Source organism: Physcomitrium patens, chromosome 3 (genome assembly GCF_059467195.1).
Source record: "Physcomitrium patens ecotype Gransden chromosome 3, ASM5946719v1, whole genome shotgun sequence".
NCBI lineage: Eukaryota > Viridiplantae > Streptophyta > Bryopsida > Funariales > Funariaceae > Physcomitrium > Physcomitrium patens.
The window spans coordinates 10520809-10592897 of record NC_143412.1 but is presented as its reverse complement, the minus strand read 5'-3'; the positions used below and the strand labels follow the sequence as shown (position 1 = coordinate 10592897).

Below are 72089 nucleotides of genomic sequence, written 5' to 3'. Positions count from 1 at the left end.
TTTGCAAAGGCATGAATTTGAGATAAATATAATTGATACATTAAAACTTATTTGACAAGATGCACAATTAAAATATTCTGTCAATAATATATAAGTTTATATTGGTATTTTGAAAGACTTTGAATATTATTGTTCTTACATCAAAATAATTTTTAATGTGTGGTATCTTAGTATTATATTATAAAAAAATATTTAAATATTTTTTCAAATTTAAATAATATAAATACTAAACTTTCAATATATAGTAAAATTTAAAAATGATGCTATTGTCTATTTAAACAATTCACAAAGAATTTCAGTAAAAACATTGTAAAATATTAAAACATTTAAGTTTAATAATCTTGAAAAATATTTTAAATATTGTATTTATTCTATCTTAAGTCTCTTTATGGGAAAAGAGTTAATGATATAATTTTAAATGAAATTTAAAAATAGTATTATAAAAAATGGCATTATATATAAATTGTCTAAGTCCTACTTAAGAAATAAATTACAGCAAATTTATAATAATAATAAAAAAATCTCTTGAATTCCTATTGAAGGATTAGATAATTTTTATACTTTAAATATTATTTTTTAACATTTGAATTTAATAAATCTCTAAAGAAGAATAGCCTCTTATAAGTTACTCATTTATCATTAATAAAGAAATTTAATGACATTCATATATGTACTCAAAGGCATCAAACTTAGCTAAGTCTTAAATCAAGTTTCACAAACTAATTAACATCTTTAACATCAATTTTGTAAATATCATTATTATCTATATTTTTTCATTCTATATACACATTATTAATAAATAAACAAATAAATAAATAAGCACATTATCAATAAAGTGGTCCACTGTACAGTGACTATGTCGTTAATATATAGTTACCGTTTATCAACAGCAATGCAGGCTGTCACAAGTGCAACAAGCTGACCAATTGAGCACCAAATCCTACAAAACTTCAGGTTCCCAGCTCTTTGAAAGAGCACCTCGTCCTGCATCTTCAAACAGGTTTTTCACACCCAAATAGCAGCATCTTATATTTAAATGTTCGGTAGCAATCCTCCACATGCAAGCCGCTGCAAGATGGTAGGTTGTGCTTCAGCTGGTTTTGATTAATTTTTTGGTTTTGAACCTTTTAATCTAAGACCCTTTTTTGTGCCAACAAGAGCTTGCTTACTCGCTTGATTAGTACCCACTTTCATCTCCACAGACCATGAGCATGGATTGTAGCTGAATTGAGTTAACAGATAAAAATACCACGAAGAGGGGGGGGAGCAAGACTCTCACTCTAGATAATTGATTCACAATGCAGGTAGAAACTGGCTCCTCCTGTTGCAAATTCATCACCTCTACAACTTTGAAATAACCGTTGTGTACAAAACCACGGGGAGATAAGTCGAAGCAGACAACCTCCTGAAGAACAGGCAGTCAGTCCCCGCTTTGGAGCGACCACGGTCTATGAAGTTTACCATAGACGTTGTTTGTGGCATTTGTTGTTGGGGGTCTTGTCACTGGACTGTACGAGTTCTGCGAATGGGATAAACGTGGGTTCTCTGGATACTTTCTCCAATTTCAGTTCTTGCACTTCTGATTTGTTGATTTGTGAAGACAATGAACACGCTGCGACACAGTTTCTCATGAGCTTCTCATGCGCTGCCCCATACGGACCTAGATGCTGATATGGAGTTGCTACGGAGTGCTGACCAGAAGCGGTATACAACCATCCTCTACGATCGAGTCATGACAGTCACCGTAAATAAATCGTCACACTGTTTACGCATAGAGCTGCTGTACCAATGCTTTTGGCAAGTGTTCTGTGCAGGGATAACTCAAAGCTCACTTCACAGTTTGTGTCGTGTGAGTTGTGTGAAGAGTGTTGTGACGAAATAGGGCATCGCTGCTTTGCTACAGCAGCAGCCCCAGGCTTTGGTGCCACTCGGGTTTCCGCAATCTACAGATCGCTTGAACGATACATCCAACTCTTCCTAAGTCGCGTGGCTAACAGACTGACTGACAGCATTCGTGGTTGCAGAAGCATGTGATGTCAAGATGTTGCCCCTGGGATTCTTTGGATTAAACAAGTCGCTGTACAAGCCTCCTCAACATTGCGACTAGTTAGACATAAACACGACTACCTTGTCGCTACTGAAAAGAACCAAGTGCTACCTAGGCCACCGGCCAATTAATCTAGTTGGGCCTGGAGACCAAGAACCCGCAGATCTGGACCTGCTTCTTGCTGTCGAAGCCCAAGACGCGGACCCAGCAGCTGGGGAACTGCGACTTGCACTCCTGGATCTCCCTCAGCACCTGCGAAGAGTCGGTGCACCCGAACATGGGCAGCTTCCACATGGTCCAGTAGCGCCCATCGTAGTAACCCGAGGAACCCGCGCCGGAGAAGTTGGTGCGGCTCACGGATCCAACCTGACCCAACACACCAATGCGCCACACATTAGCAAGACTCTCCGTGTTGTTAACTCACTCTTCTCCGAAACACGAGCTGCCGAGTTTGTGCTGAGGGCATGGGGATAATTTTTATCATGGCAGAGTCAATCTAGGGAAGAGCCCATGCTCGATGATCTATTGTAAAGAATAGACCTTGCACATGGCGGGTAAGTAGAGCATGCACTTACAGTGTCGAATTCGATGCAGGGAATCAGGTTCTGCTGGATCATGTAGTCCACCTGCTTGGCGATCTGGTCATCGGTCAAAGGGGGCAAGTACGAGAAGGTCTCGAACTTGGGCTGCCCGATCGGGTTCCACACCTACACATGTGCCGATTTTCCGATCAAGAGAAAGTTTAGATTACAATCCCTCATCTTTTCCACCCACAAACATTAGAAACAGCACTGTTGTGCAGTTATAACCCCGATTGAGCATACAATCAGAGGTGGAGACCGAAGATAAACACAAGCTCAGGATGAGATTGGTATACCTGCATGCATTGCACGCGGCTGCCATTCTGGACGGAGCTCAACTTCTGGGTCTTGCCAGAGAACAAGGTCGCCGACTTCAGACCAGAGAAGGCCTTCACAGAGGAGGATTCAGAGGGGGCACCCACACAGGACGAGGCTCCACCCAAGGCAACTGGGGCCACAACCGTCGATGCCACTGCAGACGCCATTGCTACGGACTCCCTAAACTTGGAGAGCGCACTGGAGAGCACGAGCGAGAGCCGATGGGCAGGCACTGCGTGCAATGGATATCACTAAGATAACGTCGAGCGGAAACTGAAGTGATTATGTACCGCAAGGGAATGCGGAGACATGGTTCGGAAGCATGCCTCCGGACCATCCTCCTATCTTTCCGATTCCTTCGTGAGCCTTCCTCACCACAATTCAGAATTATCCTGGTCATGTCCCTTTTTTTCTGCTTTTTTGTGGCAGAGAACTCATTGACCAGAAAACGGACTCTCGGAGATGATAAGTCCCACAGTGGATCCCAGTCAGGAAATCAACATAGTTAACGAATTTTTGTCCACGGACTGACCCGCCGTCACTGGAGGCAGCTCACCACAGAGGGAAGTGGTGGAATTGTAGTGTAAACTTTTACTAGATTGTTCAAGTGTGCTGTAGTGTTTATGGTTGTTCATTTGAGTTCCTAAATTTTCTCGTCTTTGTGTAGATTGTTAGAAATCGTGAGAGTGTCCAGTCGTTGTTTTGTTGTGTCTCAGAGAGCTTAGTAACTTCCAATAATTTCAGATTACATGTCGAAATTTATTGTACTCAGTCTGGGGTGCTATTAATCAAATTAAGGTTGGACAGGCGATAACATAAGTGTAGTAAACAATAAATAAAAAACCAGAAAAAGAAAAAAAGAAAAAGAAATAGAAAAAATGTACTTACATGCCATTTCTATAAGAACTTGTTCTTTTTTTCTTTTTTGTTCTATTTTCTTTTTATTTGTTCACAGAGAGCACTAAAACAATGGACTATAATGTGGTGCAATCAATTGTGTGTTTATTTATTTAGAATACTATCTTCAAACTGTAAAATCTAATTTTTTTATTATGGAAATTTTTAGATATTATATAATAAAGCTTACATGCACTTATATTATCACAAGATAAGTTTCAGTAGATAATGGTTAAATAAAAAAACTAATAATAATACACATCTGTAATTATATAATTATTTTAACTCAATTAAATTAGAAGTGTAAAGACAAAGTTACACATACATGGAATATTATTATACATAACTTTCTTGTATTAATATATATATATATATATATATATATACATATAATTAAATAAATATATTCTATAATTTATATAATATCTTTTTTTATCATATATATATATATGATAAATATATCTACTCTAAATATATATATATATTCTAAAAATAAAATAAAGATATATATAAATCATGTATTTTACAGATAATCAGTCCAATTTTAAAAGAAGATATTGTTTAGGATTTAGGATTTAGGATTTGCTTAGGATTTATGATTTAGAGTTTACTTAGGATTTAGGGTTTGCTAAGGATGTAGAATTTGGCCTAGGGTTTGATTGAAGTCTAATAGGATTTCAACTAGGATTAAATTAGGACTTGATTGAGATTTATTTTAGATATATTTGTGATTATTCTAATATTTCTTTTAGATTTTTTAGGATTTCTTTTCAGTTTTATTGTAGATTTCTTTTGAAGTTCTTTAAGATTTCTTATTGTTTGATTTGTAATTTCTTTAAGGTTTCTTTTAAATTTGATTAAAGCATGTTCAGCATTGTTAAGTTTTAATTAAAGTTTATTTAGTATTCTATTAGAATTAGGATTTTGTTGTTGCAATTTTAATTCTATCTTCCACAACTAGGTGCCAAGTACATTCTTGAGAAAGACTACATGTAATACAATATATTTGGTAAATCCAACATATTTGGTAAATCCAACATGAAAAGCTTGAGGTAGAAGGTATTTGGTATTCTTGCATTATTTAAATTATAGAGAAGGAAGGCAAGAGAGTTGAAGGAGGAGCATGGATGATGCTTCAATTGGAGCTACAGGTAGAGATATTAGTAGACAACAAGGTATATATTTTGATTCTAACTCCGTAAGTATGTTTTAGGCTTTTATCTTATTAATGCAACAACAACAAGTTAAAGATTGCAAAGAAAGTATGGCAAATAAAGCATTACAGGCAATCATGGATAAGATTCATTAATTTAAAAAAAAAAAAAAAAAAAAAAAACGTTACAAAGTATTTAAGATGCTAGGTAAAAAAAATGGACTTGAAGCATGATTCAAAAAGGGAGATGGTTCAATTATTTGAACTAACTACTAAATTAAAGATAAGAAATCAAGTAAAGTCCCTTATAGGACATTTTGGAGATTTATGGGAGAAATGTTTTCAAGCATTGAAGAATGAGTTTTCTTGGAAGATAGTAACAAAGTTACAAATAAGTCATTTTTTGAATGGATTAAAAGGCCAAAGAAGGATCTTCTAGCAACAGAGTTATTAAGATAATTTAAAAAGTAATATTCTTATTTATTAAAGAAAAAAATAATTATTAGATCCAAGTAAAATAGAACTTTTTCTTCAAGCAAATGACAAAGAGTTGCAATAGAAGTTGAAAATCTTGCTTGAAGATAAAGAAAAAGATGAAAGATTAACAACAAATTAGAAGAAAGCAAAAGAAGCAGTAGGATTGATTGCAAAAAGAAAAAAGAGAAAAGATAGGATGGATATTCAAAGACCATTATAAGTATCTCAAGTAAAAATGTCCATTATCAATCTTACATCTATGATTCAATCTTCAATGGTTACATCAAAGAAAAAAGAAATGGACATTAATGAAATTATACAAAAGATGAGAGATTTATAAATAAAATTTTCAAAATTTAAAGAAAATGGGCAATCATCAAGAGTATCAATAAAACAAAGGTTAGGATCAATAGAAGGTGTAGTACATAGGTATTGTGGACATACACATGTAAGCCAATAATTACATGTATAAATAAGTAGAAGTAAGTAAAAGTAAGTAAAAGTAAGTTAATTCTATAATATTTGCTATGGAAGCTTCTTAGAAGCTTTATAGATACTTCTTTGACTTTATAGGTGTCTTTAATTGACTTTTTGGATTCGAAACGGTGGTCAAGAAGTTGGCCATGTGCCATACATGTTGTTAGCTTGAAGACCAAGTTAACTATGTAGCCTACACGTAGAAAAACTTGCCTTGTAAGTCAAGGCATGTGTCCTAAAAATTCAACACATATTGGAGGTCCTATAGAATATTGCCACGTAGCCCCTAATTAGATAGTATATATAGAGACAAAAGTGAAGCCTTCTTTACTCTTATCAACTCCTTTCTTGCTTCCAATCTAGTTTCAATGGTCTCTAGTTTTCTTGGCTTTAGGCATTAGCTATTCCGATTTCTTTCTTAATATACATATCAAGTTATTTCTATTTTGTCATCTTCTTTGAGAGAAGTCTCACTTGTTTATTTATTTTTATCATGTTCTTATCCTTGACAGATTGACAAGAGTACACTTACAATATTAGAGCTTTGTCTAATCTTGATTAAGAGTGGATTACTCCTTTCTCTTGATAAGACATAAGCATATTAGAAGTTGCGGATTACCTTCTTCTAAATTGATATTATCCTTAGTATTTTCTTTATTCTCAAGCCCTTTCTTCTATTTTTCTTGAGTGATGTTATACATCTTCTTTTTTTTGAGTGTTATTATGGTAGAACTTGCTGAAATAAAGAATGCAATGGCATAAATCCAAGAGCAATTGAGGAAGTTAATGCTTACGATGCATCAACTCAATTTACCACCACAAGGAGCAATAAGATTGGCAAGAAGTGAAGATATAGAAATGATTGGAGCTGCTTCAACATCTGTATTAAATCATATCCTTTTTCCTATGGAAGAATGCCCTTCCAATGTTAGAGAACTAAGAATTGCCCTACTCGAGAAGTTTGATGGCACCAGATCAAAGTTTAGACGATTTATCAATCAAATATAACTTGTGATTGAACTTCAATCCCAAAGCTATTCAACTCCAGAATCGCAAGTTAGATTCATTGGTATGCTTCTTTCAGGTTCAGAATTATCATGGTTTTCATCTTTTTTTGAATGACGAGATCCAATATTGGATTAACTAGAGGCTTTTTTGGTGGAGTCTTGATCCATGTATGGAGAACATGATGCAATTCGTATTACAACCAATAAGATCCATATTTTGCGACGAGACAATCGATCAGTAACATTGTATGCTTTATAATTTTGACAACTTGTAATTGATATCAAGTGGGATGATGCTGCACTTATTAGCCAATTTTTCTATGGATTACAATATGAGGTAAAAAAATTATTACTCAACTCACTTGATCCTCAAACATTGAATCAAGCAATTGACTTTGTTGTTAAGTGCGACAATTGTCTTTTTTAATTTCGATCTGAGAACCGTATAAGTGGATCTTAATATTACTATAATTCAATGGCACCACCAACATCTCTTCAACACATACATTCGAAAGTAGAGGATATACAAATTAATGTAGTACATTTCAAACTTCTTACTAAGCAAAAAAAGACTCGTCATCATTAGAAAGGATTGTGCTTATATTATGGAGAACCTAAGCACACTACTCAAAATTATCCAAAAAAACAACGCAACCATAAAATGAGGAGTACGGCGATCAAAAAATATAACATGTCAAAAAACAAATTTGTTCAGCTACAATAGGAACCGTGCGGTTGGAACCTTGTATAACACCTAGTGAAGGTCCTATCCTCTACTCAGAACCCTCTCCATGTTTTACGATAAATGTTATTCTAGGACCTAAACATCACAAAACCTCTGCCTTGCTAGATTCAAGAGCCTCAGCATATTTCTTAGATGAAGAATTTGTTAAAAGACATAGCATATTTTTAGTGAAGAAAATTAAACCTGTTCATGTAGAAGTCATAGATAGTCGTTTGTTATCTTCAGGAGATGTTATTCATAAAACCTTTCCTATAGAAATAGTAACTAATGGTCATAGTAGCTTTATAATATTTAATATCATTAAATCTCCTTCTAATCTAGTCATTTTAGGTTTATCATAGCTAGAAAAATATAATCCTAAAATAGATTGAACTTCTCATAGTCTTGAATTTTTTGAAAGCATAATTAAGAGCGTAGTTAATCAAGTAGAAAGTCATAAGTCCAGTATAATTAAATCTATATTTATAGGTGCAAGAGCTTTCTTGCATGCTGCAAAAGAAGGATCACCTTATGTCATTTATATCACACATGTTTCTACTAGTGGAAAGACTTCAAGTGGTATTCCAAATCAATATCAAGATTTTTAAAATGTATTTGAGAAGAAGAATGCGGATACTCTTCTAGAACATCGTTCCTATGATTGCTTAATTGACCTTCAAGAATGAGTACAACTGTCATTTGGACCAATCTACAATTTATCTCAAAATGAATTAGCTGAATTCAAGGAGTATATTGAAGAGAATTTGGCCAAGAACTTTAAATGCCATTCCAAATCTCCAGTAGGAGCTTCAATTTTATTTGTGAAGAAAAAAGACGACTCATTGTAGATGTGTGTCGATTATCAAGGACTCAACAAAATCACTATAAAATACAAGTACCTCCCTACCTTTAATATTTGGACTCTTTAATCAGTTGAATAATACTAAGATCTATACAAAAATAAATCTACGAGGAGCATACAATCTGGTACGCATCAAAGAAAGAGATGAATGGAAGACAATGTTACGAACAAGGTATGGATATTTTGAATACAACATCATGCCTTTTGGACTTACAAATGCACCAGCAGCATTTCAACATCTAATGAATGATGTCTTTTGAGAGTTTTTAGATGTTTTTATTGTCTGTTACCTAGAAGACATCATGATCTATTCTAAGAACATAAAAGAATATGAAATTTATGTTCGTTATATATTACAAAAATTAAGAGATAGGGGACTCTATGCCAAGATAGAAAAGTGAGTATTTCACACTACTCAAGTTGACTTCTTAGGATATATCATTTCAAATGATGGACTTATGATGGATCCTAAGAAAGTTCAAACTATTATGGATTGGAAGATCCCAAAAACGATAAGAGATATCCAATACTTTTTGGGATTTGCCAAGTACTATTGGATCTTCATCAAAGTCTTCTCTCAAGTTGTAGCTCTACTTTCACGTTTAACTTGTAAAGACAAACTTCAATGGAATCAAGAAGCGGAAGTAGCATTTGAAGCTTTGAAGACAACCTTTTTTTCTGCACCAATCTTGTATCGTGTTGATTTTTCTAAGCCATTTTTTATGGAAACAGACATATCAGACTTTATTTTGGATGTTGTATTGTCAGAAATGGGGACATATGATAAACTTCATCCAATAGTTTTTCATTCCAAAAAAAATTTAATAGCTGAGATCAACTACGAGATCCACGACAAAGAACTTTTTACAATCATGGATTCATTTCAAGAATGGCACCATTATTTAGAAGGTGCTTCTAGCTGAGTCACAATGTATACGGATCACAAGAACCTTAAATATTTTATATCAGCATGTGTTTTGAATTGTTGCCAAGCCAGTTCGAGTATATCTTTGTCAAGATTCGAATTCAAGATTACTTATCAACGAAGAAAATAACAAGGCTTGTCGGATGCACTCTCTAGATGATCTTCTCTTGCACCAAAAGAAGGAGATGCTGCTTTCAAACAACAACAAATAATTCTCTTGAAGCTAGAATATCTTCATCTTTGAGCAATAAAATCAATACTAATTATTGATTCAACTTTCATTAAGCAAGTTTAGTCAAGTATGTCTTCTGATCCTCTCATTTATGATATTAAAGAAAATCCACAAAGTCTCATGATACTTCCAAGTTTGAATTCAAGAAGAATCTATTATATTTTGAGGGATGCCTATATGTTCCAGAAGGTGAAGCTCGATTACGTTTTCTTCAAGCTCGTCATGACTTTTCAGCAACAGGACATTTTCAGTACAATAAAACTTTAGAACTAATATTCAAGGACTTTTGGTGGCTCCAAATGTGGAAAACAATCAAAGATTTTGTACAATCTTGTGATGTTTGCTTGAAATCAAAAACTCCTTGTCATTGACCTTATGTACTTCTTCAGCCATTACTCATTTCAAAACAACCATGGTCTTCTGTTTCTATAGGTTTCATTACGGATCTTCCAATTTCAGGTTCTTATGATTCTATATTTGTAATAGTAGATCGTTTTATCAAGATAACACATTTTGTATCATATACAAAATCTACAACAAGTGAAGAAACAGCTAAGCTCTTTCTTGACAATATCTATTGCTATTATAGATTATCCAAGGATATTATATCAAATAGAAGAACTCAATTTGTATCAAGTTTTTGGCAGACTCTTTTTAAGATTCTAAAAGTAGATATAAAACTATCTTCCGCATTCCATGATCAAACTGATGGACAAACGGAGCATGTTAATCAAGTTTTGGAGCAGTATATAAGATGTACCATTAACTACCAACAAGATGATTAGACAACTCTTTTGCCATTGGCAGAGTTTGTTTACAATAACACGATATATTCTTCTACAAAACAAACACCTTTTTTTTCCAATTATGGTTATCATCCACGACTTGATACTTTTGACTTTTCAAAAGTTGATAATCTTACTACAAAATATTTGGCAATTCATTTGTTAGAGCTACATGCAACGATGAAGATATAGTTAAAAGAAGCTCAAGAACAATAAAAGGTCAATGTGGATGTCTATCAAAAGAAACAACCACCATTCCACATGGGTGATAAGGTATGGTTACTTTGTTGCAATATCAAGACCACTTGTTCTTATGATAAGTTGGATTATCGAAAGCTTGGACCATTTTCTATTTCTGCACAAATTAATCTAATTGCATATTGTTTACATATACCGAAGTCAATGAAAATCCATCTAATATTTCACATGTCTCTTCTTAAACCATACAAGATAGTAGATATATCAAGAAGAAGATAAGCTCCACCTCCTCCTATAGAAGTGGACAATAATAAAGAGTTTGAAGAAGAAGAAGTGTTAAATTCAAGGCGGCGCTGAAATAAATTAGAATATCTTGTCAATTAGTGCGGTGTCGTATTATATGCTTTCCTACTCGAGAGCGCATTGAGCGTCTGGCTATAGAAGGTAGTATGGAGATTTATTAATATTCAAGCAGTCTATCGGTTTTTGATTATTGGAATATAAATGACTGCAAGAATATATCGTAAATCTATATGGATGTCCTTCGACTGCTCGCCGAAATTTTTTTTGCCCTAGCCAGTAAGTCTCTAGGCATTACAGAGAACCCCGAACAACCCAATCTACTAATCTCCGATATCGCTTTATACTCACGACCTTGTATCCATTGATTGTCTTGTTAGATTAATCCAAAAATTTTCATTCACTCCGCATACTCAATCCTATAGACATCCTTTTAATTCTTCAATCACAGACGTAACTTCGATTTCATAAAACAGTTATGCTTCAAGAGTAATCACACCCACTTCATTAAAACCTCAATTCACCAGTACAACACTGACTTTCAGCAACGATTGCCTCAGTCTTTCCAAAACCCTATGAAGGAAAAAAAAAAGAAAAAACCCCAATTCTCTGTCTTTTTTCTCCCGAAGCATGAAGCTAGCTCTTCTCCCTTAAAACCCTAATTCTCCCCCACTCAAACCCTTGCCTTTAAATTTCTTCAATCTTTCGTCTTGGATCCAAAATTGGTTCTCGTCGTCAGAGCTTTCTCCTCCATTTTTTGCCTTTTAAAAGGTTCTTTTTTCAGAAACAATGTTCCCTGAAACGTCACAGAGAACAGGACAGCCTGAAATAGAATCAAAACCCTCGTAATCGGAACCACATTGAGTCACTCGACCAAATCAGGTCTCATATTGGCTAAGAGGCCCGTAGTAAGACCTAGATGTTTTCGTAATTGGGTCAAATTGGTCCTTCACGTCAGGCTTGCTCAGTCATCGATTTAGTCCTTTCAATTCTGTTGACTCCTACCATTGGACTCGAACAGAGCATTTCGTTATTGGTAAGTATGTCTTGACCGACTATGATGGGGTGTCTGAACTAGTCCCTCAATATTGGCACTGGAATCGGTTGTTGCTCCCAATATTCGAGATAACTGAATATTAATAAAAGTCTCTTTTCTTTATATTTTTGCAGTATACTCAAGTTACAACACGACATCCACCCTCTGAATCTGTGCATCCTTCGATATGCACCAATTTACCCAATTGCTATTTGATTTATAATATATTCTCTACATCTTTGTCTAGTTCGTCTTTATCACCTTCATTATCCAAATCACTTTCATCTTCTTGCTGCGGAATCTCTATACCTTCATTAAGGTCTTCCATATTCATCTCCGTGTGTCTTCGTTTAAATATTTTTACTCGCTTCCCTGCAATTGGTATTTTCAATTTGTACCATTTAACTCCCATTGTCATGTTGTAACACGAGTATACTATGAAAATATAAAGAAAGAGGACTTTTATTAATATTCAGTTACCTCAAATATTGTGAGCAATGACCAAATCCAGTACAAATACTGAGAGGCCAAGGTCAGTCACCCCATTACAGTCAGCCGGGGCATACTGAAATGCTCCGTTCGATTCCAATAATGGGAGTCAGCAAAAAGGGAAAGGACTAATTCAACGACGGGTAAGCCTAGTTCGAAGAGCCAATTGGATCCAATTTCAAGACATCCAATCCAGGTCCTCTTACCCAATATGAGACCTGACTTGATCGGGCAACCCAATGCGGTTTTACTACGGGAACATCCAGGTCTTACAACGGGCATCTTAGCCAATATGAAACCTGAATTGGTCGGACGACTCAATGTAGTCCCGATTACGAGGATTTCGATTCCGTTTCAGGTTGTTCCATCCTTTCTGCCGTTCCGGGAAGGTCCTTTCGGTAAAAAGATCTCTTAAAGATAAAAATGGAGGAGAAGCTCTGACGGCGGAGCCAATTCCAGATCCAAGATGGACGATTGAAGAAATTCAGAGGCTAGGATTTGAAAGAAGGGAGAATTAGAGTTAAAGAGGACGATAGGTTAAGAAATGAATGGAAAGAATAGGGTTTTTTGAGAAGAATCAAGGAGAGAGCTTCATGCTTCGGGGCAGAGAAAAAAGACAGAGAATTGGGTTTTTTTTCTTCATAGGATTTTGCAAAGACTGAGGCAATCGTTGCTCAAGTCAGTGTTGTACTACTGAATCGGGATTTTAATAAAGTGGGTATGATTACTCTTGACTATTTTGTGAAATCAAGTTACGTTTGTGATGAAGAATTAAAAAGGTGTCTATAGGATTGAGTATGCGGAGTGAATGAAATTTATTGAGTTAATCTAACGAGACAGTTACTGGATACAAGGTCGTGAATATAAAGCGGTATCAAAGATTAGCAGTTTGAGTTGTTCGAGGTTCATTGTAACGTCAAGAGACCTACCACCCAAGGCAAAAAGGATTTTGGTGAGTAGTCAAAGGGCATCCGTATAGATTTACGGTATATTCTTGTAGTTGTTTATATTCTAATAGTCAAAAACCGATAGACTGCTTGAATACTAGCGAAACACCATACTACCTCCTATAGCCAGACGCCCGGTACGTTCTCAAGCAAGATAGCACGTAATATGACATAAGTGGTGAACTCAACGTAAAAGCTTGAGATAGAAGGTATTGGATTTCGTTTGATTTTATTTTTATTTTTACGGAGAACAAAAATAAAAAATTTGAAGGATCTTTGGAAGGAGTTTCTGGTAGGGGTTCTTTTAAAGGACAAGGTATGCACATGGATCCGTCTATTGCTAGTATGTTTCAAGCCTTCTCATTATCAATGTAGCAACAGCAAAGCAATGATCGAAAAGAAGCTTTGGCAACCAAAGCATTGTAAGCAATGGTCAATAAAATTGATCAATTTGATGGAAGGAATATTTCAAGGTATTTAAGATGTTATGTTCATGAAATGGAATTAAATCGGGTTTTTGAGAAGAAAATGGTTGAATTATTTGGACTTGCCATGATACCGGAGATAAGAGACCATATTACATCGATTACGGATCATTATGGGAATTCATGGGAGGTTTTTTCACATGCATTGAAAGACAAATATTTCTTGGAAGATGCTGATCGTATTATTAAGAAGCTGTTTCTGGAATGGATTGAACGACCTAATAAGAATTTGGAAGCAACAGAGCTACTAAGGAAATTTGAGAGGCAATACTCTCAATTATCGAAGGTAGAAAAATTGACATTGGAGCCGAACAAAGTTGATCTATTTCTTCAAGCTGCTGATCAAGAATTGTAAGAAAAATTGGAACTCCTTCTTGAAGACAAAGAGGAAGATGAAGGATTGACAATAAAGTGGAAGAATGTTGAAGATGCGGTGGGGTTGCTTGCAAAAAGAGAAAAGAGGAAGGATAGGAGAAATATTCCAAAAACAGTACAAGCACCCAAAGCTCCAGTACGTACAACACCACCAACAATGCCTATAGTTCAACCTTCGACATCCTTATCAAAGAAAGCAGATATGGAGATGGAAGAAATTACACGAGAAATACGAGATCTTCAAATCAAATTGGCAAGACTTGAAGAGAATACTTTTACAAATAATTTGAAGAATGTTTCGAAACAAGGATATGTACAAAGATGCATTTAGTGTGATAATGCTTCACACACTAGAAAAGATTGCAATGAATTTAATAATATGATATGGCAAGGAATTATTTGCTGGAAAGATGGGAAGATAGCATTAAAAGATAGGAAGGATCTTCTTCAAACCAATTTTGGCAAAGGAGGAATGAGAGCATTGGTTCAAGATTACTTAAAAGAGCATGAAACAGCAACACGAGAAAGTGCAAGTTATGGTGCTAGAGTAGATGATGACCTTGGTGGAAGAACGGAAACTAGTGAGTTTTGGGCTTCTTCCATTTCTACAATGTAAGAAGGGAAATTACCTCGAGAAGCATTATTGTGGACTGCAGCTACAATACGAGGTGCAATAGGTTGGGAGGATCCTGTTGAGTCTCTTTCAATTCATGCATATATTGCTAAGAGCCAACATAAAGCTTTGATGGAAGAAAAGAGACGAGGAAATTTTGATGATACGAGAGAAGGAAATTCTTCTAAGAAGCAAACTCGAGGAGACAAGGCTCGGGAGGCAACTTCACAAGAATTGCCTGTAAAAGATACCTCAGCATCATTGGAAGAAAAAACAAGGGAGACAAAAGATAAGGGAAAATCAATTGCTTATAAGCTACTTTCTGACATTGAAGCGGCAACAAATTTGAAAGGGGTGTTGGAAGAACGTATATTAAATGCTAAGGTGGAATTCACATTGAAAGAAGTCTTGGGAATTGCAAAGAAGGAGTTTCATGATGTTATCATTGATAGTATTAATCGAAAGAGGCAATTAATGGGTGAAACTGGAATGAGTCATGCTATTGATACAAGAATATATAAAGATGAAGAAGAGGTTGATATTGGTTACAAGCAACCAACAAATGAAAAGAATGGATATAATCAACGAGTACGTTTCGAAGATTATAGTGATAAGAAAATGGAAACTTTGAGCCATTATACTCGAAAGCATTGGACAAGGGCAACTACTGAGGTATTAGTGAAAGTAGGAGATATAGAAGAACCAATTGTTGCTTTAGTCGACCATGGTTCTGAAATAAATCTCATGTCTAAAGATCTTTATAAGAAGCAAAAATGGCCAATTAATATGGAACATGGATGGACAATACGAGCAGCTAATAACACATGGGGCGAATTATATGGAACTTGTCCAGATGTCAAAATTTGGATTGGAGATGTTGCGATGGAGCAACATTTCTTTGTTCAAGATACAATGTCTTATCCATTGATTTTAGGACAACCTTATATTACGGCAACACGGATGGAAACAAAAGTACTTGACGATGGTTCTGCTTATGCAAGGGTATGTAGCAAAGATGGGAGGAAAGTTGTACAATTTCTAATTGTACCTCTTAACCATGAACAGAATCGAGATAGATTGAGAGAGAAACCATTGCCAAAGATTGTTGAAGGATTTAAGGATTTTGGAGAGGTACTACTGTAAAGCGAGATTATGGAGGTACAAAAGAGGAGGTACTCTCATGAGATGAAGGTACCTTTGATGCGAGTTTTATTGGTATTTTGGAGAATGGAAATATTATGTATAAGAAAGTTAATGATTTTAAAAGGAAAGAAAGAAAAAGATTATATAAAATTGAAGGAGAATTACGCAAGTTAGGTACATTGCAAGATGATGAGAGGATTTTAGGTGTTTATGAAGAAAATGGACTGGAAGATTCATTGGAATTGATTACATCTATTGGGTTAGGGGATAATGATAAGATTGTTGAGATTCATTCAAGAGAGGTTTATACCATACTTGAATCTTTTCAAGCACCAGAAGTCACTGTAGAGACGAGATATAAAATGGCAGATAAGAAGGTAAAGCCTGTTGTCGGACCATTACTAGAAGATTCTAAAGAACAAACGGGAGAAGCATCAAAAGAAGCAAGTTTAAGAGATCCAATGAGTATTGGACATCAGTTTACTAAAGAGGCTTTTGAAGAATTGAAGATTGGTTCTGATGGTTCTTTATTGCCAGAGGAAATTACTTGCTTCAAAAAGATGTTGGCTAAACAAGGTAGATCGTTTGCCTTCGAATCTCATGAAATTGGGTGTGTGGATCCAAATATTATAACACCTATAGTTATCTTCATTGTACTGCATGTACTTTAGAATCTAAGACCGATTCCAGTACCGAGGGCACATTTACCTAAATTAGTGGAACTATTAAAAGAAAAGATGAAGGTAAAAATATTGGAACCGTCATTTGCACCGTATTCTAGTCGATGGTTTACGGTACCTAAGAAGAATGGATCACTACGGTTTATTCAAGATATGCAACCGGTGAATGCAGTAATTGTCAGGAATGCAGAAATTGGACCTATTGTAGATGAATTTGCTGAGGCGTTTGTTGGAAGGGTGATCTATTCAATGGGTGACTTGTATTCAGGTTATGATCAATTTCAACTTGCCGAAGGAAGTAGAGATATGACGACAATGAGGACACCACTTGAATTGGTTAGAATGTGCACTCTTCCTCAAGGCGCGACCAACTCAGTTGCGCATATGATGAATGGGATGAATAAGTTATTGAGAGATTTTATTCCGGAGAAGACTATGCCTTTTCTGGATGATGTTCCTATAAAAGGGTAGAGAGAAGGAGACAAGGATGAAACTTTAGATAAGAGGGGGTGTCGCAAATATGTTGTTGATCATATACAAGATTGTGAAAAGATTTTAACTCGGCTTGGAGAAGTTCATCTTACATTATCGGGTATGAAGTCCGTATTTGGAGTACGAGAGGTTGTGATTGTTGGACATTTATGTGGATCTTACGGAAGAAAACCAGATCCGACTAAAGTTGATGCAATTGGAAGGATGAAAGAGGATTGTGATTCTTTAACAGAGGTTTGCAGGTTTTTAGGTGCATGTGTATTTTATCGAATCTGGATCCCTCGTTTTGCTCACATAGCGGACCCATTATATGAACTGTTATGCAAGGGCTACTGTTTTAAATGGAAAGAAAGGCATATTCAGGCAATGCAAAGATTGAAGAAATTATTGATGTCACCTCCAATATTGAGGAAGGTTGATTATAAGTGCAATAGACTAGTGATTCTTACTGTGGACGCTAGTCCAATTGCCATTGGATGGACTGTGGGTCAAGATGATTCAAGTGGGAATAGATTTGCAGTTCGATTTGGAGCTAAAGTTTTAAGTATTCGTCAGCGTGTATACTCGCAAGTCAAAAGAAAACTTTGGGGAGTTGTTTCGGCTATGAAAGCTGAAAAGGAATATTTGATTGGGGCAGTAGTAGTAATTGAAATAGATTGCTTGCCATTGCTTGGAATGATTACTAACTGTTCAATGCCAGATATTGTAATGTTGAGATGGATTGCTTATATTAAGTCACTAAATTTAGAATTTAAGCATGTTACTGGGAAGGACAATTTAGTAGTAGACATGCTATCTCGAGCAAGATATGAGAGGGAGGACAAAATGGTTGAAGACATTGATGACGTCGGATTGAAATTCTATTCAATATCAAATCTCAACAGAGAAGATAAGCTATTTCTTGAAGAATCTTATGAAGGAGAATTATTGGATATTGGTCATTACTTGAATACCTTGACTAAGCAGGGAAATTGGTCTACAAAAAAATTCAAACAAATAAGAAAAAAATCATATGGATTTTTGCTTCGAGATGGATTCTTATGGAAGAGACCAAAGAAAGGAATTGGAATACTACAACGAGTGATAGGCAAAAAGGAAGAAAAACTAAAATTATTAAAGAAGTTCCATGATAGTTTATGGGCAAGGCATAGAGGAATCTGGGCTACTTTTGCTAAACTCAAGGAACGATATTGGTCAAAAAATATGTATCGAGATGTGCTTTTATTTGTAGAGTCATGTGAAATCTGTCAATTGTATTCTAATATCCGACATCGAGATGGTCTTCATCCTACGTATCCTCTGGCTATTCATTTTAAATGGGTTGTTGATTTGGTTATCATGCCAGTTGGGTTATGGCAGATGAGATATTTAGTTTTAGTTCGTGAAGATTTATCAAATCAAGTAGAAGGAAGAGCATTGAGGACAAAATCTATAGAGGGAATTTGTAGGTTTTTTCTTGAAGATGTCATTTGCCGCTACGGATGCGTAGGAAAAATCACTGCAGATCATGGAGAACTAAATGCACAAGAAGCTCGTAAGTTCTTTGAAAGATATGGAGTTAAACTATCACTGACTACTACTTATAATCCAGAAGGGAATGCAAAAAGCGAACGTGGTCACCCATCGATTGTGAAAGCATTAGTTAAAGTTTGTAATGGAAAAGTTAGAGAGTAGCCACGGCTTTTGTCATTTGCATTATGGGCTGATCGAACAACACATAGTTCGGTGACATGATATATGCCAGTAGAACTTATGACAGGTTGAAAACCAATTATGCCGATTGAAGAAAGGGTACTTATTTGGAGGATGCTACCATGGGAAGATGGATTGACAAGAGAAGAACTTTTGACTATTAGGATTCGACAATTGGAGCAAAGAGCGAAAGATGTGCAAATAGCATTGGAAAGGTTAAAAAGAGCAAGGTTATAAATCAAGGTGCGATTTGATAAGCAACATCGATTGAGACCTAAAGCAATCGAGGAAGGTGACTGGGTACTTGTTTATGATAATAGTCTGGATAATCAACATAGTACTTTGCGGAAATTTTTAAAACGTTGGTTTGGACTATATGTAGTAACAACTGTTCATGATAATGCGACTTATTCATTATGGTGTCATATTACGTGCTTTCCTACTCAAGAACGCACCGGACGTCTAGGTATAGAAGGTAGTATGGAGATTCGCTAATATTCAAGCTGTCTATCAGTTTTTGACTATTGGAATATAAACAACTACAAGAATATACCGTAAATCTATACGGATGTCCTTTGACTACTTGCCGAAATCCTTTTTGCCCTAGCTGGTAGGTCTCTTGACGTTACATAGAACCCGAATAACCCGAACTACTAATCTTTCATAACGCTTATACTCACGATCTTGTATCCACTGACTGTCTTGTTAGATTAATCCAATAAATTTCATTCACTTCGCATACTCAATCCTATAGACACCCTTTTAATTCTTCATCACAAACGTAACTCGATTTCACAAAACAGTCAAGAGTAATCATACCCACTTCATTAAAATCCCGATTCACCAATACAACACTGACTTCAGCAACGATTGCCTAAGTCTTCCCAAAATCCTATGAAGAAAGAAAACCAATTCTCTCTCTATTTTCTCCGTCCCGTAGCATGAAGCTCCCTCCCTGATCCTTCTCAAAAAACCCTATTCTCCCCCCTCATTTCTTAACCTATCCTCCCCTTTAATCCTTATTCTCCCATCTTTCAAACCTTAGTCTCGAAATTTCTTCAATCTTCCGTTTTGGATTCAGACATGGCTCCGCCGTCAGAGCTTCTTCCCTGTTTTTACCTTTAAGAGATCCTTTTACCGAAAGGACGTTCTCGGAATGGCACAAAAGATGGAACAGCCTGAAACGGAATCGAAACCTTCGTAATTAGGACCACCTTGAGTCGCTCGACCAATTCAGGTCTTATATTGGCTAAGATGTCCATAGTAAAACCTGGATGTTTTCATAGTTAGACCGCATTGGGTTGCGTGACCAAGTCAGGTCTCATATTGGATAAGAGGACCTGGATTGGATGTCTTGAAATTCGATCCAATTGGCTCTTCCAATCAGGCTCACTCGTCGTGTGAATTGGTCCTTCCCTTTTCTGCTGACTCCCGTTATTGGAATCGAATGGAGTATTTCAGTATGCTCCGACTAACTGTTACGCGGTAACTGACCCTGGCCTCTCAATATTTACACTAGAATTGGTCGCTGCTCCCAATATTCGAGGTAACTCAACATTAATAAAAGTCCTCTTTCTTTCTATTTTCACGGAATACTCGTATTACAATACGACATCCACCCCCTCTAAACCTGTACATCATCTGGTATGCACTAATTTTCCCAATTGTTGTTTGATTAAGAATATATTCTCTACGTCTTTGTCCAGTTCGTCTTCGTCACCTTCATTATCCAAATCACTTTCAATCTCTTGCTGCGAAATCTCTATACCTTCATTAAGGTCTTCCATATTCACCTCTGCCCATCTTCGTTTAAATATTTTTACTTCCTTTTGTGTAATTGGTATTTTCAATTTTGTACCATCTAATTCCCCTAATAAGTAAGTCGCATTATCATGAACAGTTGTTACTACATATAGTCCAAACCAACGTTTTAAAAATTTTCGCAAAGTACTATGTTGATTATCCAGACTATTATCATAAACAAGTACCCAGTCACCTTCCTCGATTGCTTTAGGTCTCAATCGATGTTGCTTATCAAATCGCACCTTGATTTATAACCTTGCTCTTTTTAACCTTTCCAATGCTATTTGCACATCTTTCGCTCTTTGCTCCAATTGTCGAATCCTAATAGTCAAAAGTTCTTCTCTTGTCAATCCATCTTCCCATGGTAGCATCCTCCAAATAAGTACCCTTTCTTCAATCGGCATAATTGGTTTTCAACCTGTCATAAGTTCTACTGGCATATATCATGTCACCGAACTATGTGTTGTTCGATCAGCCCATAATGCAAATGACAAAAGCCGTGGCTACTCTCTAACTTTTCCATTACAAACTTTAACTAATGCTTTCACAATCGATGGGTGACCACGTTCGCTTTTTGCATTCCCTTCTGGATTATAAGTAGTAGTCAGTGATAGTTTAACTCCATATCTTTCAAAGAACTTACGAGCTTCTTGTGCATTTAGTTCTCCATGATCTGCAGTGATTTTTCCTACGCATCCGTAGCGGCAAATGACATCTTCAAGAAAAAACCTACAAATTCCCTCTATAGATTTTGTCCTCAATGCTCTTCCTTCTACTTGATTTGATAAATCTTCACGAACTAAAACTAAATATCTCATCTGCCATAACCCAACTGGCATGATAACCAAATCAACAACCCATTTAAAATGAATAGCCAGAGGATACGTAGGATGAAGACCATCTCGATGTCGGATATTAGAATACAATTGACAGATTTCACATGACTCTACAAATAAAAGCACATCTCGATACATATTTTTTGACCAATATCGTTCCTTGAGTTTAGCAAAAGTAGCCCAGATTCCTCTATGCCTTGCCCATAAACTATCATGGAACTTCTTTAATAATTTTAGTTTTTCTTCCTTTTTGCCTATCACTCGTTGTAGTATTCCAATTCCTTTCTTTGGTCTCTTCCATAAGAATCCATCTCGAAGCAAAAATCCATATGATTTTTTTCTTATTTGTTTGAATTTTTTTGTAGACCAATTTCCCTGCTTAGTCAAGGTATTCAAGTAATGACCAATATCCAATAATTCTCCTTCATAAGATTCTTCAAGAAATAGCTTATCTTCTCTGTTGAGATTTGATATTGAATAGAATTTCAATCCGACGTCATCAATGTCTTCAACCATTTTGTCCTCCCTCTCATATCTTGCTCGAGATAGCATGTCTACTACTAAATTGTCCTTCCCAGTAACATGCTTAAATTCTAAATTTAGTGACTTAATATAAGCAATCCATCTCAACATTACAATATCTGGCATTGAACAGTTAGTAATCATTCCAAGCAATGGCAAGCAATCTATTTCAATTACTACTACTGCCCCAATCAAATATTCCTTTTCAGCTTTCATAGCCGAAACAACTCCCCAAAGTTTTCTTTTGACTTGCGAGTATACACGCTGACGAATACTTAAAACTTTAGCTCCAAATCGAACTGCAAATCTATTCCCACTTGAATCATCTTGACCCACAGTCCATCCAATGGCAATTGGACTAGCGTCCACAGTAAGAATCACTAGTCTATTGCACTTATAATCAACCTTCCTCAATATTGGAGGTGACATCAATAATTTCTTCAATCTTTGCATTGCCTGAATATGCCTTTCTTTCCATTTAAAACAGTAGCCCTTGCATAACAGTTCATATAATGGGTCCGCTATGTGAGCAAAACGAGGGATCCAGATTCGATAAAATACACATGCACCTAAAAACCTGCAAACCTCTGTTAAAGAATCACAATCCTCTTTCATCCTTCCAATTGCATCAACTTTAGTCGGATCTGGTTTTCTTCCGTAAGATCCACATAAATGTCCAACAATCACAACCTCTCGTACTCCAAATACGGACTTCATACCCGATAATGTAAGATGAACTTCTCCAAGCCGAGTTAAAATCTTTTCACAATCTTGTATATGATCAACAACATATTTGCGACACCCCCTCTTATCTAAAGTTTCATCCTTGTCTCCTTCTCTCTACCCTTTTATAGGAACATCATCCAGAAAAGGCATAGTCTTCTCCGGAATAAAATCTCTCAATAACTTATTCATCCCATTCATCATATGCGCAACTGAGTTGGTCGCGCCTTGAGGAAGAGTGCACATTCTAACCAATTCAAGTGGTGTCCTCATTGTCGTCATATCTCTACTTCCTTCGGCAAGTTGAAATTGATCATAACCTGAATACAAGTCACCCATTGAATAGATCACCCTTCCAACAAACGCCTCAGCAAATTCATCTACAATAGGTCCAATTTCTGCATTCCTGACAATTACTGCATTCACCGGTTGCATATCTTGAATAAACCGTAGTGATCCATTCTTCTTAGGTACCGTAAACCATCGACTAGAATACGGTGCAAATGACGGTTCCAATATTTTTACCTTCATCTTTTCTTTTAATAGTTCCACTAATTTAGGTAAATGTGCCCTCGGTACTGGAATCGGTCTTAGATTCTAAAGTACATGCAGTACAATGAAGATAACTATAGGTGTTATAATATTTGGATCCACACACCCAATTTCATGAGATTCGAAGGCAAACGATCTACCTTGTTTAGCCAACATCTTTTTGAAGCAAGTAATTTCCTCTGGCAATAAAGAACCATCAGAACCAATCTTCAATTCTTCAAAAGCCTCTTTAGTAAACTGATGTCCAATACTCATTGGATCTCTTAAACTTGCTTCTTTTGATGCTTCTCCCGTTTGTTCTTTAGAATCTTCTAGTAATGGTCCGACAACAGGCTTTACCTTCTTATCTGCCATTTTATATCTCGTCTCTACAGTGACTTCTGGTGCTTGAAAAGATTCAAGTATGGTATAAACCTCTCTTGAATGAATCTCAACAATCTTATCATTATCCCCTAACCCAATAGATGTAATCAATTCCAATGAATCTTCCAGTCCATTTTCTTCATAAACACCTAAAATCCTCTCATCATCTTGCAATGTACCTAACTTGCGTAATTCTCCTTCAATTTTATATAATCTTTTTCTTTCTTTCCTTTTAAAATCATTAACTTTCTTATACATAATATTTCCATTCTCCAAAATACCAATAAAACTCGCATCAAAGGTACCTTCATCTCATGAGAGTACCTCCTCTTTTGTACCTCCATAATCTCGCTTTACAGTAGTACCTCTCCAAAATCCTTAAATCCTTCAACAATCTTTGGCAATGGTTTCTCTCTCAATCTATCTCGATTCTGTTCATGGTTAAGAGGTACAATTAGAAATTGTACAACTTTCCTCCCATCTTTGCTACATACCCTTGCATAAGCAGAACCATCGTCAAGTACTTTTGTTTCCATCCGTGTTGCCGTAATATAAGGTTGTCCTAAAATCAATGGATAAGACATTGTATCTTGAACAAAGAAATGTTGCTCCATCGCAACATCTCCAATCCAAATTTTGACATCTGGACAAGTTCCATATAATTCGCCCCATGTGTTATTAGCTGCTCGTATTGTCCATCCATGTTCCATATTAATTGGCCATTTTTGCTTCTTATAAAGATCTTTAGACATGAGATTTATTTCAGAACCATGGTCGACTAAAGCAACAATTGGTTCTTCTATATCTCCTACTTTCACTAATACCTCAGTAGTTGCCCTTGTCCAATGCTTTCGAGTATAATGGCTCAAAGTTTCCATTTTCTTATCACTATAATCTTCGAAACGTACTCGTTGATTATATCCATTCTTTTCATTTGTTGGTTGCTTGTAACCAATATCAACCTCTTCTTCATCTTTATATATTCTTGTATCAATAGCATGACTCATTCCAGTTTCACCCATTAATTGCCTCTTTCGATTAATACTATCAATGATAACATCATGAAACTCCTTCTTTGCAATTCCCAAGACTTCTTTCAATGTGAATTCCACCTTAGCATTTAATATACGTTCTTCCAACACCCCTTTCAAATTTGTTGCCGCTTCAATGTCAGAAAGTAGCTTATAAGCAATTGATTTTCCCTTATCTTTTGTCTCCCTTGTTTTTTCTTCCAATGATGCTGAGGTATCTTTTACAGGCAATTCTTGTGAAGTTGCCTCCCGAGCCTTGTCTCCTCGAGTTTGCTTCTTAGAAGAATTTCCTTCTCTCGTATCATCAAAATTTCCTCGTCTCTTTTCTTCCATCAAAGCTTTATGTTGGCTCTTAGCAATATATGCATGAATTGAAAGAGACTCAACAGGATCCTCCCAACCTATTGCACCTCGTATTGTAGCTGCAGTCCACAATAATGCTTCTCGAGGTAATTTCCCTTCTTACATTGTAGAAATGGAAGAAGCCCAAAACTCACTAGTTTCCGTTCTTCCACCAAGGTCATCATCTACTCTAGCACCATAACTTGCACTTTCTCGTTTTGCTGTTTCATGCTCTTTTAAGTAATCTTGAACCAATGCTCTCATTCCTCCCTTGCCAAAATTGGTTTGAAGAAGATCCTTCCTATCTTTTAATGCTATCTTTCCATCTTTCCAGCAAATAATTCCTTGCCATATCATATTATTAAATTCATTGCAATCTTTTCTAGTGTGTGAAGCATTATCACACTAAATGCATCTTTGTACATATTCTTGTTTCGAAACATTCTTCAAATTATTTGTAAAAGTATTCTCTTCAAGTCTTGCCAATTTGATTTGAAGATCTCGTATTTCTCGTGTAATTTCTTCCATCTCCATATCTGCTTTCTTTGATAAGGATGTCGAAGGTTGAACTATAGGCATTGTTGGTGGTGTTGTACGTACTGGAGCTTTGGGTGCTTGTACTGTTTTTGGAATATTTCTCCTATCCTTCCTCTTTTCTCTTTTTGCAAGCAACCCCACCGCATCTTCAACATTCTTCCACTTTATTGTCAATCCTTCATCTTCCTCTTTGTCTTCAAGAAGGAGTTCCAATTTTTCTTACAATTCTTGATCAGCAGCTTGAAGAAATAGATCAACTTTGTTCGGCTCCAATGTCAATTTTTCTACCTTCGATAATTGAGAGTATTGCCTCTCAAATTCCCTTAGTAGCTCTGTTGCTTCCAAATTCTTATTAGGTCGTTCAATCCATTCAAGAAACAGCTTCTTAATAATGCGATCAGCATCTTCCAAGAAATATTTGTCTTTCAATGCATGTGAAAAAACCTCCCATGAATTCCCATAATGATCCGTAATCGATGTAATATGGTCTCTTATCTCCGGTATCATGGCAAGTCCAAATAATTCAACCATTTTCTTCTCAAAAACCCGATTTAATTCCATTTCATGAACATAACATCTTAAATACCTTGAAATATTCCTTCCATCAAATTGATCAATTTTATTGACCATTGCTTGCAATGCTTTGGTTGCCAAAGCTTCTTTTCGATCATTGCTTTGCTGTTGCTACATTGATAATGAGAAGGCTTGAAACATACTAGCAATAGACGGATCCATGTGCATACCTTGTCCTTTAAAAGAACCCCTACCAGAAACTCCTTCCAAAGATCCTTCAAATTTTTTATTTTTGTTCTCCGTAAAAATAAAAATAAAATCAAACGAAATCCAATACCTTCTATCTCAAGCTTTTACATTGAGTTCACCACTTATGTCATATTACGTGCTATCTTGCTTGAGAATGTACCGAGCGTGTGGCTATAGGAGGTAGTATGGTGTTTTACTAGTATTCAAGCAGTCTATGGGTTTTTGACTATTGGAATATAAACAACTACAAGAACATACCGTAAATCTATATGGATGCCCTTTGACTACTCGCCGAAATCCTTTTTGCCTCGGCTGGTAGGTCTCTTGACGTTACAGAGAACCTCGAACAATTCAAACTGCTAATCTTCGATACCGCTTTATACTCACGACCTTGTATCCACTAATTGTCTCATTAGATTAACCCAATAAATTTCATTCACTCCGCATACTCAATCCTATAGACTCTCTTTTAATTCTTCAATTATAGTCGTAACTTTGATTTCACACAATAATCAAGAGTAATCACACCCACTTCATTAAAACCCCGATTCACCAGTACAACACTGACTTTCAGCAACGATTGCCTCAGTCTTCCCAAAACCCTATGAAGAAGAAAAAAAAAAAATCCCAATTCTCTGTCTTTTTTCTTTCGAAGCATGAAGTTAGCTGTTCACTCTTAGAATCCTAATTCTCCCCCTCTCAAACCCTAGCCTCTGAATTTCTTCAATCTTCCATCTTGGATCCGGAATTGGCTTCCATCGTCAGAGCTTTCTCCTCTATTTTTTGCCTTTTAAAAGGTTCTTTTTTTGGAAACAACGTTCCCTAAAACGGCACAAAGAACAAGACAGCCTGAAACGGAATCAAAACCCCCGTAATTAGGACCACATTGAGTCGCCCGACTAAATCAGGTCTCATATTGGCTAAGAGGCCCGTAGTAAGACCTAGATGTTTTCGTAATTGGGTCAAATTGGTCCTTCACGTCAAGCTCACTCAGTCATCAATTTAGTCCTTTCGATTCTATTGACTCCCACTATTGGCTTCGAATGGAGCATTTTGTTACTAGTAAGTATGCCCTGACCGACTGTGATGGGATGTCTGAACTGGCCCCTGAATATTGGCACTAGAATCGATCATTGCTCACAATATTTGAGGTAACTGAATATTAATAAAAGTCCCCTTTCTTTATATTTTCATGGTACACTCGTATTACAACACGACAGCGGTGTCGTATTGTGAAAGCTTACAATGTGTAAAAATTAGTTAAAATATACTATATATTAATAAATCTAGATATATGTTAGAATGATTAATAGATTAATTTAAAGAGAGTAGATTTAAGAAACTTTATTTTGAATTTTATCTTTTTTTATTATAGAATTAAAAAAATTCGTAAGACCTAAATATTTAGTATAAAGCCTTGAGAGGAGATTAGAGCCTAAAGAAAAAAATCTTAACTAATAGGAGGCTTATTGGAAGGGATGAAAGCAAAGCATGGTTGAATGAAGACAAAGAATGGAGATCTTCATTCCTATTGGTCGAAGGCCATGTCCAATGGGCTTCAAGGAGGCTCTTCGAGGCTTTATTAAGGATTAGGGTTTCTCTTTCAAAGTCATTTGAGCTTTCAAGGCTAGGGTCAGCAAGTTCAGGGTGTTTTTGTATAATTTGGGTAAAGAGTTTGTGTGATTTTGAGTTTTTATGAAGGAGATATAGATGTTCAAAGTTAAGGTGTTAAATTTGTACCTACTATCACTCTTTGAAGCATAACATATGCATACAAAGAGCAATGAAAGATCGGCGACTAGAATTGGAGAGGAAACTTTCTTGGCAATACTTTACATATATTGTTTGATAAATTTCAAGTCTAGATAAAGAAGTTATAGACATTTGAAGACAACATTTGTAATTCAAAGGCAGTAAGTGAGTCATTTTGTTGATAGTAATGGTTGGAGCTATATCTTGAATTTCTGGATGAATTTTTAGTTCAAACTTTCCAAAAATATGAATTATTATGTTGAAAAGCTATAAATCAAAGTTTCATATTATTTGAGTACTTATTTTGTGAGATATGAAGAAATTAGCACATAGGTATATGTAAGCTAGGATTTAAAGCTACTGTTAGGGTTTTGACAATATCTCAAGATCCATATTGAATTTACAATTGGATTTTTTTGTGGAAGTTTTTGAAAGTATATTAATACTTTATGTAAAATTTAGGATTGTTTGGATAGTTCAATCGTGAGATATGAGCTGTTGAATTTTGGAAAACATCTCTCAGAAGGATATATAAGGTTTTAAGATCTTTATCATGCATTTGGATGTTTTTTTGGTACTTGGGCTTGTATTTTGATGTAATTGTCTGAAAAAGAAAAATATTATATATATAACTTGGTATTTTTATATCTTAGACTTGATTGAATATTTAGTGGCAGCCAAAAGCTTAGCACTTTCTTGTGGCAAACTCTCTCTACTTCAACTACTGATATGATATTAGTGAAGACATATGGGAGCCAGTAAAGAATCTTGCAAATGTAGCAAAGGCGGTCGAGGCTTTTCATTGGCGACATCTATCAAAATCAAGATAAAAACCTTCCTTATAAAAGAAACAAGATTTAAGTAAGATAACATTCTACTTTCAATCCTTGTTTGTAGCTTCTTTGTAGTTGTGACGCTGAGAAGATGGAGAACCAACAACTAGTGGATTTGACTCAAGAGCCTTCGTTTGCTGAGCTACCGGACAAAACATTACGATTGTCATAACCTTTAAGACAATGTAATTGAGATGAAGATCTTCAAGAACGACATATTCTTCCACAAATAGATTGCAAGATACAATGCATATGGTATCACGACTTTGGAAGGGACTTCCAATGTTTGGTGATTTTACTAGAGGTAGAAACAACTCCTGAAGGTGTTTCAAATATTTTATTCAAAGGAAGTTATGAAGGCCTCAACAACGATCAAATAACTAGGTGGTCTTCTCGCCCTGGTATGGGACACTATTGATGGTTGAGAGGTCCTATCAATCATCTTTGAAGAGAATGAAGATCAAAGTATGTGGTGAATACAATTCGTCACATCATAGATTTCTTCAACATATGATGATCGCTCTTCATAGAACTCGTCCCTAAAAGGAGAAGTAATGTCACGGATATATGCATGTAAGCTAATAATTACATATATAAATAGGTAGAAGTAAGTAAAAATAGGTAAAAGTAAGTTAATTCTATAATATTTGCTATTGAAGCTTCCTAAAAGTTTCATAGACACTGCTTTGACTTTATAGGTGTCTTTAATTGATTTTTTGGATTAGAAATGTGGTCAACAAGTTGGCCATGTACCACACATGTTGTTAGCTTGAAGACCAAGCTAACTATGTGGCCTATACGTAGAAAAACTTACCTTGTAAGTTAAGGCATGTATCCTACAAAGTCAACACATATTGGAGGTCCTATAAAATATTTCCATGTAGTTCTTAGTTAGATAGTATATATAGAAACAAGATTGAAGCTTTCTTCACTCTTGTCAATTCCTTTCTTGCTTCCAGTCTAGTTTCAAGGGTCTCTAGTTTTCTTGGCTTTTGGCAATAGCAATTTTAGTTTCTTTCTTAATATACATATCAAGTTATTTCTATTTTTTCATCTTCTTTGAGAGAAGTCTCACTTGTTTATTTATTTTTATCATATTTTTGTCCTTGACAATAGGTGCATGTAGTATAATAATATAGATCATTTAAGAAGAGAATGTGAAGATTTTATAGATGCACTATATAAAGGGATTGTTTTTTTCAAAGTTGATATGATACACCTAAAAGAAAGTGGAGAAAAATTGGAAAGAAACTTTGGAAAAGGAGATATGAAAGCATTAATGGTTCATGCAATAGAAGCAAAGTTATATAGAATTGGACTTATTCGAGATTGTGTGGGCATAAGCATTCAAGTACTGGATTATATAAGTTTATTGTAGCTAAGTGCAATAAAGTGTATGACAAATGAGAAGGTTGCTAGAAATATATTAGTTAATGTGGATAAGTCATTTTTAAAAATCATGGATTGGAATGATTTGATTGATAATCTATCTATACATGTATATGTTGCAATGAGTCAATCTAAAGTATTAATAAAAAAAACAAAAAACAAAAGAGAGATGAAAATAATGAAGGACCATCAAAAAGAACTACAAGAAGAGAGAAAATATGACAACAAAAGAATCCTCTACATGAAAAAATAACAAAAAATATTTCTATAAAAGAAAAGAGAATCGTAAAAAAATAAAAAAAATAAAGGCACTTACTTATAAATTGTAATCACATATTGAGACAACAATGGTTTTGAAGAAGATTTTAGAAGACCATATTTTAAATAACAAGGTAGAATTTACATTGAAAGAAGTTCTTGAAATAGCAAAGAAAAAATTCTATGATGTCATTATGGATATTATTTAAAAGAAACGGTAAATTTTGGATGAAAATATGGCTTCAAATGCACATAGGACAAGAATGATGATAGATGAAGAGGACAATAATTATGCATATGGAGATGTTTCACATATAAGGATTATGGAAGAAGAAGAAGAAGAAGAAGAAGAAATCCAAACTTTGAATCATTATTCTTGTAGTTATTAAGCAAGAGAAACAACAGAGATAATGGTGAAGTTGAAAAATTTTGAGGAACCTATTGTGGCATTAATTGATTATCGTTAAGAAATCAATTTGATGTCAAAAGAGCTATATGAAAGAAAAAATTAGCCTATTAATATCAAGAATGGTTGGATGATTTGAATAGCAAATAATTCACAAAGAGAATTATATCAGGCATGTCCAAATATGAAGGTTACAATAGGAGATGTTAATGATGAACAAAACTTCTTTGTACAAGATATGTCTACTTATCCTATTATTCTAAGACAATCCTATATTACAGCTTTTCACATTGAAACAAAAATTATGAATAATGGATTAGTATATGTTTAAATTAGGAATCAAGATGGACTAGGAATGATATAATTTTTGATGGTATAAGCTAATCATGAGAGAAATCGTAGGAGTTTGAGAGAGCAACCTTTGTCAAAGGTTACTAGAGAATTTAGAAATGAGGATGTGAGGGATTTTCACCACATGCCATTGAAAAGTGAGGTTGCAATGGTAAAAGAGGTGATGGCTTCCCACTTATTAAAAGAGATGAAGCCATTGTTGCATTATCATGGAATAGATATATTCCATTAAAAAATATAAATAATTATAAAAGAATAGAGAAGAAAAACTTCAAAAATATACAATATGAATTGAAGAAATTTGGAGTGCTTGATGAAGATGAATGCATATTGAGAATGTTAAAAAGTGGCTTTGATGATAACATGGATGAATTGCAAGTATTATTGGATTTGGATTTTGAAGGTAATGATAAGGTAGCAAATATGCAATCTAAAGAAATTTATAATAAGGTGAAAGAATATGTTGATAGATATGATGTAAAGGTAGAAATTAAGTACAAGATTGTTTTCAAGAAGGTTAAATTAGTGGCATTGCAACTACCATTGGATTGTGAGAAAATGATTGAAAGGGCTTCTATGCAACTCAATTTGAGAGATCCAAAGAAAATAGGGCATGAATTTAAAGATAATTTGACATTAAATGGATTGAAGTTTGGATGTGAGGACTTTTTGACAAAAGATGAAGAAAGATGTTTCAAAAAGATGATTTTTTGATACAGCAAGGCATTTGTATTTGAACAAAATAAAATAAGATGTGTAGATCCAAATATGGTGGCATCTAAGGTTATTTTCACGATTCCACATGATCCATGGAATTTAAGGCCAATTCCAATTTCAAAGACTTATTTATCTAAGCTTATTGAATTACTCAATGAAAAGTTTAAGATGGGAATTTTAGAACTATCTATTGTAACATATTTTAATGAGTGGTTCATAGTACCTTAGAAAAATGGAACATTGAGGTTTATTCAAGATATGCAATTGATAAATAAAGTAACTATTAGAAATATGGATTTTAATCCAATATTAGATGGATTTGTAAAGACATTTGTAAGAAAAGTAATTTATTCTATATGTAATCTTTATTTAGGATATGATCAATTTTAATTAGTAATAAAAAATAAAGATTTGACAACTATGGAGACACTATTAGGATTGATCAAAATGTATACATTACTACAAGGGGCTATAAATTTTGTGAAAAACATGATGAATGGAATGCATAAGGTATTAAGAGAATTTATTTGAAGTATGACAATGCCTTTTTTTAAATGATGTGCCAATTAAAGGATGTAAAGAAGAAAGAAAAGATGAGATATTGGATGCTAAGGGATGTAAGAAGTTTGTGGCAAATCATATTAATGATTGTGAGAAGATTTTGGTAAGATTAGAAGAAGTTCATTTAATCTTATTAGAGACAAAATCAATGTTTGGAATAAAAGAAGTTTTGGTGGTAGGACACATGTGTAGATCATATGGACGTAAGCTAAGTATGAAAAATGTTGATATTATTAAAAAGATGAAAGAATGTGTAAATACAATAGAAGTTCAAAGATTTATAGGAACATGTATTTTCTATCATATATGGATACTTCATTTTGTATATGTAGCAGATCTATTGTATAAGTTATTACTAAAGAATTAGAAATTTTATTTGAAAAGAAAAGAAAAAAAAAAAAAAAAAAAAAAAAAAAACTATGAAAAAATTGAAAGAATTTCTTTTTTTACCTCCAACTTTGAAGAAAGTAAATTATGAATGTGGAAGATCAGTGATGATAATAATTGATGCGAATCCAATTAGAATAGGTTGGACAGTTGGACATGATAATAAACAAAAAAATAGATAGGTAGTAATATTTGGGACAAAGGTTTTGAATACTAGGTAGAAGGCATCTACACAAAGTTAAAAGATAATTATGGAATATAGTAATGGCTATGAAAAATGAAAAAGAGTACTTGATTGATACATCAATAGTTATAGAAACAGATTATTTATCCTTATTAAGCATGATTACTAGTTTTTTTATACAAGATATAGCAATACTAAGATGGATTGTATATATAAAGTCTATGAATCTAAAATTCAAGTATATTTTTAAAAAAGACAATGTGGTTGCAAATATATTGTTAAGAGCACAGTATGATGATGAAGATGATATAGTTTATAATGAAAAAAATATCAATATGAACTTTTATTTGACTTTGTGGACAAGAAGAGATGGGTTGCATTTAACTACACCACTTGAATTATTCTCAGAAGAGTTATATGATGGTAAATAGTTGTATATAAGGAAATACTTAAGTGCATTAAAAGAGTAAGAAAATTCGACAAATTATGAGTTTAAAAGAATTCAAAAAAAGGCCTATGGATATTTTTTTCAAGATGGATTTATATGGAAGCATCCAAAGTAAAGGGATTGAGTGCCACAAAAAGTTGTATGTGACTATGGCACTCAACAAAATATCATTAAAGAATTTCATCAAAGTTAGTGGATTAGACATTGAGGCATTTGAACAATGTCTATAAAGGTAAAAGAAAAATATTGGTAGAAAGACATATAAAAAGATGTGGCAGATTTTTTAGAATCTTGTAAAATTTGTCAAATATATTCAAACATTTGTCATCAAGATAGATTGCACTCAATATACCCATTAGCAATTGACTACAAATAGATGGTTGATTTAGTTGCAATATTAATTGGATTTGGACACAAGAAATATTTGATACTTACTTGAGAGAATTTGACAAATGAAGTAGAGGGAAGAATGCTTTAAACAAAGATTATGGAAGGAATATGTGAGTTTATATTAGAAGAAATTATTTGCCAATATAGTTGTATTAGAAAAATCAGTACTATTAGAGGAAAATTAAATGCAAATGAAGCATGAGAGTTCTTTAGGAGGATAGGTATTAGACTTGTATTAATAATTGCTTATAATCCAGAAAGAAATAACAAGAGTGAATGTAGGTACTTTTTAATTATTAAAGTATTGATTAATGCATATAAAGGTAAGATAGGTGATTGGCGTAAGGTATTACTATTTGCATTATAGATAGATTGCACAACTTTTAGTATAGTTATAGGATATATGCTAGCAAAATTGATGTATGAACAAAAACCAATGATGCCAATAGAAGAGGTTGTACCAACATGGAATATATTATCTTGAGAAGATAGTTTAACAAGAGAAGAATTAATAGCATTATGAATTTGACAGCTTGAAAGAAGATCCAAGGACATTGAAGTAGCTATAAGAAAGTTAAAAGAAACAAAGGAGAAAAACAAAGAGAGGTTTGACAAAAAGCATCAATTGCATCCAAAATTAATTCAAAATGGTGATTGGATATTAGTTTATGATAGTAGTTTGGACAACCAATATAGCTTGGCAAAGAAATTTGCAAAGAGATGGTTTGGACCTTATATTATCAAACAAATATATGACAATAGAACATACTTATTATGAAAATTTGATGGTATAAAATTAAAGATACCTATAGCAAGGAAGAAAATCAAGTTATTTAAACAAAAAAGTATAAAAATTAGTTTTGATGAAGAACAAAATCTATTGTAAGATATTGAGATGGGAGAAGAAGAGAAGATTGAAGATTGAAAATCTAATCAAGGCAAAGAATACTCTATATCAATATATTAAAGAATTATTGGTGCATGTCAAAGCATGCACAACTTTAGGAGGGATAGATGTTAAGATATAACATGATTAATTGATGAAAAGAGTGAAGAAAATATTATATTAAAGAAGATCTTACTTCAAATATTATAGCAAATTATCTTAGAAAATAGACAATAGTCCAAAAGAAAATAAAACTAAAAGTATAAATATTAATTTTTTACAAAATAAGCTTCCATTTACTTTGTAAGGCCATAAATAAGGCAAAATAAGATAGATTAGAAAAATAAAGCATATAAGCATATGTAAGAAGAAAATTTAACTCAAAAGAATAAAATTTAATATCCAAAGAAGACTAATTATCAACATGGATTGAAATTAGACCCCGAGGCACAAACTAGGCACCTATAACAACTTCAAGGGTACTTTTACAAATCAAAGAGCAAGATTTGAGAAAAAAATTATAAAATTACTTTGAGCAATTATTTTTAGTAATTTAAGTATGTAATGACTTTGTAAGAGCTTTGCAAAGTTACAATTCTTTTGGATGATTCTTAAATTTGTGAAACAAAAAGGATATTATGTTTTGGAGAATTTCATAAGTTTGATAGTAGATCTATAGTTAAAATTTTAAGAACTTATATGAATAGTTGTCTAAAATGTATATTGTAAGTTTGAACTTGATCAAATAGTTGAATTGAAGATTATTGAATTTCAAATAGGTTGAGGTCTCAAAAATTAGACTTTAAAAGTCACTTAGGATTTCTAAGATCTTCAGCAATGTACTACTTGGATTGGAGTGAAATTTATGTGTGAGAATAAAAGACTCGATTTACTATATAAATGTGAAATTTAAAAATAATTGAATAGTTTAAAAAAGAAATATTGGTACTAGAAGTTCAATATTTTGATTATTAATAACTAGTCCTCTTTGGATATTAAATTTTACTATTTTTATTTAAGTTTTATTAAAATCAACTCCCAATTCTTTTTTACATATGCTTATATACTTTATTTTTCTAATCTATCTTATTTTATTCTATTTTTGGCCTTACAAAGTAAATAGAAGCCTACTTTGTAAAAAGATAGCATTTATATCTTTAGTTTTACTTTCTCTTGGACTATTGTCTATTTTCTAAGATAATTTGCTACAATATTTGAAGTAAAATCTTCTTTAATATAATAATTTCTTCATTCTTTTCACTTATTAGTTGTGTTATATCACAACAACATATAACTAGCTCAAGGAGCAATTGAATTTAAAACATGACTTAATTAAGACAGTGGACAAAGGTGGTATTATCAAAGCCACATCCATTTTTTAAGATGTTTTTTTAAAAAAGAAAAATAAGATCACGAATCATAACTAAGTTGAAGATAAAATTATATAAAAGATCTTTAAAAATTATAATTTATTAAGATTAGTTAATTATAAAGGATTAACATAAAAAATTAAAACTTAATTCATAATTGAATAGATATAAGTTGAAAAAATAATTCAAGTAGAAAAATATGAAGGTTTGATGAAAAAAGGTGATAAAGATATTAATCCAAGTCAAACTGAAGAAATTCAATTCTACTTATTGTCATGGGTATATATTTAATGTAAATATTATCTAGATGATATCAATAGATAGAAGTAGATTAAAGTAAATTAATTTCATAATATCTTCTAAAAAAGCTTTCTAAAAGCTTTATAGATGTTGCTTTGATGTTACATGTCTTTATAGTTGATTGATAGATTGAAAACTTAGTTAATAAGTTAATTATATATCACACATGTTGGTAGCTTGTGGAAGAAGCAAATTATGTGGTGTCCATATAAAAAACTTGCCTTATAAGTTAAGATACATAGCCATGTAGTAACACAACTATATAGTGAAAAATAAAAATATAGATGTTATTATAAAAGATCCTAGGAGAGAGATGTAATAGAAAAATAAAGATAAATGATAGAAAGGTAGTAAAAGATTTAGTCTTAATACTACCTTTTTGTAGAAGAGACTTTTATTTACTCTGTAGAAGTATAAATGAGCCAAATCAAAATGAATGAGGTAAAAAATTGATATAAGCATGTTTAAAAATGAATTAATAATAGAATAAAGTAAAAATTACTTCAAATTATTAAAAATTGATATCCAAAAAGGACCGGTTATCAACTTGGATCAAAATTAGACCTTGAGGCATAAAATTATATCCATACAGTGATTTTGGTATTTTTTGGTAAATCAAAGAGTAAGATTTGAGATCAAACTTGAGAAGAGATTTTTAAGCATTACTGTTATATCAATTAAATCAATATTTAGTTTTTGAAGTATTTTCAAAAGTTAATAATATTTTTAATTGATTTAGACTTTAAAAAAAAAAAAAAAAAAAAAACATATTCATAAATTTGAGGATTTTTCAAGTTTTGTAGTATATGTATAAATGAATCTCAGATAGTGTATTGGTGTATTAGTTATAAATGTGTATGCAAATTTTGAAATCAATCAAATAATTAGATTGAAAAATGAGTTTGAGAGTTAGTGAGTGTTTTCAAGATCTTTAAGAATTTATCATTTGGATTAAAAAAAATATTTTTTTGTGAATACTAGAATCAATTTCCAATGTTTAGGTGAGATTTAAAAGCAATTCAATAATTTAAGAAGGAAATATTGGTGCTAGAAGTTCAACATTCAAGTTGGAATAGGAGATCTCTCAATATCCGATTGGATTATCTTGTATTTTTTTCAATTAGTATGTGTGATCAATTTCATTCTTCTTATGCTTGTTCTCAACTAAGTTATTAAAAAGAATACAAATTTTGAATTAATATTAATAATTTGATTATTAGTTGTTGAAGTTCCATTTTGTTGTAGGATTTGGTTTAGGATTTATCAATGGTTTGGATAAGATTTAGGATTTGGTGTAGGATTTAGTTAGGATTAAGATTTGCATGGAATTTGGTTTAGAACTTGATTAGAAATTGATTAGGATTTATCTAAAAAATTTCTAGGATTTAAGATTTTATTAGGATTTTATTAAAATTTGACCTAAGATTTGGTTAAGATTCAATTAAGATTTTAAATAAGATTTGACTTAAAAGTTGATCAAGATTTAATTAAGGCTTTTATTTTTAATATTTCTTTAGGATTCTTTTTTAAGATTTCTATTTCTAATATTTCTTTAAGATTATTTTTATTTTTTGAAAGATTTATTTTTATATTTCTTTAAGATTTATTATTATTTTTCTTTGAGATTAATTTGAGACTTCTTTATGTTTCTTTTATAACTACTTTTAAATTTATTTTAGAGTGGTCAAAATTAAATTAAGATTATTAAAGCTTATTTAAAGTTTATTTAAGATTCTATTAGACTGGATAGGATTGTTGTTGCATTTCTACTTACTTTTTACAGGTAGGTGCTTGGTTCATTTTTAAGCAAGAACACACATAATACAACATGTTGTACAAAATTAACATATTTTGGAGGTCCTATAGAACGTTATCACATAGCTTCTAGATAGATAGTATATTTAAAGGCAAAAATGAAGCATTTTTCACTCTTATCAACTTTTTTCTTGCTTCTAGTCTAGTTTTAAGAAGTCTCTAGTTTTCTTATTTTTTTGCAATAGCAATTTCAATTTCTTTTCAATATATATACTTCTTTATTTTTATTTTGTTATACTTCTTTGAGCAAGTTTCACTTGTTTATTTGCTTTCATCAAATTCTTGTCTTTAATAAATTGACAAGAGTATACTTACAATATCAAAGCTTTGTCTTTTCATGATTAAGAATAGATTATTTTTTTTTCTAGATAAGACATAAGCATATTAGAAGTTGTAAATTATCCTCGTTTAAATTGATATTTTTTTTAGTATTTTTTTTTTATTTTTAAGTTCTTTTTTTTTTACTTATTTTAAATGATATTAGATATCTCTTTTCTTTTAAGTGTTATTATGGTAGAGCTTGTTGAATTGAAGAGTGTAATGGCACAAATTCAAAAATAATTGAGGAAGTTAATGCTTGCAATGTATCAACTCAATTTATCTCCACAAGGAGGAACAAGAATGATAGAAAGTAGAGATATAGAGATGATTGAAGCTGCTTCAACATTTGTATTAAATCTTATCTCTTTTTTTATCATGGAATATCTTTCAAGTCCTAAAAAATCAAGAATTTCTTAATCTAAGAAATTCAATGGTACAAGATTAAAGTTTCATGGATTTATCAATCAAGTACAACTAGCAATTGAACTTAAACTCCAAAGCTATACAACTTTAAGATCACAAATAAGGTTTATTGGAATGTTACTTTTTGGTTCTGCATAATCATAGTTTTTATCTTTTCTTGACTAATGTAATCTACTATTAGATAATTTGAAATCTCTCTCAGTGGAATTTTGATCTATGTATAAAAAAATGATGCAATTTGTGTTGCAACAAAGAAGATCTATATTTTGTAATAATAAATCAATTTGTAATATTATATGCTTCAAAAGTAATATATTCTTCTTTAAATAAATGGCGAGATACAACACATTTGATATTACAACCTGAGAAAAGAATTTCAATGTTTGGTGTTTTTATTGGAGGTAGAGACAACTCTTGATAGTGATACAAATATTTTGTTTGAAAGAAGTTACAAAGGTCTCAACAATGATCAAATAATAAGATGATCTTCTTGCCTTGGAATGGGACATTATTGATGGGTGAGAGGACCTATGAACTACCTTAATAAAAAAAAAAAATCAAAGCACCTGGAAATTGCAATTTACCATATCTTAGACTTCTTCAACATGTAATCATTGCTCCTTGTGGAATTCGTCTCTAAAAAAGGGAATAATTTCATGGATATATATTTATTGTAATTATTATTTATATTATATGAATAGATAGAAGTAGATAAAAATAGATTAATTTCATAATATCTTCTTGAAAAGCTTCTTAGAAGCTTCATAGAAGCTGCTTTGATTTTACATGTCTTTATGGTTTATTGGTAGGTTAAAAACTTGATCAACAAATTAGTTATATACCATATATGTTGATAGCTTGTAGAATAAGTTAACTATATAGTATCCATATAGAAAACTTGCTTTGCAAGTTAAGATATGCATTGTATAAAATCAATATATTTTGAAGGTCTTATAGAACATTGCCTTCTAGCTCCTAGGTAAATAGTATATATAGAGGTAAGAATGAAGCTTTCTTCACTCTTGTCAATTCTTTGCTGACTTCTACTCTAATTTCAAGAAGTCTCTAATTTTTTTATCTTTTGGCAATATCCATTCAAGTTTCTTTTTAATAAATGTACTTCTTTATTTCTATTTTGTTATACTTCTTTGAAAAAGTCTCACTTATTTATTTACTTTTATCAAGTTTTTGTCCTTAATACTAATTCAAATAACAATGCAAAGAAGAAAATATTACATGAAGACTTAATTGCATAAGGATGTGGTCATTTTTAAAAGATGCCTTTGTGGTTTTGAAAGATAATATGATTGGCAAATTTGCATTAAGAGAAGTGCCTCTTAAAATTAAAGATACAATCTAAAGCAATCCAAATTTGACTAACCTCTCATTTGTAATGCACATGTATAATTTAAAGAAGAAAGAGAACATCAATGCATAAAATCTACTATATGGATTAACAATCCAACTTTTAAGCCACTTTCATTAGTGCACATGCAATTTTAATTGAAGAAGTAAGTATTTTTTATATTATCAATCCAAAGTTAATTACTAAAGTGTAACTTTGAGATTAGACCATAAATCACTTAGAACTTATATCAATAAATCCTATAATAAAGACCACAACTAATTTTGTGAAGAATATAGTTAATGCATAAAAAAAATTTAAGAAATTAATTAAAGATCTGATAAAAATCTTCTTCTAAATTCTCCACTTTGTTAATATTAACACACAATAAGAACTATAATAGAGATTTAAAGTATTATTATTGAAAGGAGAGAATTCCAATACAGAAAAAAAAAAAAAAAAAAAAAAAAAAAAAAAAAAACATTTAAAAGATTACAGGGAGGTTGTATTGAAAATAGAATAGAATTAAGAAATTCAAGCCTCTCTCTATCTTTGAATGATAATTTGACATTCTTTATAATAGTATCACATTAGAAGAATTAGCTCAAGGATGTGATGAAGATAAAAAAAGTTTCATTCTTATCAAGACCAAGACTTCTTCTTTGAAGGATGAGAAGACTATCAAATAGAATAATTACTGATGCAACTTTTAATAAAAATAAAATTAGCATGGAAGTCAAAAGAGGCTACTTAGAAAAAATGATACAGTGAAAAAGATCCAAAATATGTAAAAGATAGATAAATTTCAATGTAAAATAGATTATTTATATTTTTATGAATTAATATAGCTATATAATTTAAAAATAATCGTAGTTGTAATTGGTAATTATAATAAGAAAAATATTAAAAAAAAGTCTATAGTCTTAGTTGTACTACAAAAAAAATTAAGATTATAAAGAATCCAAGCTTTATAAAAGTCATAATTTTTTAAGTACAATAAATTTAAAATAACTATATAAGAAGGAGTTTTTATAATTTTATATATTATTAATCTAGTTTGACCATTAGTTGCTTTATTTATAAGAATAATTTTATTAAAATATCTTCAAAATAAAAAAAATAAATAAATAAATAAAAAAAAAAACAAAACAAAAGAAAAACAAAAATTTATGACTTCTATATGTATGGACTTAATTTTCTTCAATAAAAATATTTTATATATTTTAATAAAGTATTCATTTCAAAAATAAAAATAAAAAATAATTAATTAATTAAGCTTAAAAATCTAATAAGAAAAAGGAATTTTAATTTTTAGGTCCTAAACAAACATCTATTAAGAATAAATATAAGGATTTTAAAGAAATAATAAGACCTTCACTAGGTATTACAAAATATTCTAGCTGCTCAATCTAAATTATAGTTAGACAAATTCATTTTTCAACATATTGTCAACTTTGACAACCATGCTCTTTACTTTGTGGTTATGTCACTTCTTTAGATAATATTGAGTATTGTACTTAAGTTTCTTATAATATAAGCACAATCTTTCTTGACAATGTTGAATATTTTTTTGCTCATTGAGAAGTTTAAAACATACTACATTAATTTGCATCTCCTTTACTTCCAAATGTATGTTTTAACAAGACATTTGTATTGCCACTAAATTATAAAGACATTGAGGCATACTTGTATAGTTCTTAGATTAAAAATTTAAAAAATATATTGCCACATTTTACAACAAAATTAATTATTAGATCCAATGTATGAAGATTATATAAATTTAGCATCAATTTCTTTATCTCATGTTGCAATCCATAAAAAAATTGATTGATGAGTGCATCATCAACTCACTTAATATTAGTTGCAAGTTGTAAAAATTCTAAAGCATTTAATGATATTTAACAATTTCATTGATTTAAAATAAGAATCTTATTAGTTGCAATATAAATTTTAATATTTTTTTCATACATGGATTTATATTCCACATAAAAAACCTCTATATTATTCAATATTAGATCATATTGTTCAAAAAAAGATAAAAATCATAACAAAATTGAACTTAAATGTAATATTTTAATTAACTTGACTTGTAATTATTAAGTTAGATAACTTTGAGATTGAAGCTTAATCACCAATTGTATTTACGTGATATATTTTCAAAACTTTGATCATGTACCATTAAAATTTTAAAACAAGGCATTTTTTAGTTCTCTAATACATATTGTGATGTTTAAATAATGTTTTATCATAAAAAAAAGTAATATGATTTAATATAGATGATAAAACAACTTCAATCATTTTTGTATCTTTTCTTCCAACCAATCTTTATGTTTCTTGTAGTAGTGAATTAAGTAGATGTATTGCAAGTATTAACTTTTTTTATTTATTCCTATATTTATATTATTTTATTTTTTATTTTAATGATTATTTTCATAATAAAATAATAGAAATAAAGATACAAAATATTACTTGTGATAAATAAAAAAAGAAAAAAAACAAAAGCAAAGAAAATTCTAAAAAAAAAAAAAAATTAAAAGTAGATAATTTAAAATTTCTCTATATGCTTAAGTATTATCAATAAAAAGAAGTAATTCATTTTCTTATCAAGAAAAGAAAAATCTTTGATATTGTAAGTATACTCTTGTTAATTTGACAAGGACATGAATCAAAAATCAATCAAAGAATCAATACACTCTTGTGTCACTAAAAAAGACTAAATATTCAATGAAAGTTAGTTATAATATTGAAACTAGAATAGCTACTATTAAACACAAGAAGTATAGATATACTTGAAACAAGGCTAAAAACAAGAAAGGCATTTACAAGAGTGATAAAGGCCTCACTCTTACTTCTATATATACTATCTAACTAAGAAATTACATAGCAATAACCTATAGGTCACTCAACACATGTCCAAATTGTAGAAGACATATGTAACTTATAAAAAAAAATTATAATATGTGTGCTACATGGCCAACTTGTTGGCCAAGCTTTCAACCTATTAATTACCTACAAATACTTATAAAGTCAAATCCAAATCTATGAAGCTCCTAAAAAGCTTTTTTACATAATATTATCAAATTTATATACTTTTAATTGCTTCCATTCAATTATTTTTAACATAGTAACTATTAGTTTCAATATATATATATCTATAATAATATATTATTGAAAATATTTGAAATTACATATTATATTAGTCGTTTATACAAATTATGGTGCATTATAATACTTGATAAATAAATCATAATTGTTGTATCACATAACTTAAGAAATATTATCATTATAAGGATTTCAACTTAATTTTTATATTCTAAAATAAATAATAACATATCAACACAAATTACTTATGAAAAATATTTAGTTTGACTTTTTGATAGCACATACTTAATTTTTGGAACAAATTATGTAATATTAGTTTTTTTGATATAATCCAATATCTTTTTATTAGAACTATGCTCTTCTAATTAAATTCCAAAAAAAAATTAGTCTTAATCCAAAATAATGCATTGTATATCCTATCAAAATAAAAAAATCTTTATATTAAAGGCATTAATGGATTGTTAAAAAATATTATGAAAAAAAGTCTTTTCTATTATAATTAAATTATTATTTTAAAAAAAATCAAGTATAATTAAAATAATATATAAATTAAAAACTAAAAATATTTTTTATGAATCTTGTTAATTATCTTTATTTGTATATTATAATTTTTATTTCATATACTATACACACATCTTACAATGATTCTTTTATTTCATTTTTTAAAATTTGACTTTTTTTAATTGTACTAAATATCTAAAATATACAAGAATCACAAAAGAACAATATTTAGAAAATTACAACATATTTTTCTTATCTATGTCTATTAAAATTTTGTACACCTCATTAGTATTTTACATATTATACTTTACAACTTCAAAAAATCTCATTGTATCTTTAGTTGATTTTAAAAATTTAAAAAACGTTTCTACTAGCTTATTATGTGGGTTAAATTCAAAAAAAATACAATATAGTATATTTAAGCTTTTAGATGCTATTATTATTTTTGATTAAAATTTTTATATGTCTTAAAATTTAAATATTACTTTTATACAACTTTTATTTATTTTCAAATTTTTATAATAAAATCTAAACAGGTTAATAAGGTGTTTTCTTTAATATGATTATTTAAAAACCAAGTCATTATGTGTTAGAAATCATACTTACATAAGATACTTATTTTAAAACAATAATATGCTTAAATGGGAAAAAATGGATAAAAAGAAAAGTTGAGTTAATTTAAATTAATAATGAACAAACAAAGTCGCACAAAAAGTGCCTATAATCTTGTTCCAACTTCAAAATCAATATTAAATGAAACAAATTTGTCACTGAAATTAAGTCTATTTTCATTTAGAATATCAATTGCACATTTAGTAATTATCATATATTGGTATTATTACTAATGCAAGTTAATGTGTTGATTTTATAATAAGGTTTAATAGATTACATTATTCACTTTAGCATCTACAAATGCTCAATTTTAAGGGATAGGTGCCCAATTCATACCTTGCTTCATCCTTGCACATGGATTTTATTCATCCGTGATACCAATCTACTTTTTGTCTAGCTTGTTGCTTGCCCATTCTTAATGGGCAGCAAACATGCAGTGAGCTGCGCTAATATTCATATTAATATTAATGATAAAGATTTTGACCCAAGGTTAGCAGCAAGATGGTTGGTGGTAGTGGATCAGGATTCTTGTAGATGTAGGCAAGTCTCAAGTGTAAACCCAACCACCTACGAGATAAGCAAGATATGTTCTATTAATGTTTTGACCCCTCATCTTAGTGCCCTTAGCCTTTGCCCTTATTACTTAGTCTCGCCCAAGTCCGCCTTGTTCTCTGCTCTCCACGGAATAAAATTTAAATTTTGGGGGCCCGGGCAAGAGCAAGCACATAAAAATATAATCTATGATTGCACAAAATAAACTCATCGAAGATGAAACATATTACGATGATACGAGCTCAACACCTGTTCCTCTCCGGCCACAAATGCTTTGGTTGCTGAAGTTCACGAAGAACACAGGCAGTGGATGGAAAGCCGCATGAAGTTTTGTCCCCACTGGCACCACCGCAGGATGGACAAGAGAGTAAGGATCCCAGAACCTCAAACTCAGTGGCTCTCCATTCACCTCGGATCGCTACTCTTGCGGTGAACACCATGTCCACCAATCCTTCAAATCCATTTGGCAGCACGTTCACAAAAGCACATTGCAGTGCATGCATGCAGTTGGGCAACAAACACTTCCCCATGAATAGAGCATCTAGCTTCTGCTTGTGAGCGGTGGTAATGCAGCGGCCATTTCAGCGTTGCAGGCACACATCAAGGCGCGCAGATCTCTACCGCCACTTTTGGCTCCACCCTCGGCATCGGGGTCGAGGTATTTGCGAAGTGCCATTGGACATCGACGACGCGATGGTTTGCCAGGATTCAGAAAACGCAGGCTGCAGCTCTAAGCTGGTTCGCTCAGGCGTTTACCTAGCCTCACCTCGGGCAGGCGGGTGCGCGGGCGGGCGGATCTATTCATGGGCAAGCAACAAGCTAGACACCTCCACAATTTGCGCGGGCGGTTGCGTAAATTGTGGAGGTGTCTTTTTCGTGAAGAGTTGGTGTTCTTAGTGAATTTGAACGGTTGCTAGAAATGCGTCTAGTTGACACTGAAATGTGAGCCAGACAGTGTCAGATAAGTCGTGAGTGGTGCAAAATGTAAGACATCGGAATTGAACAATTATCAATTGCTAACTGTCATTAAAGCTTAGAAAATTAACTTGGACCTGTCAAATGCAGATGTACAGTCACGAATCAGAGAATTTCAGCTGCATCGAAACCTAACAGTGGGAAAATCGAGTGCAACTTGTGTAATTCTACATCGTCGCACAGTGGTCAATTGAAAGGTGATAGACGAAAGCGAAGCAAAGAAAAGATAATCAACTGTTGGATCTTCTGTTGTCTGCTATGTGTTGGAGGAAACCTCCTGGCTCCCATAATTTACCGGTCGCTTGAACGATACGACCACTTCCTAAGTAGAGTGGCTAACAAACTGACTGAGAACATTCGTGGATGCAGAAGTATATGAAGATATCATAATGATGCCCGTGGGATCACTGGGATTAAACAATTCGCTGCACAAGCCTCCTAAACACTGCGACTAATTAGATATAAAAACGACTATCTAGTCGCTACTAAAAAGAACCAACTGCTACCCAAGCCACCATTCATGAGCTGGCAAATAAATCTAGATGCGCTAGGAGACCAAGAACCCGCAAATTTAGACCTGCTTCTTCCAATTGGAGCCGTTTGTCAACATTGAGTTACTTAACAGAAAATAATACCAGGAAGAGGGAGGGAGCAAGACTCTCACTCTAGATAATTGATTCACAATGCAGGTAGAAACTGGCTCCTCCTGTTGCAAATTCATCACCTCTACAACTTTGAAATAACCGTTGTGTACAAAACCACGGGGAGACAAGTCGAAGCAGACAACCTCCTGAAGAACAGGCAGTCAGTCCCCGCTTTGGAGCGACCACGGTCTTCGAAGTTTACCATAGACGTTGTTTGTGGCATTTGTTGTTGGGGGTCTTGTCACTGGACTGTACGAGTTCTGCGAATGGGATAAACGTGGGTTCGCTGGATACTTTCTCCAATTTCAGTTCTTGCACTTCTGATTTGTTGATTTGTGAAGACAATGAACACGCTGCGACACAGTTTCTCATGAGCTTCTCATGCGCTGCTCCATACGGACCTAGATGCTGATATGGAGTTGCTACGGAGTGCTGACCAGAAGCGGTATACAACCATCCTCTGCGATCGAGTCATGACAGTCACCGTAAATAAATCGTCACACTGTTTACGCATAGAGCTGCTGTACCAATGCTTTTGGCAAGTGTTCTGTGCAGGGATAACTCAAAGCTCACTTCACAGTTTGTGTCGTGTGAGTTGTGTGAAGAGTGTTGTGACGAAATAGGGCATCGCTGCTTTGCTACAGCAGCAGCCCCAGGCTTTGGTGCCACTCGGGTTTCCGCAATCTACAGATCGCTTGAACGATACATCCAACTCTTCCTAAGTCGCGTGGCTAACAGACTGACTGACAGCATTCGTGGTTGCAGAAGCATGTGATGTCAAGATGTTGCCCCTGGGATTCTTTGGATTAAACAAGTCGCTGTACAAGCCTCCTCAACATTGCGACTAGTTAGACATAAACACGACTACCTTGTCGCTACTGAAAAGAACCAAGTGCTACCTAGGCCACCGGCCAATTAATCTAGTTGGGCCTGGAGACCAAGAACCCGCAGATCTGGACCTGCTTCTTGCTGTCGAAGCCCAAGACGCGGACCCAGCAGCTGGGGAACTGCGACTTGCACTCCTGGATCTCCCTCAGCACCTGCGAAGAGTCGGTGCACCCGAACATGGGCAGCTTCCACATGGTCCAGTAGCGCCCATCGTAGTAACCCGAGGAACCCGCGCCGGAGAAGTTGGTGCGGCTCACGGATCCAACCTGACCCAACACACCAATGCGCCACACATTAGCAAGACTCTCCGTGTTGTTAACTCACTCTTCTCCGAAACACGAGCTGCCGAGTTTGTGCTGAGGGCATGGGGATAATTTTTATCATGGCAGAGTCAATCTAGGGAAGAGCCCATGCTCGATGATCTATTGTAAAGAATAGACCTTGCACATGGCGGGTAAGTAGAGCATGCACTTACAGTGTCGAATTCGATGCAGGGAATCAGGTTCTGCTGGATCATGTAGTCCACCTGCTTGGCGATCTGGTCATCGGTCAAAGGGGGCAAGTACGAGAAGGTCTCGAACTTGGGCTGCCCGATCGGGTTCCACACCTACACATGTGCCGATTTTCCGATCAAGAGAAAGTTTAGATTACAATCCCTCATCTTTTCCACCCACAAACATTAGAAACAGCACTGTTGTGCAGTTATAACCCCGATTGAGCATACAATCAGAGGTGGAGACCGAAGATAAACACAAGCTCAGGATGAGATTGGTATACCTGCATGCATTGCACGCGGCTGCCATTCTGGACGGAGCTCAACTTCTGGGTCTTGCCAGAGAACAAGGTCGCCGACTTCAGACCAGAGAAGGCCTTCACAGAGGAGGATTCAGAGGGGGCACCCACACAGGACGAGGCTCCACCCAAGGCAACTGGGGCCACAACCGTCGATGCCACTGCAGACGCCATTGCTACGGACTCCCTAAACTTGGAGAGCGCACTGGAGAGCACGAGCGAGAGCCGATGGGCAGGCACTGCGTGCAATGGATATCACTAAGATAACGTCGAGCGGAAACTGAAGTGATTATGTACCGCAAGGGAATGCGGAGACATGGTTCGGAAGCATGCCTCCGGACCATCCTCCTATCTTTCCGATTCCTTCGTGAGCCTTCCTCACCACAATTCAGAATTATCCTGGTCATGTCCCTTTTTTTCTGCTTTTTTGTGGCAGAGAACTCATTGACCAGAAAACGGACTCTCGGAGATGATAAGTCCCACAGTGGATCCCAACAGCTCGCCTCGTCTTGTCAGAAAAAGCACCCCCGAACTTAGGAGACTAGTGTTTTGTCCACAGAACTGATTTATTGAACTTTTCCATTTAGCTGGTTTAGTTAATGAAATATAGACGCTCTGTTTTTGCTTGAATCCTTCTTCTTTTTTTTTCTTTTTTTTTTTTTTTTTTTTCCTGTCATTGCCCTCACACCGTCACCCTGTTGAGAAACACGCCCCTGAGCGGTTCTTAGTTGAGATCCTTCTGGGAACACCCTTTTGCCTTGTTTCATTGATTGGCTTTGTTTTATTTATTCACGTTTTTGCGTTAGGCAATCCCATATTGGTGTGTGATCTTGTATTGGCACTGATTATGTGATCACATTATAGCTCCTACATTTCGGTGGTAGAGTTGCATTTGAGGAGCTTTGTTTCAGTGTGGGTTGGATTATCAACCACAAGTATTGAATCCCATTTTTATTTTTATTTTTCTTTATTTTAATGAGTTCAAAGACAGGTAAGAATAAGTATAAACCTGAAGAGTTGACGTCAACTGTCAGATACAAATAGACAAAAAATAAATAAATAAATAAAGAAGAAGGGTGCAAGTGAGATTTGATTATTGAATCTTAGTATATGTGAACTAAAAAATAAATTAAAAAAAACCTAGTAATTTCTCTAGAAGTATAAACGCATTTGTCTATGACCTTTATATGAAAAGCATTGAGTTTCTAAATAGTAATGATTTTTTCTTCTTTTTTAAGAAAATAGTAATGATTTTTAAGAAAATTTTATGGACCAGTTTTCTTTTTAACAATAAATCAGTTTTAAGATCGTGTTGAATTTTTATTTTATGAAATAATCTTAAGAGAAGAAAATGAAGACTTCAAAATATGTATTGACAATCAAATTAAAATTATTTAAAAAATTTATTATCTAATTGTAAAGTAATATTTTAGTTTTATATGTATCTTACAAGATATGAATTATTTGATGATAAAACAAGATTAATATACTTCCTCAAAAAGAAACACTTTACTTCTGAAATTCCGAAAAAATAATTATAGAATTTGAATGGTCAAAATAAATCAAACAGGTACTAATTTTCTTTTTTAAGCCAATTGATGAAAAAAAAATGAATTTTGTTAATCAAAGTAGTCCTAATTGTATCTATACAGTATGGTTATTGTATTAAAAAAAATGATAATAATTTACTCCAATTTCGTTCAAAAATGAAATATTCATTGTAATCCAAAGTTGGTATACAAAATATATTGTTAACAACCTACTTGTATAATAAATGTGTAAGTAAATATGTTGCTATGATAAAGTCTACAAACAAGTGTTTTTGTTACAATATCTTATAGAAATTGTAATGAAAATTTTAAAAATATATATATATTTCTAAACCAATTATAATGAAATCATAACTAGCAATCTTTTATTAATTTTTTATGGGAATTATTTTGAATAAACACAAAATTTAGGAGTTCAATATAGACAAAAAAAACCAAAGGATTCATCTAGTTATAATTTGTATTTCTATCTTTTTACTATTTTATAAAGTTATGAATTTTCTTTTTTCATAAATTGTGCTTTTGATAATTTTTACTTTTCGTCTTAATAATAGAAGAATGTTAAATAGACCCATTTTTTTACAAAATTAACCTACCCGTGATGAAGAATATGATAATCATGATGAATGTGGTTGGTTCTTATTGGTATCTGATCCAATACTGGAAAAATAAATCTAGAGATATTTATTTATTTATTTATTTTCTCCATCATGTGTGTTTATTTTATTTTGTATTATTAATATATAAAAAATAATAAATTGTTTAAAATTTGATTACATTGTGTACTGTTATGCATCATTAACATTCTTCAGATGTTACTTCTAAGCCTAATCAAAGGCTTCTTCCGCATTTCTGAAAAAAGTTATAAAATTCTAAAAAAAACATGTTGGAAAAAACCAAATATAATAACTCAAATTATGAATAGAACCTAAATGAAAAAATAAAATAAACTAAAAAGAATCAGCATGATGCTTGGTTCAATTTTTTCTTATAATTATATTTATAAATAAATGTTAATCACGTACCTTCCCTTGAGTGAAAATGATGTCAAATACTAAATGTGGAAATAATTAATAAGAACTCAGCAGGGCAGAATCAAATCATGGGCATTGGGAACCTGTCCCCGTCCCAGTCACTCATAGCGAGCATCTGGGATAGGGAACGGCAGCGAGCGGGGATGGGAACAAGCAGAGGGTGTGGAACGAGCAGCATTCATGACGCCGTCGTTGACCCCACCCATCCGCCACCACCCATTTGTCATTCATCTACAATATATCATCCATCCAAGTCCTCACTCACTGTGTTTGGGACTATCTCGATTTGCTTCTCTTCGATCCTTCAACTTTGCTGTCAAATGAGAAATCAGTTCCGCTCCTGCAGTTAGCAAATCTGTGAAGCGACCCTCGTAGTTGCGAAATTCTTGTTTTATTGAGTAAGAGAAAACTGACTTTGGAGGTAATTGGGTTGAGCTATGAAGGAAGAGGATTTGGAGGAGGAGGAGGATTTGGAGAGAGCAGCATATCGTGTGAGCAGGGCCGTGGAGGCGATGAAGAAGGAGCTGCAGTTGCCTTCGTCGATCGTGATGCCGATCCTGTTGAAGCTGATCGAGGTTTGTAGAATCTCAATTTGTGGGGCTCGTGGATGGGTGGGTGAAGGTTGTCAGAGGAGGGGGAATGGGGGACAATGCGGGCTTGGGTGTAGATCGATTGTGTCTTTTGCTGTTATTTCATGCTTTTTGTGGAATTAACATACACTGCTGCAGGCTTATGACGGGAAATGGGAGCACATTGAGGCTGACGGGTATCGGCTACTAGCGGACATGATTTTCCAGCAGCAGGAAGCAGTGGTGCGTTTTGCTTACATTGTTGTTGATGTTGTTGTTGTTAATGGTGAGATTGTGTCGGTATTTTGTGTCGATCGTCTGATGTTCTTCCTTCAGTATTTGACTGGATTGTGAGGACAATTTTTGAAGGCTCCATTAGTGATGTCATGGATTAGGAGAAGGAGCAGAATCCAGGCTGCTCGCGTGGTAGAAAGGACGCGATTCCCAAGGAGAACAAGAAAAAGAGGGAGGAGACGAAGAAGAAGAAGGGCCCGGCGGTTCGCGTGATGTCCTCGAAGTTGGAGCCCGCACATTTCCCAAGCGGCGACAGTGACCACGAGGCCGACGATCCATTAAACTCTCACGAACACTTCCGCCGATGCAGACGTGGATCATCAGACACAAGTGATCAAGTTGGGAAACGGAAAGCTTCGATTGTCCTGTTTTCTGGGCCTGGAAAACTAGCTCGGGAGGCTTCAACATCTAGAGTACCGGTAATGCGGAACGCCACGGAGATTGCAAAATTTCCAGCAAATTTGGCATGAGTTCTATTCAACTTGTTGCATTGTCTACTTTTCTCTTTCTTCCGCATTGAAAATTTCGTGATACATTCGTGAGCCAGGAAATCGGAATTTGCAAAAAAAGAGAGGTTGAATTATGATTAGTCGACGAAGATGTTTAATGCGCAGTGCCAAGACCCTCAGAGTGGAGGATTGCGACGATTGATCAAACAATCTGTGCGTCAAGTGATTGTTGAGAACAAGCAGACCCAGACCGAGGCGGATTGTTTCCAAGTGATCACAAAAGCAGACAGGGCTCAGCCCACTCCGACTGCAAACCTGAATACTCCGAATGCGGTACCTAAAAAATCAGGTCTAACAGGGGGCACGTTAGAGAAGCCCCGCTCTTCACGAATCCTTCGCTTCGATGCTTCAAAGATAAAATTGGAACCGCAATCACCAGTGCTGCACAGAAGCACCAAGATGGTGGATCGTGACAATCTCGAGGAGTATCGGTCGATGATTCCCGTGACAAGCGAACCACAATGCTTAAATCCTGAACCCCTGCAGTCGGTAGTCCCAACCTCGAACTTACTTCTAGCTCTTCCGGCGTTTCAAACTCCAGTGGAGAGATTCAAACAATCTAAGACCGAAGAGATGGAGTCTAAGCCGTTAATCCTGGCGCTTCTGCCCACACAGTCGGGAGTGGAAGACTCCCAACCAATCGAGCGAGTGCGGTTGAAGGAAAACCCTGAGACTCAACATGCGGAGCCAGTGCGTTCGTATGATTCCTCATCTTTGGAACTGAAAGATGAGCACAATGTGGTGCCATTGAACGAGACAACCCAGGTTCTGGAGACTGCTACGCTTACAAATTCGATGGTGAAAGTCGAGGTGGAATTGAACTTTTCCAGCAAAGCTGCCGATAACCCAACTAATGTTCTCTCGGCGAAGAATGGCCTGCCTCAAGGCGCCCGCAGGGCTTGTGGGCAGTCTTCTACCGGTATGCTTCTCACATTGTTTTTTTCAATATAAACGCACTCCAGTTGTGATCAGCACCATAAAATCTCAAAGAGTGCATCATAAGCTGGAATCCCTCAAGTTTCCATCTGATGGTTTCAGCAGTTGTTTTGTTTCAGAAATTGGCCGCGATACACCTCACCGTGGCGGGCGTGACGTTAGAAATTGTTCGAAAACATGTGAAAAGTCTGAAGCAAAGGTAGCAGAGGTTAAACAGCACAACCGCCGGCCAACCTTCATGAAGAATGAAGCTATACGAAAAGCAGGTGGAGGGGCCAAGAAAAACTACGGCTCAGCGGCCATGTCCAACTTGAAAGCGAAGCCTGTAGAATTATCCCACCTTGCAGTGGCGGAAGAGCAACGAGTGAAATCTTCGGGAAGCTCTGGCTCGGGGGTTTGTGGGTCGGATAAGGGACGCAAGAGAATGTTGATCAGTAAAGATTTGCTCGAGTTGGATGGGCATCCTCCAAATGGGGCAGCAGCAAGGAAGCCCGACCATCGCCACGATCGTTACGATATCTCCCGAGGGAAGGAAAGAGTCCCCATCTCGCTTAGCGCTCTCGGTGCGGAGGACTTGCCGGAGGAATTCTTCTACACGAAGAGCAGCGTGGTGTTCCAAAGTGCGCATGTGGGTATATCCATGGCGAGGATCGGGGAGGACGATAGGTGCAGTGGCTGTGTGGGCAACTGTCTCGACAAGCTCACTCCCTGCGAGTGCGCGAGGCTGACTGACGGAGAGTTCGCGTACACAGTGGAAGGGCTTCTGTATCCCCACTTTCTGAAGCAAGAGCTGGATCGGAAGAGGAACTTGAGCTTTCTGTCGTTCTGCCTGCCAGGGACTTGTCCTGTCGAGAGAACGGGCGACGAGCCTTGCAAAGGCCACACTCAACGACGCTTCATCAAGGAGTGTTGGGAGAAATGTGGGTGCAAACAGCTTTGCGGGAACCGGATCGTGCAACGAGGCATCACCGCGAGACTGCAGGTGAAGTGTGGGTCATCACCACGCTGCGAGATGGTTTTGCTTTCATGTGAGTCGCGTATGCATCTGTTTTGTGTTTTTGTGCTGCAAGATGCCAGTCGAGCTTGAATCGGGGATGGGTCAGGTCTTCTGGACTGGCGGAAAAGGCTGGGGTGTGCGAGCATTGGATTATCTACCGGCTGGCACGTTTGTATGCGAGTACGTGGGAGAAATACTGACCAACACAGAGATGTGGTTTCGCAACAACGAGAGCCACCGATCAGCCAAACATCACTTCTCCCTGAATCTGGACGCGGATTGGTGCTCCGAACGATACCTCAAGGATGAGGAAGCTCTTTGTTTGGATGGTACTTGCTATGGGAATGTCGCCCGTTTCATCAACCATGGGTAAGCTCCATCCACGCTAAAGGAGGTGATATGGTGATGTATCCACCTTTTCAGATTTCAATGGAATCCTCCGACGCACTTGGAGAGCCACATATGAAAAGTTTCCAAAGTTTGTTGAAGTCATATTTCATTTCCGAATAGAGTGCCAGAAACTTCTTGCAAAATGGTTTCCAATAAGTCCTAATAAATCCATCACGAAGGAAAGAACTGCTCGTAAATTGTTTTCAGTAGCGAGTACCTTTCCAGATGCCGTTCAGCTGATCACCTCCCAAATCAGGAAAAGGTCGTCATCGCTACGTTTAATGGTGTAAGGTCGTGAAAGCACTACGACTTAAAATAAATTCCGTGTGGGTTGCGCAGATGCTTCGATACCAACCTACTTGAAGTTCCTGTTGAGATTGAGAGCCCAGACCATCACTACTATCATGTACTTCTGGGTTTCTTGTGCTTCCAAGACATCCTCATGACTTGTACTAAGCATATGTATTCGAGCCCAAGAGAATGAGTCGAGTCAGATACGGTCTAGCCTTGGACTGGTCATGCGCTTTGCATGCTTTACACCACGGAGTTCTGGTTGAAAGAAAATCGATAAAAATTTACTAACCGTTAGTCCTTGATAACTAGAACAAGTCTTTCAAAACGTCCGTGCGCTAACCTGATAATGTTTCTCCACTCCATGTGTGTGCAGCTTGCATTTTTCACCAGCAAAGATGTAGCAGCAAATGAAGAGCTCATATGGGTGTGTTAATGCTCTTTGGGTTTCGTTCTCTGTAGGGGTTAGAGCTTGTGCTGTTTGTGTGCCGCCAGCAGTAGGGTTGCTAATACCTCTCCGTGTCTCAGGACTATGGGTTGGATTTCAACGACAAGGATCATCCACTTCGAGCTTTTGAATGCCTTTGTGGAAGTGACTTCTGTCGAGGGAAAAGCCTTGGAGGGAACTCTTGGCATAAGTCTTGAGCCCCAGAAAAAATTTTGAGGTTCGTCGAATCAGCCTGAGATTCTCCAACTTAAAGTTCGGTGGACTGCTAGCTGATGTTTCACATTAGAAAGAACCGTGATTGTGGGAGTCGATACTGATGATGAGAAGCTCTCACTGTGGGGTTGGCTGTTTGAAAATTGGCTGCAGATTTATGTTCATAGAAGGTGCGAGTGATTTGCAGAATTAGCTCGTATTGTGGTGGCACTTTTGATGTGTTAGAAACCATAGAAGAGTGGGGTGTAGGAAGGAGATGCCCACTTCGATGGCTTTTGCTGGAGGCTGCTATGTACAGAGTAGTCAGGCTCAATATTGGACGCAAATCCTGCCCATCAGACTCAATAGGGCTCTCTTGTTTTTTTTTCTCTTTTTCTCTTTTTTCAGGATCTACTTGTAGATGTCAATTTTGGGCGATCAACTTTGTAAATGGAACTGGAATTGTGTGACAGCTAAGAGATTCAAACTGTGTAGCACTATCATGCCTCTTCTGCTTAAGCCAACTCTCACAACGGGGAACTGTAGCTGCGGAGTTGCGCCCGCATGAGGGTGCAACGCAAAGATTTGATTGAAAAAACTAGCTCTTCACGCTTCAAACGCGATGAGTTTTGGTATAACTCCAGCAGCACAGCTGCAGTCGCAGACTTGGCATCGTGCCGTTAGAAGTATATGCATCCAGCCATCGAGGATGAAGAGGAACTCGCTGTGAAATTATGCATTACAGCATTCTAGATTAAAAGAATGACATGCATGCTTTACTACTATGTTGCTCAGGTAGAGTGCAAGGAATACATACTCAATTTGTTTCTGGTTTATAGAATCTAGTCAACTTTATTTGGTGGTATTCATCAATGAGTAAGTAGTGATGGATGACTTGCTCCTATATCCCTCCTTTGCTACAAAGGTTTTTTTTTTTTTTTTTTTTTTTTTTTTTTCCTTCCTTCCTCAGTTTTATTTAATGTCAGTTTATAAGATTTATGTCTTGATGAGGTTGTGGGATTTTGTTTCTTTATTCTCTTTTTGGGATTTGGTAATAATTTCTCCTTTTATGCAACTGACTTTGTACTTTGCATGTGACTATCTTTGCATATTTGTGCTTTATTTTTTAATCGATGAAATCTTTAAGTATTGTATGAGGTATCTTGTGCTAAAAATGAAAAAATAAGGATGGATTTGTTAGTCTTTGAAAGTCACAAAAGATAAGGCATGAGTGAGATGATAAAAGAAGCTTAGTTAATCTTCTTTTTATTATTATGCCAAGAAATAAGAAGCATTAACAAAAAAATTTTAGAAAGAAATCTTGAGTTTATTATGAAGAAGATTATTTTCCAACATTTGATATTGAATACTCAAGATTTAGCTACTAGGATGTTTTAAATCTTCCAAAAGCTATAAATAAATCTCTATTTTGCAAATAATAAAAAAAAATAAGGTTGTAGCAAAGAAGAGTAAATAAAAGTATTTGATTTCCAAAAAGGATTAGACATAGTAGTCTAAATATTTTTAGGATTTTTAAATTTTCTATTTGAATACACAAAATTACATTTAAATAGAGCTAATTTTTTTTGAAGAGTGTATTGTCAAGAAACTTTGTTAGTTCACTAATTTTTTATAATAAGAACAAAATATACTTTAAAAAGATTTTTTTGATTAAAATTAAATATAAAAAACCATAGATAATTTGCGATTGATAAGATTACTTTTCTTTTATCTTCTTGTAAGTGAATTTCAACAAAGTCAATTATTTATATATTAGAAAGACTCTTATAGAAAATACTTAAGTTATAGTTATAGAAAATGTAACAAACAATATACTTAATAGCTTAAAAGTGTAGTTCTTATGATTTAAAAAATAAATCTGGATACAATTTTTATTGCCAAAGAGATGTTGAGACTAATTTGAGTAAAGTTGATTGGCTTTACTACCATACTTTGATATCTTGTGGCATTAACAAATGGAACTTCCACATCTAATATAATCTTTTAATTATCTTCTATTAGAGTATTGACAAAGATAAAATTAAGCATCTCAAAATAATTAATTATTTGTAATATATTTATACATCAAAATAAGATGATTTTTATTAGTATTTTAAAATCTTATATTTAGAATAAAATGTGATGGTTCTTATAGGTAATTTGAACATTTCAAAATAATTAATGACCTTTCTTTTGAGCCACTAGACTTGAAAAAGATATTTTCTTATAAACACTAAGTAGTCAATATATAGAAAAATAAATAAATAAATAAACAAGATAGTCTATTTAACATATACTAATTTTAATTATCTTTATCCATAATAAAATCAAGTATTCCTAAGAATAAATTAATCTTGTCATATTAAAATTTTGGAACTTGCTTTAGATCTTGCAATATTTTTTAAAATTTACTTATAATGTATTTGAAGCCAATTTTTATAGATCCAAAGATTATTTGATATAGATACTATTTTAAAATTTACATTAAAAAAATATATTGTTAATATCTATATGATGTAACTTTTACTCCTATTGGCTTTTAATGCAATTAGTATATTGATGGTTCTTTATTTAATTACTAATATAAAAAAATTGATGTAGTCAATTTCTAAATATTATTTTTAATATCAAGTAATTACTCTTATTTTATTTTTGTTCAAATATACCATCTAATTTTAATTTTAATTTATAAATAAAATTCATTTTTTATTAGAAAAATATTTATTATATAATTTATAAAAAAATATACTAAAAATATTTAAATAAATTAAATATAAATTTGAATTTTTTTGAATTAAAAATTACTTTAGAATAGAGTTTCATACATATTTTTTTTAATAATAATAGTTTCACATAGACAATTCTATTAAATCTTAGATAATTTCATAATAATATAATTAGAATTAATTTTTTTTATGATTTATATTTTTTAATTTTAAATCTTAAAAAATAATTATTATATTGAATTAATCTAATATTAATATATTTTTAATAGCTAATAATGCCAATTATAAGTTGTTTGATCTTATTTATATATTTATTCTTTGTTCTTGTCATAGAAACACCAACACTAGTAAAGATAAGAAGAGTTAGGTAGAAATAAGTAGAAGTAAATAAATTTGATAATATCTAATATAATAGCTTTTTGAAAGCTTTATAGACATGGATTTGAATTTTTAAATATTTATAGGTAATTAATAGGTTAAAATCTTGGCCAACAAGTTGGCCACATATTACACATTTTGGTTACTTATTGTACAAGTTGGCCATGCATTACACATGTTAGAAACTTGCCTTGCTAGTTAGACATATATTTCATAAGTTAGACACATGTTAAATGACTTATTGAGCATTGCCATATAACTCATTAATTAGATAGTATACATATGGAGGCAAAAGATAGACCTTCCTCACTCTTATCAATGCCTTTCTAAGCTCAAGAATTTCAGGTCTCCTTGTATTTGGCAATAGTCATTTTAGTGTCTATCTTATATTTATTTTTTTATTTATCTACCCTTTCTTTTTGAATATCATACAAGTATATTTTTTTTGTATAGTTTTGTTATGATTCATATCCTTCATAGTTTAATAAGACTACTAATTTTTTATTCTTATTTTAGAAATGAATGAATTATCTTACTTCTTATTGTTGTATTTTAAAAATTCAAGCTATCTACTTTTAAATTAATATATTTTTTATTTTTTTAATATTATTCTTTCTTTTAATAAAATAGATTAATATTCTTTGTAGAATTTTTTATTTGATATTAGAGGTTGTGGATTACTCTCTTCTAAATTGACTTATGAATTTATTAAGATTGACTATTATAAAGAAGGAAGGAAAAAAATATATGGATGTTATATTTAATAGAATTAAAAATATATTTGCAACTATTGCAAATCTTTACAAGCTTGTCAACACTTTTAGAGAAAAAAATTTGTATGCTAATATCAATTATAGAAATATTATTCTTGTACATATGAAAGAAATCAAGAATAAAGTTCAATATCTGTACCAAAAAGTTATGATGTTGAGAGAAGTAAGAAAAACAATCTTATAAATAAATCCAAATAGTTTTGTTGCTACAAGTATGAAAGAAACAAAGATTAATATGCCAAAGAAGTTTAGTGGGACAAGATCAAAATTTTAAATACTTTTATAATAAATCATGTTCTATTTAAAGTTACATCTTTTTTAATATCTTAATGAATTTATTCAAGTTGGATTTATAAGTGCATTCATATTTAGAAGTATTTTTTTTTTAATTTTTATCTTTGATAGAAAATGATTCATAACTCTTACATAATCCAAATTTATTCTTAAAATTATTTATAACTATATTTGGAAAAAATAATTAAAAAATACTTACAAAAAAAAAAATTATCTTTACAATACGAATCACAATCAACTACCACCTTTATTGCTAAATTCCAAAGCCTTCCTTACAATGTGCATTGAAACAATAAAGCCCTTTTTGATCAATTTTAATATAAACTAAAGTATAATATTAAAGATTTATCATTAACAATATTAAAAGATAATTTATTAAAATGATTTATTGCTTAAGCTATTGCATGTAATAATTGACTCTTTAAAAGGCACCAAAAACAAAGATGTAGATAGAAAAGAACAAATCATGTCATGGAAATAACTCTTAAGTTTCTAAAAACTTACTCATCTAGATTTGAACCTATGCAAATTGATGCAACATACTTTAAACCTTTCACCAAGTAAGAAAAGATTTAATGTTGTTAAGATAGATTGTACTTATATTGTACAAAATCTAAGCATATTAATCAATATTATCCAAAGAAGCAATGCAACCATAAATTGAAAAGTAGAATATTAAATAAAGACAATATCTTAGAAAAACAAAATTCTTTAGCTACAATAAAGAGCATGCAACTTAAATCTTATAGAATATCTAATGAAGATCATATCCTCTCTTCAAAACCTTCAACTTATTTTATATTAAATATTTATTTAAAACTTAAAAATCACAAAGCCTTTATCTTATTAGATTTAAGAACTTTAGCTTTTTTTTTAAATAAAGACTTTATTAAAAGATATAATATATTCTTAGTAAAGAAAATTAAACCTATACATGTAAAAGTCATAGATGGTTGTTTATTTTTTTAAAAAACCATTATTTATGAAATTATTTGTGTAGATATAACAAAAAATGATTATAATATCTTACTAATATTTAATATTATTAGATCTTATTCTAACTTAGTCATTTTAGATTAATTGTGACTAAAAAAGTATAACCATCAAATAGATTATATTATTTTCATAGTATATTCAAGATTTTTATTAACCTAATAAAAAGTCATAGGTCTAATACAACCAAATTTTTACTTATAGGTGCAAGAGCTTTCATACATATTGAAAAAGAAGAGTCATCTTTTGTTATTTATGCTACACTTATTTTTAGTGGTTAAAAAACTTCAAACAAAATTTTAAATCAATATAACAATTTGTTAAGAACATGAATCTCAAATAATCAAAAGATCAATACACTCTTATGTCACATAAAAAGACTAAATAATCTTTCAAAGATAATATAATGTTAAACTAAAATGACTATTATCAAAGAAAAAAAATTTAAAAAGACTTGAAATAAGACTAAGGATTAAAAAGGTATTAACAATAGTGAAGAAGGCTTTATTCTTATCTTTATTTATATTATTTAACTAAAAACTAATAACATTTTATATGAACTTCAACACGTGTCTAACTTAGAAGATACATGTCTTAAATTACAAGGCAAGTTCATTTTATATATGCCACATAGATAACTTATACCACAAGCTACTAATACATGTAATACATATCTACTTTGTTGGCCAAGTTTCTAACCTATCAAGCAACTACAAACTTATATAAAATGAAAGCCACATCTATAAACCTTTTCTAGAAGATATTATCAAATTAATCTATTTTTGCCTATTTCTACCTATTCTTATTATCTATCATGGATACATTATATAAAAGAAAGAACAAGAAATTAAATAAAAGAGTTTCAATAAGAAAGCTAGCAAGAAATTTATTAAACTAAATGAATATAAGATCAACACCAAGAGTGATAAACTAGAGCTTTAAGAGATATGTTGTCCAAACTAAAAACCTCCTCACCCTCAATTCCAATATATACTATGTATTAAAAAGCTTCTTGAGAAGTTTTCATGTTGCTTAGAGACAAAGCAATTCTAACAAGTTTCTTAAGAAGTTTTCATGTTGCTTGAAGACAAAGCAATTTTAAGAAGCTTCTTGAAAAGTTTTCATGTTGTTAAGAGACAAAGCAAGCCTAAAAAGTTTTTTGAGAAGTTTTCTTGTTGCTTGAAGACAAAGCAATCCTAGAAAGCTTCTCAAACAATTTCTTTAATCCTCTTAGAACTTTCTAAATTTTTTTGAAATATTTTAAAAAATCTTTTAGATATTTTTAAAATATTTTAAAAATCTTTTAAGAATCTTTTATTAAAATATTTTTAAAATCTTCTAAAAGCTCTTATCAAATTATCTTTAAAATCTATTGAAATCTTCTAAAATTTAATAAAATATTCTAAGAATATTCTTTAGATATTTTTGTTGGATGATTATAACATTATTTTTTTTTCTAACTTTGTATTCCATAAAGAGCATTGATTTCAAATTTACAATAAAATGACCAAAATTCAAGCATCATCTTTAAAGTTTTGAATTGACTATAGAATAGGTGTTTCCACCCTTGAGAAAGTCTAGATAATCTCAAGAATGATCTTATGAAGGTTGCAAGAACTCGAATAGTTGATCTAGTAGTAATAATAATAATAAAAAGCTCCAATTCTAGCTCTATTTTGAGATTCATAATCTAAAGACCCTTTAAACACTCTCCTATTTAATATATTGGATTATAAATTAGATACACTAATTTCTAAGGTTGGTATGAGCAATACATACTCTCTTCTTTATATATAACATCTTAGTAGTAGCTTCACAAAGAAATTATCTTAAAATAGATTTGAATTTTTAATGATAATACTAATGAAACTTCTATAATTTTTATAACACATTGTCAAAGACAAGAACTCGATGAAAAAGCAATTCAGACAAGTGAGCCTTCACTCAAAGAAAAGTATCAAAATATAAATAAACAAGTATATATATTGAAAGAAAAACTGGAATGGCTATTGCCAAATGACAAGAAAACTAGAGACCCTTGAAACTAGACTGGAAGTAAGAAAGGAGTTGATAAGAGTGAAGAAGGCTTCACTATTGTCTCTATATATACTATCTAACTAGGGGCTACGTGGCGACGTTCTATAGGACCTCCAATATGTGTTGATTTTGTAGGAGACATGCCTTGACTTACAAGGCAAGTTTTTCTACATGTGAGCCACATAATTAGCTTGATCTTCAAGCTAACAACATGTGTGGCACATGGCCAACTTATTGACCACGTTTCTAATCCAAAAAGTCAATTAAAGACACCTATGAAGTCAAAGCAGCATCTATGAAGCTTCTAAGAAGCTTCCATATTAAATACTATAGAATTAACTTACTTTTACCTATTTTTACTTACTTCCACCTATTTGTATATGTAATTACTAGCTTACATGAGTATGTCCATGACATTACTCCTCCTTCTAGGGACAAGTTCCATGAAAAGTGGTCATCATATGTTGAGGAAATCTATGATGCGACGAATTGTATTTGCCACATACTCTGATCTTTGTTCTCTTCGAAGATGATTGATAGGACCTCTCAACTATCGGTAGTGTCCCATATGAGGGCGGGAAGACCACCCAATTATTTGATCATTGTTGAGGCCTTCATAACTTCTTTCGAATAGAATATTTAGAACACCATCAAGAGTTGTTTCTACCTCTAGTAGAATCACCAAACATCGAGAGTCTCTTTCCAAATCGTGATACCAAATGCATTGTATCTTGCCATCTATTCGAGGAAGAATATGTTGTTCTTGAAGATCTTCATCTCGATTGCATCGTCTTGAAGGTTGTGATAAACGTAATATCTCATCCGGTAGGTCAACAAATGAAGGCTCTTGAGTCGAATCCATTGGTTGTTGGTTCTCCATCTCTTGAGCATCACAACTACAAAGAAGCTACTGTAGAATAAGTAGTTATTTTCAAAATGTAGATACCTAGTGTATAGTATAAACAGGGATAGATAACTGCTGAAAAAGTGGTTCAACAAGTAGAATGAATGAATAGTCAGGAAAAGTAGTTATCATCTGTAGTATAGGAGTTGGTATTTTGGGGTAGTATAAGGAGGATGGGAGAGGGGAAGAAAATGCCAGACTGCAATAGTACTGAGCCGGAGATAAGCTTGGTGCTATCTCTTCTTCTTAGTTTTCTTGTTTCTTTTGTGTTAGTGTTGATTCTAGTGAAGAGAATCAATTTAATAAATTAACATTTGATTTACGAAGTTATTTATGGATCACTGTTTATCAATTGTTGTGAAAGATTGAGGACGTATGAAAGTTTCCAGTCACTATTTATCGCAAGGTTGTAAGTTTAGTGGAGAGGAATTGTAATTGAAGGAATTGTCTTGATTAGATTTTGTGGATTGAAAGTTGTTCATTCTAGGGTTTGAAATATGCTTGTGTGTTCATGAATTACACAAGGTACTGAAATCATTTTCGTGGATGTTATTGTATTGATATGAGAGAGTGGACAGTAGGAGGAAAAGTTAAGTATTCTTCCGTATAATAAGTATTCAGCAGTAGCGATTAATTGTGTGACCCTAACAATTAGAGTTCATATACATGGTCATTCCCTGTGTTCGAATCCCCCTATACGAGTTTATTTTGGGAAGTTTCTTCTGGAATAAGTAAAACGAGCAATCACATTTTGGCACCGCTGTCAAAGATTGACAACATTATTGAGTATTAGGAATTAATTGTCGAAGCAGTAAAGGAGATTAGGAAGCAAACTCAGTAGAAATAATGAAAGATTATGGTTATTAAGAATGAAAATTTAACAGCAAAGAGAATAAAGTAATCAAAGGAAAGAGCAGAGAAATCAAAAGCAAGAAATTTATTACGTAATGAGCAAGATCACAAATTGAAAAAGAAGCATCGAGAAAGTTGGATTAAGTCATCGTTGCATGCCTGATGGCATATTCGATCATACCCAGAAGACGATCGACCTCTAATATTTCAGAAGTATATACCATTAAAGAAATTACCAAGAGCACTCACGGGGAGCACTGCTAATAGTCCAACAAACCTCTCGAAGCCGTTAACAAAAAATGAGGAAGGCATAGAGGAATTAGGTACCCCATTGGGTATCTTCTCAATTGGAAATATGTTCGATCCTAACAAGACTAGTTCTGAAGATCGACATAAATCAATTGCCAATAAAGACCAATTTAGAGTATATCAAAACCTGTCGTTTTCACCTCATATTCAACCAGTAAAATTATTTGGGAATAATAATAATCAATCGAGAAGGCCTGGAAGTCTGAAAAAGACTTTTGTGGAAGAAAATTTTTATTTTAATAAGAAATTGAGTAGAACACCGACATCTTTAATGACGTCCGGAGGACTAGCAGTTTCGATTGCAATTCAAATAGGTGTCAAGGACAAGAACTCGATGAAAGCTAAAGAGTAAGTGAGACTTTTCTCAAAAAGAAATAGGACAAAATAGAAATATGTATATTAAGAAAGAAACTGGAATGGCTATTGCCAAAATACAAGAAAACTAGAGACCCTTGAAACTTAGACTAGAAGCAAGAAAGGAGTTGACAAGAGTGAAGAGGGCTTCACTCTTGCCTCTATATATACTATCTAACTAGAAGCCACGTGGCGATGTTCTATAAGACCTCCAATATATGTTGACTTTCTAGGCCACATGCCTTTGCTTGCAAGGCAAGTTTTCTATGGATGGACCACGTAGTTAGCTTGTTCTTTAAGCTTCCAACATGTGTGGCACATGGCTAACTTGTTGACCAAGTTTCTAACCTAAAAGTCAACTATAGACTCCTATAAAGTCAAAGCAGCGTCTATGAAGCTTCTAAGAAGCTTCTCTAGAAGATATTACACAATTAACCTACTTTTATCTACTTTTACATACTTTTATCTATTCATATAGGTAATTATATGTATGTCCGTGACATTACCCCCCCTTCTAGGGACGAGTTCCACGAGGAGCGGTGATTATATATTGAGAAAATCTAATATGCGGCGAATTGTATTTGCTACATACTCTGATCTTTGTTCTCTTCGAAGATAGTTGATGGGTCCTCTTAGCCATCGATAGTGTCCCATTCCAGGGCGAGAAGACCACCCTGTTATTTGATCACTGTTGAGGCCTTCATAACTTCCTTCAAATAATACATTTGAAACACCATCAGGAGTCGTTCCTATCTCCAATAATATCACCAAACATCGAGAATCTCTTCCAAGGTCGTGATACCAAACGCGTTGTATCTCACCATCTATTCGAGGAAGAACATGTCGTTCTTGAGGATCTTCATCTCGGTTGCGTCGTCTTGAAGGTTGTGACAATCGTAATGTCTCATCCGGTAAGTCAGCAAACGAAGGTTCTTGAGTTGAATCCGCTGGTTGTTGGCTCTCCATCTAATTAGCGTCACAAATGCAAAGAAGTTACAAACAAGGATAGGAATTTGAATGTTATCTTGCCTCAATCTTGTCTCTTTTATAAGAGAGGTTTTCATCTTGGTTTTGATGGATGTCGTTGATGAAAAACTTTGACTTTAGCTGATGCATTTGCTAGATTCCTGGATGGCTCCCATGTGCGCTCACTAATATCATATCCGCGCCAATGAACAAGATATTCTAGCTTATTTCGGCACCGCCTTGAGTCTAATATCTCTTCCACCTCAAATTCTTCATTATTATCTACTTCTATAGGAGGCGGTGGCATTTGTCTTCTTCCTTGTATATCCACTGTCTTATATGGTTCAAGAAGAGACACGTGGAATACAGGATGGATCTTCATTGACTCCGGTAGATGTAACCGATATGCAACTGGGTTGATCTGTTCAGAAACAGAAAAGGGGCCAAGCCTACGATAGTCCAATTTGTCACAAGGTCGAGTGGTCTTGATATTGCGACGAAGTAGCCATACCTTATCACCCACGTTGAGTTGTGGTTGCTCTTTACGATATACATCTGCATTTATCTTTTGTCGTTCTTGAGCTTTCTTCAACTGCGCCTTCATTATTGCATGTAACTCTGACAACCGATTTGCCATATCTTCTGCTGCAGGATTATCAACTTTTGAAAAATCAAAAGTATCAAGTCGTGGATGATAGCCATAATTGGCAAAGAAAGGTGTTTGTTGCGTGGAGGAATGTACCGTATTATTATAAGCAAACTCTGCCAATGGCAGAAGGTTTGTCCAATCATCTTGTTGGTAGTTGATGGTACACCTTAAATACTGTTCCAAGACTTGGTTTACGCGCTCTGATTGTCCATCAGTTTGAGGATGGAAAGCTGAAGATAGCTTTATGTCCACTTTTAAAATCTTGAAAAGAGTCCTCCAGAATCTCGACACAAATTGAGTTCCCCTATCCGATATGATATCTTTAGGTAATCCATGATAGCGATAGATATTATCAATGAAAAGCTTAGCTGTTTCTTCACCTGTGATAGATTTTGTACATGGCATAAAATGTGCCATCTTGGTGAAACGATCTACTATCACAAATATAGAATCATAAGATCTTGAGTTTGGAAGATCTGTGATGAAATCCATAGAAACAGAAGACCATGGTTGTTCTGGTATAGGTAATGGCTGAAGAAGTCCGTAAGGTCGATGTCGAGGAATTTTTGATCTTGAACAAATATCACATGATTGTACAAAGTCTTTGACTGACTTCCACATTTGTGGCCACCAAAAATCTCTTGATATGAGTTCCAGAGTCTTATTATATCCAAAGTGCCCTGCTGCTGGAAAGTCATGACGTGCTTGAAGAACACGCAAACGTGCTTTTCCTTCTGGAACATATAGGCGTCCTTCAAAATATAATAGATTATTCTTGAACTCGAACTTAGAAGAATCATGAGACTTGGAAGAATTATTCTCGATATCATGAACAAGAGGGTCTGAGGACATACTGGACTGGATTTGCTTGAGAAAAGTTGAATCAACAGTCAATGTTGATTTCACTGCTCGGAGATGAAATTGCTCCGGTTTCAAGAGGACCGTTCTTTGTTGCTCAAAAGCTGCATCTCCTTCTTTTGGTGCAAAATAAGAACGTCTAGACAGGGCATCGGACAAACCTTGTTGTTTTCCTGGCCGATAAGTGATAATGAAGTCGAATCTTGACAAAGACATACTCCAACGAGCTTGACGACGATTCAACACGCGTGCTGACATGAAATACTCGAGGTTCTTGTGATCTGTATACACAGTGACTGGACTAGAAGCGCCTTCTAGATAATGACGCCATTCTTGAAAGGAATCCACGATCGCAAGAAGTTCTTTATCGTGGATCTCATAATTGATCTCGGCTGCTGAGAATTTTCTTGAATGAAAAGCTATCGGATGAAGTTTGTCATCTGTTCCCATTTGTGATAAAACTGCACCCAAGGCAAAATCCGATGCGTCTGTTTCCATAAAAAATACCTTGGAAAAGTCAACACGATATAAGACTGGTGCAGAGACAAACGATGTCTTCAAGGCTTCAAATGCTGCTTCCGCTTCTTGATTCCATTGAAATTTATCTTTACTAGTCAAGCGTGTAAGTGGAGCTGCAACTCGTGAGAAGTCTTTGATGAAGATCCGATAGTAATTGGCAAATCCCAAGAAACATTGGACATCTCTTACAGTCTTTGGAATCTTCCAATCCATGATTGTTTGGACTTTCTTAGAATCCATCATGAGACCATCATTTGAAATGATGTATCCTAAAAAGTCAACTTGAGTAGTGTGAAATACACACTTTTCCATCTTGGCGTACAATCCTGCATCTCTAAGTTTTTGTAATACTTGACGAACATGTATTTCATGTTCTTCAACGTTCTTGGAATAGATCAGGATATCGTCTAGATAGCAGACGACAAAATTGTCTAAGAATTCACGAAATACATCATTCATGAGATGTTGAAAAGCAGCTGGTGCATTCGTGAGTCCAAAAGGCATGACATTGTATTCAAAGTGTCCGTACCTGGTTCGAAACGCAGTCTTCCATTCATCTCCTTCTTTGATCCGTACTAGATTATATGCTCCTCTTAGATCTATTTTTGTATAGATCTTAGCTTGATTTAACTGGTCAAGGAGTCCTGATATCAAAGGTAATGGATACCTGTTCTTGATTGTGATCTTGTTGAGTCCTCGATAGTCAACACACATTCGTAAAGATCCATCTTTTTTCTTTACGAATAAAATTGGAGCTCCTGCTGGAGATTTTGAATGACGTATGAAATTCTTCGCTAAATTCTCGTCAATATATGTCTTGAGTTCAGCCAACTCATCTTGCGATAAACTGTAAATTGGTCCAAATGGTGGCTGAGTTCCTTCCTTGAGATCGATTGAACAATCGTATGGGCGATGCTCAGGAAGAATATCTGCATTCTTTTTCTCAAAAACGTCTTGATAATCCTGATATTGACTTGGAATGCCACTTGAAGTCTTTACGCTTTCAGAAATAGGTGCAGCATAAATAGCAAAAGTTGATCCTTCTTTTGCTGCGTGTATAAATGCTTTTGCACCTATAAGTGCGGGTTTTTCTATACTAGACTCATGGTTTTTTACTTGATTAATAGAACTGTTACTAATGCTCCGAGGAAAATCAAGTTTACGAGAAATCCAATCTATTCGAGGATTATACTTTTCTAACCATGATAAGCCTAAAATTACTGGATTAGAGGGAGATCTAATTATATTAAAAATTACGCAACTACTATGACCATTTATTACTACATCTACAGGAAGTGTTTCGTGAGTTACATCTCCAGAAGACAACGGACGACCATCTATAACTTCTACGTGTACAGGTTTAGTTTTTTGTATTAATGATATTCTATGACATCTAGCAAATTCTTCATCTAAAAAACAAGCTGAGGCTCCTGAATCTATCAAGGCAGAGGCTTTGTAATTATTAGGTCCTAAACGCACATCTATTATAAAACAAGGAGATGGTTCTGAGGAGAGGATAGGACCTTCATTAGAAGTTGTACAAGATTCCAGCCGCACGGTCCCTATTGTAGCTGGACGTACTCGTTTTCCGACATACTGTCTTCTTTCACAGTCGTACTCCTCATTTTGTAGTTACGTCGCTTCTTTGGACAATGTTGAGCAGTGTGCTTAGGTTCTCCACAATATAAGCACAATCCTCCTTGTCGACGACGAGACTTTTCTTGCTCAGTAAGAGGTTTGAAACGTACCGCATCAATTTGCATATCCTCTACTTCCGAAGGTATGTGTTGAGGAGACGTCGGTGTTGCCATTGAATTGTAGTAACGTTGAGGCCCACTTGTACGACTCTCGGATCGAAATTCAAAAAGTCGATTGTCGCACTTCACAGCAAAGTCAATTGCTTGACTCAATGTTTGAGGATCAGGTAAATTAAGCATCAATTTCTTTACCTCATATTGTAATCCGTAGAGAAATTGACTCACAAGTGCGGCATCATCCCACTTGATATCAGTTGCAAGTTGTCGAAATTGCGAAGCATATAATGTTACTGATCGATTGCCTTGTCGCAAAATACGGATCTTGTTGGTTGCAACACGAATTGCATCATGTTCTCCAAACATGGATCGAAACTCCGCCAAAAAAGCCTCCAGATTATCCAATATTGGATCTCGTCGTTCAAGAAAAGATGAAAACCATGACAATGCTGAACCTGAAAGGAGTGTACCAATGAATCTAACTTGTGACCCTGGAGTTGGATAGCTCTGGGGTTGAAGTTCAATTACTAGTTGGACCTGATTGATGAATCCTCGAAACTTGGATCTGGTACCATCAAACTTCTCGGGCAAGGCAACTCTCGGTTCTCTAACACTCGAAGGGTGTTCCATTCTGGGAGAAGGGACATGGTTTGGTGTAGATGTTGAAGCAGCCCCAATCATCTCTATATCTTCACTTCCTACCATTCTTGTTGCTCCTTGTGGTGGTAAATTGAGTTGATGCATCGCAAGCATTAACTCCCTCAATTGCTCTTGCATCTGTGCCATTGCACTCTTCATTTCAACAAGCTCTGCCATAGTAGCACTTAGAAAAGAGAAGATGTCTAATAACGCTCAAAACAAATAGAAGAGAGGAATTGATAACAAAGAAAATACTAAGAACAATATCAGTTTAAAAGAGGGTAATCCGCAACTTCTAATGCGCTTATGTCTTATCAAGAAAAAGGGGTAATCCACTCTTAATCAAGAAAAGACAAAGCTCTGATATTGTAAGTGTACTCTTGTCAATCTGTCAAGGACAAGAACTCGATGAAAGCTAAAGAGTAAGTGAGACTTTTCTCAAAAAGAAATAGGACAAAATAGAAATATGTATATTAAGAAAGAAACTGGAATGGCTATTGCCAAAATACAAGAAAACTAGAGACCCTTGAAACTTAGACTAGAAGCAAGAAAGGAGTTGACAAGAGTGAAGAGGGCTTCACTCTTGCCTCTATATATACTATCTAACTAGAAGCCACGTGGCGATGTTCTATAAGACCTCCAATATATGTTGACTTTCTAGGCCACATGCCTTTGCTTGCAAGGCAAGTTTTCTATGGATGGACCACGTAGTTAGCTTGTTCTTTAAGCTTCCAACATGTGTGGCACATGGCTAACTTGTTGACCAAGTTTCTAACCTAAAAGTCAACTATAGACTCCTATAAAGTCAAAGCAGCGTCTATGAAGCTTCTAAGAAGCTTCTCTAGAAGATATTACACAATTAACCTACTTTTATCTACTTTTACATACTTTTATCTATTCATATAGGTAATTATATGTATGTCCGTGACAATAGGTACAGTGGGCGATCGAACGACTAGCATCACGCCATTACCTACTTTTTGGGATTTGCTAGGTGCGGATCCAGATCAACATTTGTCTCAATTCTTGACGACATGTGTAGCCAATAATGGAAGAAAAGAAGACATTTGGTTGAGATGGCTGCCAGCAACATTGAAAGACACAGCATTTGAGTGGTATAACCGCCAACCTGTGGGACAATTTATCAATTGAGAGGCATTGAAAAATGTATTTTTAGCCCATTTTCGACCAATTGGTTTTGAAGAACGTCTTAGAGAAAAATTAATGAACAGCAGAATGGTACGAGGGGAAGCGGTACAATCATAT

General features: G+C 33.8%; 3 protein-coding genes across 6 annotated transcripts; 1 reads left to right on the top strand and 2 right to left on the bottom strand.

Annotated features, from left to right (window-relative positions):
- Nucleotides 1–2031: 2031 nt before the first annotated feature.
- Nucleotides 2032–3191, bottom strand: LOC112280512 (ribulose bisphosphate carboxylase small subunit, chloroplastic-like). Its single transcript, XM_090248727.1, has 3 exons — nucleotides 2925–3191; nucleotides 2623–2754; nucleotides 2032–2413 (listed from the first exon to the last, which is right to left on the bottom strand). The coding sequence occupies exons 1-3, from the start codon at nucleotides 3111–3113 to the stop codon at nucleotides 2180–2182; spliced, it is 555 nt and encodes a 184-aa protein (XP_090104853.1). The 5' UTR covers nucleotides 3114–3191; the 3' UTR covers nucleotides 2032–2179.
- A 44509-nt stretch (nucleotides 3192–47700) lies between these two features.
- LOC112280402 (ribulose bisphosphate carboxylase small subunit, chloroplastic-like) lies at nucleotides 47701–48860 on the bottom strand. The gene is made up of 3 exons (XM_090248726.1): nucleotides 48594–48860; nucleotides 48292–48423; nucleotides 47701–48082 (listed from the first exon to the last, which is right to left on the bottom strand). The coding sequence occupies exons 1-3, from the start codon at nucleotides 48780–48782 to the stop codon at nucleotides 47849–47851; spliced, it is 555 nt and encodes a 184-aa protein (XP_090104852.1). The 5' UTR covers nucleotides 48783–48860; the 3' UTR covers nucleotides 47701–47848.
- Nucleotides 48861–51465: 2605 nt separating this feature from the next.
- Nucleotides 51466–56337, top strand: LOC112279511 (uncharacterized). Of its 4 annotated transcripts, XM_024514023.3 has the most exons (10): nucleotides 51469–51767; nucleotides 51921–52004; nucleotides 52157–52474; nucleotides 52670–53483; nucleotides 53620–54482; nucleotides 54604–54866; nucleotides 55227–55293; nucleotides 55555–55605; nucleotides 55707–55843; nucleotides 55993–56337. In XM_024514023.3, exons 1-9 carry the CDS (start codon nucleotides 51630–51632, stop codon nucleotides 55821–55823), a joined length of 2715 nt encoding a protein of 904 aa, XP_024369791.1. In that variant the 5' UTR covers nucleotides 51469–51629; the 3' UTR covers nucleotides 55824–55843; nucleotides 55993–56337. The 4 variants fall into 4 exon arrangements, 3 of the variants coding, with proteins under 3 accessions (XP_024369791.1, XP_090104851.1, XP_024369793.1); XR_016502078.1 differs by lacking the exon at nucleotides 55993–56337 and having other exon boundaries at nucleotides 51466–51767; nucleotides 55227–55386; nucleotides 55707–55796; XM_090248725.1 differs by lacking the exon at nucleotides 51469–51767 and having other exon boundaries at nucleotides 51929–52004; nucleotides 52141–52474.
- The last annotated feature ends 15752 nt before the right edge of the window (nucleotides 56338–72089 follow it).

Bases quoted from the DNA above. Each gene is read 5' to 3' on its own strand.
- LOC112280512 (XM_090248727.1), bottom strand. From the start codon at position 3,113: ATGGCGTCTGCAGTGGCATCGACGGTTGTGGCCCCAGTTGCCTTGGGT. The intron at 2,755-2,924 runs GTATACCAATCT...GCACATGTGTAG, and splicing joins GCCGCGTGCAATGCATGCAG to GTGTGGAACCCGATCGGGCA. The intron at 2,414-2,622 runs GTAAGTGCATGC...GTGTTGGGTCAG, and splicing joins CCTGCATCGAATTCGACACT to GTTGGATCCGTGAGCCGCAC.
- LOC112280402 (XM_090248726.1), bottom strand. From the start codon at position 48,782: ATGGCGTCTGCAGTGGCATCGACGGTTGTGGCCCCAGTTGCCTTGGGT. The intron at 48,424-48,593 runs GTATACCAATCT...GCACATGTGTAG, and splicing joins GCCGCGTGCAATGCATGCAG to GTGTGGAACCCGATCGGGCA. The intron at 48,083-48,291 runs GTAAGTGCATGC...GTGTTGGGTCAG, and splicing joins CCTGCATCGAATTCGACACT to GTTGGATCCGTGAGCCGCAC.
- LOC112279511 (XM_024514023.3), top strand. From the start codon at position 51,630: ATGAAGGAAGAGGATTTGGAGGAGGAGGAGGATTTGGAGAGAGCAGCA. The intron at 51,768-51,920 runs GTTTGTAGAATC...ACACTGCTGCAG, and splicing joins TCCTGTTGAAGCTGATCGAG to GCTTATGACGGGAAATGGGA. The intron at 53,484-53,619 runs GTATGCTTCTCA...GTTTTGTTTCAG, and splicing joins TTGTGGGCAGTCTTCTACCG to AAATTGGCCGCGATACACCT.